This window comes from Humulus lupulus, chromosome 2, assembly GCF_963169125.1.
Source record: "Humulus lupulus chromosome 2, drHumLupu1.1, whole genome shotgun sequence".
In the NCBI taxonomy this organism is placed as follows: Eukaryota; Viridiplantae; Streptophyta; class Magnoliopsida; order Rosales; family Cannabaceae; genus Humulus; species Humulus lupulus.
The window spans coordinates 21,293,302-21,354,249 of NC_084794.1; the positions used below are offsets into that span (position 1 = coordinate 21,293,302).

The 60,948-nt window shown below is 35.5% G+C and overlaps 2 protein-coding genes, 1 long non-coding RNA gene and 1 pseudogene across 4 annotated transcripts; 1 reads left to right on the plus strand and 3 right to left on the minus strand.

Moving 5' to 3' along the window:
* Positions 1-11,536: 11,536 nt before the first annotated feature.
* On the plus strand, positions 11,537-26,568 carry LOC133815900 (uncharacterized). Its single transcript, XR_009884893.1, has 4 exons — positions 11,537-11,652; positions 26,025-26,091; positions 26,187-26,288; positions 26,385-26,568. It is a non-coding gene; the product is annotated as an uncharacterized LOC133815900 (long non-coding RNA).
* A 1,901-nt stretch (positions 26,569-28,469) lies between these two features.
* Positions 28,470-31,615, minus strand: LOC133815901 (uncharacterized). Of its 2 annotated transcripts, XR_009884894.1 has the most exons (3): positions 29,057-31,615; positions 28,884-28,982; positions 28,470-28,796 (listed from the first exon to the last, which is right to left on the minus strand). XR_009884894.1 is itself a non-coding variant. In XM_062248669.1 (2 exons), exon 1 carries the CDS (start codon positions 30,627-30,629, stop codon positions 29,745-29,747), a length of 885 nt encoding a protein of 294 aa, XP_062104653.1. In that variant the 5' UTR covers positions 30,630-31,615; the 3' UTR covers positions 28,470-28,982; positions 29,057-29,744. The 2 variants fall into 2 exon arrangements, 1 of the variants encoding a protein (XP_062104653.1); XM_062248669.1 differs by having other exon boundaries at positions 28,470-28,982.
* Positions 31,616-35,891: 4,276 nt separating this feature from the next.
* Positions 35,892-37,145, minus strand: LOC133817451 (uncharacterized). The gene is made up of 2 exons (XM_062249976.1): positions 36,212-37,145; positions 35,892-36,098 (listed from the first exon to the last, which is right to left on the minus strand). The coding sequence occupies exon 1, from the start codon at positions 36,942-36,944 to the stop codon at positions 36,255-36,257; it is 690 nt and encodes a 229-aa protein (XP_062105960.1). The 5' UTR covers positions 36,945-37,145; the 3' UTR covers positions 35,892-36,098; positions 36,212-36,254.
* A 10,180-nt stretch (positions 37,146-47,325) lies between these two features.
* On the minus strand, positions 47,326-60,499 carry LOC133814019 (probable aminotransferase TAT2; annotated as a pseudogene).
* Between the last annotated feature and the right edge of the window lie 449 nt (positions 60,500-60,948).

Below are 60,948 nucleotides of genomic sequence, written 5' to 3' on the forward strand. Positions count from 1 at the left end.
ATTAATGAATCATACTGGGGCCGGTTGCCCAAAATACATGATTAATAAATTATACTGGGGCTCTGTTAGGAACGAGTACGCTTTGGAAGATCTTGGTGTGAGTACGTGGGAGCGGCTTGGATAGGAAGATCGTTCTAAATACAAAAAGATAGCAAGGACACTTGATAGGCTTCAAGAGGTATGATTTCTATTATTATCTTGTTTATGATTAATGTATGTATATTAATGGATTCGCATATTTAAAGGTAGTTTAAATATGTTACAATTTTTTTGTTGTACACTGGGCCAACCCCACCACCATTCCGCTGCGTATTAGGAAACTCGTTCCTAACAATTGGTACCAGAGCGGTCATTAATCTCTGCATACATTAATTACTGTGTGGGCATAATATGCATTCTTATGTTATTGTAATATATGTGAATGGATGGATGTATGTATAATAATAGTTTATTCTTAAGGGTCGTTAATTATATGGTGTTTTGGGTTTAGGAAATGTTCTTAAAATTCTAGATGAAAAATGTAAGCCATTTTGGGGCATAGGAATTTTTGTAATTTTAATTTTCTGTGTTAAAATTATTTGAAAAACTCTGTAAGGCCCGAGCCCCGGGTTTCGAGCCCCGAAGCCCGAGCCTCACCCAGCCAGACTGCTGCGTGCCCAGCCCCGGCATGCTGCCTGGCCAGGCGCCCTGCGCACCTCGCCTAGCCGAGTGCCCGCGCCCCTGCGCCTGCATCTGCCTCGAGCCCAACGCACACCTGCGCCTCTGCCCAGCACGCACACCTGCGCCTCTGCCCAGCGCGCGCCCCTGCGCCTCACCTAGCTACACGCCTGCGCGCCCCAGAGCTAGCTGCTGCTGCTCCCAGCTGTGCGCCCCTATATGCCACACCCAACAGCAACCCGTGCACCCTAGCTGCATGCCCCATGCCGAGCCACCATATGCAGTCGCCTCTAGGGTTTCTAAACCCTAGGGCTTGCATCCAAAAATTGTCCATTTAAATTATGGGCTTAATTAAGTCAACCCATAATTAAAAATTGTTTTATTTTGAATTAATTGTATGAGCCCAAATTCAAATCTGGGCCTAATAACTTATCGGGCATTAAACCCAAGTTAATTATTCTTAAAATTTGTTTAAGATAATGAAAAGTTATTTTAATTCAAAATTAAATGGATAAGTGGCTTAATGGATCAAGACTACTTGTGAAGGCCCTAAGTAATAGATAGAGATCTATTTAGGTCTTATTTAGTTTCTTACATTTTTGTGTATATTTTTGCAAGGGTTGTAATTTTTCTAGAAATACCCAAGACACCCGGCCCGCATTTATTTATTTATTTAGCTAGTATTTTTTTATTTAAATGTTTGAATGTGATTAAATTGTTTAATACTTTATCATGCATTTTTTGACATGCCATACATATAACCCACACAGTATTTAAAATTGAGCATGCATCACATATGAGTAGAAATGTGCCTTAGGATTGTCCTATGTGATTATATGCTGGTCCATATAATAATAAATCTAGTTTTTAACTAGTTCAAGAGCGGAAATAGATTTTAAAAGTTGTTTAATTTCTAGTATTTAATAAAATTGTTTTATTAAATTATAAATGATATTCTTAGTAATTATGGCAAAACAAAATTGAACTAATTAAGGCATAGTTCTATAATTTTAATTTTGCTTAATTTGATTAGTAATTATTAGAATATCATTTGGTAAAAATAGATCACTTTATTTTTACAACCAATTAAAAAGCATAGGATGTTTGAGAAAACACATGTTCTAAAATAGTGAGTGGGAGAGGGAGTTCTGACAATAAGTCCCATGGTCTCCATTATTAGTTAGCACCGAGGTAACATGGAGAGGGCCTTGCGGCACCATTGCTTGTGTCCCCCTAAGGAAGGCTTCCGACTGTGTTATTCTCAAGGTAAACTTCTTTTTCAAGAATATGATTTAATGATGTATTTCAAGTTTGACTGACCCTAAGGCACACTCTTGAGTTAAGTCATTGATCTAAAATAATGGGTTACACTCACAAGGTACATTAGGCTTTCGAGCGGACTAGTGTATTCTTGACCAAACAAGCGGTTGTTTATAAGTCCAAAGAGAAATATTGATTTAAGTTTTAACTTATAAATTTGAGAGCTTATCTCAAAATTAATTTGGAATTAGTCTGACCTACCCTAAGGTTGGTCCATTAATGTTCAAATTAATTAATCGTGGAATTAGTAATTATTTTTCATGCGTTTTTTGTTGCATTCATGCATCACGTTTACTATTCCGAAAATAACTGATATTTATTATATGCATAGATTCATTTTGTTTATTTATTTATTTTCAGCAATTATGTCTAGCTCAAATCTTGTATCTTCTTTACTTGCTAATGAAAAGTTGACTGGTGAAACCTACATGAAATGGAAATCAAACTTGAACATTGCATTAATATGTGAGAAGCCTAAAAATTCATCCAAAAGCAAAGAGAACAAGAACACTAAAACCTCCAAAAGGAAGACCCCAAAAGGGACTTGCTTTCATTGTGGAGAAAATGGTCACTGGATGAGAAACTGTTCAAAGTATCTCGCTGACCTCAAAGAGAAAAATACAGGTAAATTTGATTTACTTGTGTTAGAAGCATGTTTAGTGGAAGATAATTCCTCATCCTGGATAGTAGATTCAGGAGCCACTAACCATGTCTGCTTTTCTCTTCCGATTCTTAGTTCAATGAGGAAGCTTTCTGATGGAGAGGTGACTATGAGGGTAGGCAGTGGTCAGATTGTCTCTACAGCAGCAGTTGGAACAACCCGTTTGGAATTTGAGAATAATAAATTTCTTGTTTTAGAAAATGTTTATTATATTCCTGGATTTTCTAGAAACTTAATTTATGTTTCTATGTTGCATGAACAAAATTTTAAAATATCTTTTAATAATAATTTGATTGTTATTTCAAGATATGGTTTTAAGATATGTTCTGCAAAATCTATCGAAGGGCTTTATAAACTGCAAGCTAAAGAGAAATCTGTTAATAATTCAGAATTATTTAAAATAGCCAATTCTAGATCTATTAAACGACAAAAGACTGATTCCAAAAGTGATACATATCTGTGGCACTTGAGATTGGGCCATATTGATCTAGACAGAATAAATAGGCTTGTAAAGGATGGTCCTTTAAGAGAACTATCTATTGGATCTCTCCTTGTTTGTGAATCTTGTCTAGAAGGCAAAATGACCAAGAGACCTTTCTCTGCCAAAGGTTCAAGAGCCACAGAACCACTTCAGCTAGTACATATGGATGTTTGCGGTCCACTTAATGTACAAGCAAGAGGAGGTTATGAATACTTCGTCACTTTTATTGACAATTATTCAAGATATGGTTACCTATATTTAATGCAAAGAAAATCTGAAACTTTTGGAAAGTTCAAAGAATTTCAAGCAGAAGCTGAAAAGCAATTAGGTAAGTCACTAAAAGCTCTTCGAACTGATCGAGGAGGAGAGTACTTGGATTTTAAATTCAAGGACCATCTGTGTGAGCATGGCATTCAATCCCAACTCACAGCACCTTGAACGCCACAGCAAAATGGTGTTTCGGAAAGACGAAACAGAACGTTATTAGATATGGTTAGATCAATGATGAGTTTCTCATCATTACCACTGTCATTCTGGGGCTATGCGATTCAATGTGTTCTATACATATTAAATGTTGTTCCATCTAAGTCTGTCCAAAAGACACTGTAACGACCCAAATTTACTAATGAGGCTTAAGGGCCTAGATTAGTGTGCCGGGAGGGCATAATTGAAATATATGTGATTTAATGTTTTAAAGCATGTTATATGACTATTTGAATATTTGAGATGCGTGGCTATGTGTATTAGTATGCATGTAGGCCCTGATTAGGTTAGAAGGGCATAATCGTAATTTTGGCCGTTGCAGGCATAACTGTTTATATATATGTGATAATTGTTGAGACCACATTATTATGTGGATATATCTGAGATCTGTGATTCGAGACGATCCTAGTGAGCAGATTAGCGAAAAAGTCACGGCGGGGATTTATACCCGGCTCGGGGCGAGCCTGGGGGTATAAATGGGAATTTAGAAAATATATTGAGGTTAATTTTGATAATGAGGAATATAATTTGTGATTAATTAAGTATCAGGAGGTAAGCGGAAAATATTAGAGACACTCGAGGAATTAGCGGGAATTGGGTAAAATGACCAAAATGCCCCTAAGTGGATTAAAGGATTTAGATTAAATGGGAGGGCATTATGGTCAATTGGCTTCTCAGAGATAAGTATGTTGAGGCTTTATACTTAGTGGAAATGGTAGAATAATATAGAAGTCTGAGGAAAGAAAGAAAAGAAGGAAAAGAAAGAAAAAGAAAGGGAGGAAATAGAGCTATTTTTCTAAGGGTCGGTTGGTGATCTCCATCACCATTTCTTTGTGCTTTCCTAGAGAAAAATTCAAAGGAGAGCTAGGTCAACTGAGCCATAAGGTTTCTGAGCTAAGCTTGAAGATTTGACAAGGGTTTAACAAGGATAGGCCATTTGGTTAAGGTAAGACTCTGAAGTTTCTTCAGTTCTGGTTTTGATTTGCAACTAAGGTATCTAAGGTGAATTGATGGGGAATTACAGGGAAATTGGATCCAAAGAATGAGGAAGAGCAAGATAAGGAGGACTAGAGGCAACTTAAGGTCGAATTTCAATCAAAGGTATAAATTCTGAACTCTAAACTTTGAAGTTTTTGCTGTGTTCTGTTGAGTTTTGAAGTCTAGAAGTGACTATGGTGAATTTTGGGATTAGAGGTGCATGTGATTAGATTTTATGTGGTTATGATGCTTGGGATGAGTTAGACATGTTGGTGAGCTTGATTTTGAGTTTGGTAAAGGTTTGGAGAAGTTTTGGTTCAGTTTGGCTAGGGGAAATCGCAGGAAGGGAAAATATGGTATTGGCTGTCTGTGACTAGCGCTACAACGCTAGGCTTTGGGCGCTGTAGCGCTAGGCCATGCTTTATGGGGGATTTTGGTACTGCTTGTAGCGCCCTCCTTAGAGCGCTGTAGCACTGCCCTGTTTCCAGAAAGGAATTTTAGGGTTATTTACAAGGGTTTTTGACCAAGGGTTCGGGGTTCGATTCCACCACCCTGTTTGGTGGAATTAGGACTTCCCAGGGGCTCGGGATTGGTCCCGAGGCTATGTTTTGGACTTGAGGTTTGGTGATGACTTTGACCTACGATTTTGATTAGGTGAGCGCTAGGAGTCAAGTGATCAAAGCTAGCAAATCTAAAGGTAAGAAAACTGCACCCTGTTATATGTTTGTGATGTGATGGGACTAAGAGCTCCCGAAAACTATTAAATGGCAATGATGGTATTATTCCATGGGACATGTGATAGCAGCCTAAGGGTGCCATACACAATATTTGCGCACAGGGCGCGGCTTGGCCACTGGTAGCCGATGACAGCTTAATATTCACTGAGCTCGATTTAAGCGGGCCAGAGTCAGTGGGATAACGGAGGATGCGGCCTGAGGGTGCTAACCCTAGTTATCATTTGTGAATTGATGTATGATATGAGCTGATATGTTTAGTATGCTGAATACTTGATGATCCTGAATGTTTATATGGTTGAGAATATGTAATGTAATATGAGATATTGGATTGTCTGTTGATTGCTTATGCTCTGTTGTTGTGTTTTGTTGCTGGGCCTTGGCTCACGGGTGCTACGTGGTGCAGGTAAAGGCAAAGGCAAGTTGGACCAATCCTGAGATGGAGAGCTACGGGGTCGAATGTACATAGCCAGCTGTTCGGTCGACATGGCCGAGGAGTGGGTCAGGACAGAGATTGCCTAATTGTCTGTTTTGCCTTAATATGGCTAATGCTGTATTTAGTTCTTAAAACTTTTGTAAATGGTTTTAATCTTAATATTTTTGGGATCCCATGTAAACAGGAAATGTTTCTTTATGGGAAATGTGACTTTTGAGACCAAATCATTTTAACCCTAGTTCCTTTAAAGTTTCAGTAACACGTTCTTAATTAAATGACTTGATTAGCAAGTCTAGCACTTTTATAAACACACAGTGTAACGGTCTTGGCTATCCATAACGTTACAGACACCCATAGAATTATGGAATGGTTGTAAACCTAGTTTACACCATTTTCGAATTTGGGGGTGTCCTGCACACGTGCTTAAAGGAAAGACCGGGAAGTTGGAATCACGCTCTGAAGTGTGCATGTTTGTGGGTTATTCCAAAGAGACCAGAGGTGGAATTTTCTATAGTTTAAAAGAAAATAAAACATTTGTATCGACAAATGCAACTTTTCTTGAACATGACTATGTGAATAGCCACAAACCTCGCAGTAAGGTTGTTCTGGAGGACATGGTCATAAATGAAGTTGCAAAGTCACCAGCAATAACCAATGAAAAACGGCAAGAGGAAACTGCTAGTTCTAGTCAGAATAGTAGTGAACCTCGTCGTAGTGGGAGGGTTAGCAAGCAACCCACACGCTATGAACACGAAGTTCAAATGCTTGTGTCTGACACAAACAAAGACAATCCATTGACATTTAGAGATGCGATGAATGATTCTGACAAGGAAAAATGGCAAGATGCCATGAACCAAGAAATGGAATCGATGTATTCCAATTCTGTCTGGGTTCTTGAAGATCCACCTGAGAATATCAAACCCATTGGTTGCAAGTGGATATTCAAGAAGAAAAGAGGAGAGGATGGGAAAGTAGAGACTTTCAAAGCAAGGCTTGTAGCCAAAGGTTACACACAGAAAGAAGGGGTTGTCTATGAAGAAAATTTTTCTCCTGTAGCCATGCTAAAATCCATTCGTATACTCTTGTCCATAGCTGCGTGCATGGATTATGAGATTTGGCAAATGGATGTCAAAACAGCTTTTCTGAATGGCTACCTTGACGAAACCATTTACATGTCTCAACCAGAAGGGTTCGAGTTAAAAGGTCAAGAGCAAAAGGTTTGCAAGCTTCTTAGATCCATTTATGGACTCAAACAAGCTTCTAGATCTTGGAATCTTAGATTTGATGACACAATTAAAACGTTTGGTTTTGAACAAAACGTTGACGAACCTTGTGTCTATAAAAAAATCAAAGATGGTGTAGTAGTATTCCTTGTTCTTTATGTTGATGATATATTACTGATTGGAAATGACGTAACATCAATATCAAAAGTAAAGAACTGGTTAGCTAAACAATTCCAAATGAAAGATTTGGGAGAAGCCAAGTATGTTTTGGGCATTAAGATTCTTAGAGATAGACAGAACAAAACTTTGGCATTGTCTCAAGAAACTTATATTGATAAGGTGCTAGAACGCTTTAATATGCAAAACTCCAAAAAAGGGTGAGATGCCAACCCGTTCTGGAGTATTCCTTTCCAAAGAGCAGTGTCCCAAAACACCTCAGGAAGAGGACGACATGAGACAATATCCCTATGCCTCAGTAGTAGGCAGTCTAATGTACGCCATGTTATGTACAAGATCTGACATTTGTTACGTAGTAGGGATAGTCAGTCGTTATCAATCCAATCCTGGATTGAGTCATTGGACTGCAGTAAAGAATATTCTCAAGTATCTTAGAAATACTAGAGATTATATGCTTGTATATTCAGGTGGAGACCTGAACCCCACTGGTTACACTGATTCTGATTTTCAATCAGACAGAGATAGTCGGAAATCGACTTCTGGATTAGTGTTTACTCTTGGAGGAGGAACGGTAGTCTGGCGAAGTATTAAACAAACAAGCATTGCAGACTCCACCATGGAAGCCGAGTATATAGCGGCTTGTGAAGCAACTAAGCAAGCTGTGTGGCTCAAAAAGTTCTATTCCGATCTGGAAGTTGTGCCAGATGTGGATAAGCCACTAGTCCTATACTGTGACAACAGTGGGGTAGTAGCTAACTCAAAGGAACCACGGAGTCACAAGAGGGGAAAGCACATCGAGAGGAAGTATCACTTGCTAAGAAAGATAGTTCATCGAGGAGATGTTGTAGTTATGAAGATAGCTTCAAAGCATAATCTTGCAGATCCTTCCACAAAGATTTTATCTATAAAATCTTTTAAGGAGCATGTAAGAAATATGGGAAAGAGAGAGATGCATCATTTGCTTTAGGGCAAGTGGGAGATTGTTGGAAATGTGCCCTGAAAGCATATGTAGTAGACATTGTTTTTATGAAATAAATAAATGAATTGAATTTGTTATACATATATTTTATGGACTATATTATTCTGTGATAATATTAAGTAAATATCAGGAAAATTCCTAAGTTCATATATGTGATCTCAAACACGTATTAGTACGGGAGGATTGTGTTTGAGATAAATGAACTTGAATAGTTCGCAGTAAAATAAAGTTATGGAATCTTTAGATTAATTACTGCAAGTACGATTCACTAGTATTATGAATACATGTGATCTAGATCCGGATCACTAGTGTGGTAGGACACTTTAGTGGAGGTGCTTTATATATTAGAGAATATATAGAACTGGACTAGATATGTTTATTAATACTTAGTTAAATACCGTTTCGAAGTATTAATAAAATATATCAACTAATGATCATATACAAATAGATCTTAATCCTGAAGTTACTATGAACTCCTGTTTATGTTATATGAGTTCTTTGATTCACCTGTTAGGGTCTGTCAGAATGATCAGGCTAGAAACTTTTGTTTTGGGAACTCATTAATGTAGATGGCTGGGGACATAGTATACAGATATGGAATCTATGCCTTCTCGCAAGAGATTGAATGATGGTTCTCTTAAGGGTTGACTTTTGGGACTGAAAGGTTATTGAGCTCAAATTCATAATTTAGTTATGAATTAACCTTCACTAGTAGAGTCAAGGGTACTTAAGGAAACAAGAGATAATTAAAAGGGTAGAACGGTAATTTTATTCCCGATTAATTATGAACCATTATTAGAGGGTCAAGTTGTATGAAATGATTATTTCAATGGACGTTTTATGATTATAAAGTACTTAGTAAATGAAATGTCTATAATTACAAAAGTACAGTCTCATATTTATAGTGGAATAATCATGAGATTAATAAATTAAGAATATTTAATTAATAATCTCAAATTTATTGGAGCTTGGAATTATAGGTCCATAGGTCCTCATAGCGGCTCTATCAACACTGTTCAAGGTAAGAGTTCATATGAAGGGAAAATAGTTTAAAGACATATTTAAGAAGAAATTTGTTCTTCAGGCCAAATATGCAATTATATGATAATATTGATTAATTAATTAATTACAAATTAGTTGTAGTTAACAAAATTAATTAATATTTAATTATTGTATAATTTTTGAAATTATATTAAATAATTAAATTAATTTCGAAATTTAATTAAATAATTAATTAATTATAATTTTCGAAATTATAATAAATTAAATATTTATTTTCGAAAATTTTGGATTTAATTAATTGGTAGAATTAATTAAATATCTTTATTTGAGTGGGAGATAATAATCTGATAAGTTCAAATTGGATTTGAATTTAAAAGATTAATATTTATTCAAATAATTAATTATATTTGATAATTAATTAAAAAGATAATTAATTTTAATTAGAATTCAAAATTTGAATTAGTTATCAGGTTGTTAGATCTTATCTGACAAAATGATTTGAATAAATAATTAAATAAAAATTGAAAAAAACAACATCCCTAAAATTAGGAAGGCTACACGTGCACACACAGTCCATGGACTGTGTGTGCCACTACTACAAAACTGGGCTTTCCCGACACCCAACCATGACAGTCAACTTTGTTGACTGTCGTAATTGCTTAGCGGGACTCTACGCCGACAGCTAATAACTGTCACCGTTGCTTTTGACTGTCGCTATTGACCCCAACTCCGACAGTTAATTCGAGACCAATGCCGACAGTTAAAATGTGTCGCTATTGACCCCAACGCTGACAGTTAATTCGAGACCAATGCCGACAGTTAAAATGTGTCGTTATTGACCCCAACACCGATAGTTAATTCAAGAACAACGCCGACAGGTAAATGGTGTCGCTATTGACCCCAGTGACGACAGTTAATAAAAGTCTAATGCCGACAGTCATAAAATGTCACCAAAATTCAAATAAAATATTATAATTAATTAATAGTATAATTTTAAAAATAAACTAAATTATGTAAATATATATTTATAAAAATTATGTATTTATTAATAACTTTTAAAACTATTTTTTTTCTAAATTTTTCATATTATTAACTTTTGTATTTATAATAAATTTTATATTAAAATTAAAATTTATTATTCTGTAACATATTTATAAAATTAATGATATTATTAACAATATTATTCTTTAACATATTTATAAAATTTGTATTAGTTAAAATAGAGTTGTTTTATTAATTAGAAAAATATTGTAAAAAAATTAATGAATAATATAATTTTAAAAATAAAGTAAATTATGTAAATATATAATTATAAAAATTACATATGTATTTATTAGAAATTTTTAAAACTATATATTTTTTTTGTTTCTAAATTTTTCATATTAACTTTTGTATTTATAATAATTTTTATATCAAATTTTAAATTTATTATTCTTTAACATATTTATAAAATTAACTATATTATTCTTTAACACATTTATAAAATTTGTATTAGTTAAAAGATAGTTGTTTTATTAATTGGAAAAATATTGTAAAAAATTTAATGAATAGTATAATTTTAAAAATAAAGTAAATTATGTAAATATATATTTATAAAAATTATGTATTTATTAGAAACTTTTAAAACTAGATTTTTTTTTTCTAAATTTTTCATATTATTAACTTTTGTATTTATAATACTTTTTATATCAAAATTTAAATTTATTATTCTTTAACATATTTATAAAATTAACTATATTATTCTTTAGCACATTTATAAAATTTGTATTAGGTAAAAAAGAATTGTTTTATTAATTGGACAAATATTGTAAAAAAAATTAATGAATAGTATAATTTTAAAAATAAAGTAAATTATGTAAATATATATTTATAAAATTTATGTATTTATTAAAAACTTTTAAAACTAGATTTTTTTTGTTTATAAATTTTTTATATTATTAGCTTATGTATTTATAATAATTTTTATATCAAAATTTAAATTTATTATTCTTTAACATATTTATAAATTAAATTAACTATATTATTCTTTAACACATTTATAAAATTTGTATTAGTTAAAAAAGAGTTGTTTTATTAATTGAAAATATATTGTAAAAAAATTAATGTATAAATTTATTAGTTATAATTTTTTGTATTAATATATATATGTTTAAATAATTTTTTTATAAAAACGTATAGGAGCAATGCCGACAGTTAAAATGTGTCGTTGTTGGTAAACTGGTTTTTTTTAAGGGGCAATGCCGTTACCTATAAGTTGTCGCTATTGGAGGTAATAGCGACAGCTTATAGGTGTCGGCATTGCCCCTTAAAAAAAATTTAGTTTCCCCCCACACCTATCTTTTTCCCTCTTTTCCCTCTCTTTCCCCTCTTCCTTTTTCTTTCTTCCAGCCAAACACTCATCTTTCTTCCAACCAACGTTCAGCCTCTTCTTCAGCCACCAGCCAGCCGCGTGTGACCCGCACCACCAGCCACCTCTGACGCCGCCGACGCTGAACAACCAGCCACGCGTCTCCTCTGCAAGGTACCCATTTATTCACTTCTGACTATTAGTAATAGAATGTTGTTTCTTGTCTGAGATTTTTTATCACAGGTTTGTATTTTGTCTATGGCTCTTTAAACAAGAGAAAAGTTAGAAGAATCTAGGCTATTACATTGTAATCGTGGCTTTTGGTTTATGCTTTTGTGTTGCACACAAAGTGTTTGATAAATACACTTAGTGTGTGGGAAGGGCAACCTCTAATGTATCATCACCACCACCACCACTAGCACCATATGTTGAACAAGAGGTTGTTCCACCAGTACTAGTACCACCACCACCACCACCACCACCACTAGCACCACATGTTCAACAAGTGCTTGTTCCACCAATGCTAGCACCACCACCACCACCACCACCACCACCACCACCACTACATGTTCAACCAGTGTTTACTCCACCAGAACCAAAATTTCGCCAACTATGCATGAGGTATTCTTATTACCATAATCAACTTAGCAAATGTTAATGCTTAATAATTTCACTATTATACTATATTTATTATTTCTTTCTAACGTAGCTATTAAATGCAAGCTTGCTATCAAAACAAGAGACAACATAGTTGCATCGGGATACATCCTTAAAACTGATAGTACAGATATCCATGGAAAAATGATGCCTAAATAAGTTGCTCGTGTAGTCATTGAGGTAGCCCACGATGAGATGGCTAGGCTAAAATTTCCTAATTTGAATGCAGGGATCACTTTGGTAGGTCAAGCAGTTGGGGTACCAGTAGCATGGCATAAACATCTTATTATCGATGAAAGTGAGCAGGGACAGGTAATGTCTATAAGTTTTTATTGCCTAACTTATTTTATTTTGAAATATATTTTATTTTAACTTTTCCTTGGGTCATAAGCAGAAGAGAAAGAAAGAAGATATTGAGGCGATGATACCTTCCATTCAACATCCACAACCCCCAAAGCTTCCGCGTGTAGAGCCATTGACATAGGAGCTAGTGTCAATCTCTCACAATGATTCGACTTCTATGTCAAGAAATTTGACCTCTTTGTTGAAGTTTGTATCACCATGAGATAATGACTACCACAAGAAGATTAATATCCCATCGCATGTTTTTGGATACAACACGATTGCTACGCTTTTCAAGGATGATGTGACACAATTTTGCAACATGGACAAGATTGGGCAAACTCCAATGATATTGTATTTGAGGTATATATTCATGTCTTTTATAATATAAAGTTTAAATTATATGCATGCTGTTGACGCCGTTTTTCGTCAACGGTGAAAGAAGAGCACGTAAACAATAACTAGTAATGGCCAATCAAAATATAATAATACCAAACACGATTTTTACGTGGTTCAGCAGTTAAATCTGCCTAGTCCACGAGTCTTTTTTATTAAGCTCAAGATGATCTCTGAAAATTCTTCAAGGATGAATTCTTCAGAGTTTTCTCTCAAGATTCAGAAATTCGGTCCTTTACAATGGTGCATGATCTCTCTATTTATAGAGAAGATTGCAAAATACTATCCCACATACTTCGGGTAGTTACTCTTTTTGTGCAAATAAATTAAATGGCTTTAAATGCCTGTAATCTGATATAAAAGGAAACGTCCCCTGAAGACCAGGGGGCATATAACTAATCAAATAATAACCCATGATTTTAGGGGATTTACCGTAATAAATGTAGACCACGTCTCTTATGGACAACACTTGTAGATGTTCAAGATTATTATCATATATCTCCAAGGCCTTATTCTTCCAGGTCTTACATCAACTTTCGAGCTAATGACATCTCCCGAGGTCACATGGCTTTCGAGATCGTACTCGCGTCAGGCTCGGAACCCCTGATCCGAGGTCATCCCTGAGGGTAGAACCATCTCGGGAGCTCCCCTTCAAGATCGTGTGGATTTCGAGGCCAATATATTCAAAGTCGTCTCAACTTTGCAGGCTCGATGTCTAGTCTTGAAACATACTTCAAACTTTACGAGTTCATTCGCTGTGAATCCAGCTTTCGAGGTCACATTTAACATGGCTCGAAATCTAGGTATAACATTTTGCCCCCTCAAAAGTATTTGTTCGAATCCTAAGAGAAGGAAACTTTTGAACTACTTTCTTCGGGAACCGTACCGTTATATACTTGAAAATGGACACGCGTCATTTGGGTATTGCTCATTTACGGTACTTGAGTACCTTGGAAACCTGCCCACGATCATTCGTCTGCCACCTTTTCGGTTCCATCATGTCATTGACCCCTGACCGTCGGATTTCATTAGGATTCTGGCCAATGGCCCAGATTAACCCTTTTTATCACTTTTTTCCCTTTATATATTCAAGGTCTTCTTCTTCCTCTTATTTTACACGCATCAGAAACAAAAAAGGGAAGGGACGAAACCAGAGACCAACCCAGAGAACCTCTTTCTCGCGCATGTTCTCCCAGTCGAGAAAACAAAAGACCTCCGGTTTGTTCGAGTCCGTGAGCTCATATTTGCAGCCTCTCCTTTAGTCAGCAATTTCTCTGCAATCGCCATTATTGTGTAAGTGTCCAATCTTTGTTTTCCCTTATCCCAGTTTTTGTTCATATTGTTCTTGCTATGTCTTTGAATGTACTAGTTTATTTTCTTAGTACAAAACATTAGGGAATTTTTGTCTGATAGGCTTTTATGTTTCAAGTTTCCATACTAGGTTTGCATCACTGGTTCATATCCAGTTTTGATGTTTGAACAAGATTTCTGGTTTTTGGGTAATTTTAAAAAACGTTTCTTGTACACCAAGATATCGGGTATAAAACCTTGGCTTTGACAAATGCACGATACCCAAGGTTACCTTTTCTGGTTATCCGCCACTCTTTTTCCCCTAATTTTTGGGATTCTCAAAAAAATTGTTTACTCTCCTCCCTTTCTCGTGGAACACACGTTCTGACCCTTTAAGAAAGGTCTTAGTATCGAGCTTGTTTTGTTCCTAAACTCCGAGCTCATCCTATCGAGCTCGTAATTCTTGCATGCATGGCCCTCACCATTTTTCTTTCTCGCTAGATGTCACAGAATCTGGAAAGACGGTGGGGGTCGTTGCTGGCAATCCCTTAATCGCCAAAAACCCCGAGCCCGGAGTCGTTGTTTGCTCCGAATCAACGTCGAATCCATGAGTACGAGCTTGCACACAAGCAAGAGGATATTCGAGCTCATTACCACCGCCAAATAGACGAGGTCATAGAGGGGAAGAGGAGAACTCTTCGGGAGGCCCTTTATCCAGAGTCCAACTCAGGGCCTAGGCTGATCCCCCTCGACCCCGCATTAAAGGTCACCATCGCGTATAGTCCAGGAGAACTTCAATTTTCATTGATGGGGGAGCCTTCTTCCTCGCAGCCGAGGAAAGAAATCTTCGAGGCCGAGCACTATTGGAGCTCGATTACCTCGACAAGTCAGATAATTGACATTCTGGCCCTCCATGGCCTCAGGTTGTCAGGTTCTTTGAAATGTCGAGCTCCGGCCGCCCACGAACGAAGCTGTTATGCCCCCGGGGATCGTGACAACAGGCTGAGATACGCGGCATGGAGCCAAGAACACATGAAGGCAGGGGCGCTGTTGCCTTTGAAGTCTTTTTTCAAGGACTTCACGGATTTTGTTGGGTTGGCTCCGTTCCAGCTCAACACCAATTCTTACAGGGTTCTGTCTGCCCTGAGGTCGCTATACCACGAGCTGGAGTGGGAGGGGCCTTCACCTCAGGAGATTTTATATCTCTTTTGTCTGAAAAGCAACCCCTCCCAAGCTCGGGGAGGAGATGGCTTTTACTACCTTTCAAGCTATCCCAAAGAGAAAAAGGTTTTTGAAGATCTCCCTAATCACCCATCTGATTTCAAAAAAGCTTTCTTCTGGACAGATGGCCTGTCCCTATCTCGACACTACTCGTTCAGGCAGATTCGTAAGTATCCTAGTTTTCTTTATCTCTGTGCTCGGGATTTTAGCTGTAAGACCCGTAGTTAGTTGAAATGTGTCTTGCTTTCCAGTGAATTTTCATCATCCTACTCCTAACGAGGCAATGGAGGGGCATAGAGAAACCCTGCTCCAACTCCCTCATGGCAGGAGGTCCCTCTTGTACCTTTTACATGAGGATAAGCTCCGAAAATGCGGACTTTTGGGAGAGGGCCAGTCCACCTTTGACTGGTCCAATACAAAGTATGAACATTGGGAGCAGGTGCCTTTGCCCACAGGCGTCCTCCCTTCGAGGAGAGAGGTGAGGCCCCCACTTCCAGTTCGCAGAAGGAGTCCGCCATCGGGGAACGAGGCTAATGACGAAGCCTCGAGTTCGGACTCGGATGAAGGTAAAGCCTTTCTTACCTCGAGAATGTGGTCCCCCACCTTACTAAAGCATAAGCCCGATAGGTTAGTTTCATGCCTGTATGATAGATACCACTTCTACATATGGAGTTGGGTAGACGCTTGTGTTCATAGGTTTGATAGTTGGCTCGGGAAGTATGACACCATGTATACTTCAGACGAGGTGTGGAACGGGATAGCTGTCCAATATGGGACCAACGATTATAGGGACCTTTCGAGGTTGACGTCCACCTATATAGGGAAGGTACTCCCCCCGCCTCTTCTGAAGATGGGGGAATTTCATGGTCCCCGAGCTCTAGTTCGGGGGAGAGTTCCAGTTAGGTCTTTTCTTTACTTGGTTTTTTCTTTTTTATTTTCCAAGCTCATTATCATTATGTCTAACTTCGATTGGAACTGTGCAGGTGCCATGGATCCCGATCTCGACACTGTGCTTTTTAGTGATGAGGGAACTGGAGCTCAGAAGAGTAAACGCCCGAGAGCCTCGCGGAGGTCCGACCGACCATCCAAGGTCCCTAGACGCCTCGAGAAGACCCCAACGACTCAGGTTACTTCGAGCATAACCAAGGAACCGATTGTCCAGGTTGATGCGTCTGGTTCAACTGCGCCCGTCTCGCTTCCCCCGACCGACACTCAAATAACAGTCGGCCAGCCCCCGAAGAAACCTTCCGTCACCAAGGTTCGACTGCCGACGGCCCGACCTCATATTGAGGAGTTCGTGCTTGACGGCGCCGCTGGGACCCAAGGGGCTGTGCTTAGCTCGGACGTCCTCTCTTGAGTGGGTCAGAGCTTTTCTGGCTTCGGTGCCGACCATTGGGACCTCGTGCACAAGGCCTCGGACTGTAATACTCTTTATGATAAGAGTATTGAACTCACTGCCGCGGTAGCCTTCACAACTCTCTTTTAACTGTTTGTGCCTCAGCTCGCGATCTAATTCGTTCTTTGTATTTCAGGCCCTTGTCGTTTCAGCACAGCTTAATTATAAGCTGACCAACGAGGTGCACACAAGTATGTCTCTGGCCCAAGAGTCGAGGGATCTCCAGCTTAAGATGGCTGATGAACTCAAGGACCGAACTTGAGAAAGTGAAGACCCGTCTCGCGGAGCTGGAGAAGACGAAGGCCGAGCTGGAGAAGGCTAACGCTAAGCTCGAAGAGGAGAAGGCTGCTACTTTCGACATTATGGAAGGCGAGAAGGCCCACCTCCAGAACGAGTTCAAAGAGCAGAAGGAGAAGGCGGTTGACCAGGCCATGTACAAAATTTGGGTTGACAATGCCGACCTCGATACCAGCTTCCTGGGTCCCCTCGAGGCCAAATATGTAGAGTGGTGGAGTGCCCGTCTTGAGGCGAGTGAAGCTGCTCGAGAGGCTGCTCAGAAGGATAGTCATGCTATTCGTCCTGGGGGGTCCAGTGTTGTTGACGTCGGAAAAGCCAAGGGAACTGCTCCTTCTTGATTCTTACCTCGGGGCTGTGTCCCTCTATTGTTTGTAACTTTTTATTTATGCCCGTAGGGCTGATACAATTTTTTTTTTATAAACTTATATATGCTTTACATTTCTTGGCTCGAAATATTTGCATATTTTATATGAATGAGTTTTTTATGTTTATTTATTCATACAAACATAGTGTGGATTTAGGCTCGAGACTTAATGCATTCATGCATCGTTTGCTCGAATTATCCGCTTCCAATCTCGTTATTTATCAAGGTCGGATATTACTTTAACCACGAACCCGAAAGTACTTATATGGTATGTGATGTGAATGGTTTAGTTATATCTTTTTGCTTAGTTACTTTTTACTCGTCCTCGGTTTTTACTCCGAAGTTATGAGTTCAAAACTATTTTGCTTTAATATATTCCAGCCTCGATCTCGACTTATCTCGGAGTAGGTTTAGGTTCCTACTTATCGTCGATCATATTTTTGGCTGGTTTGCTCCAAACCTATTAAGTTTGCACATCTGGTTAAATCCAAACGTTATTATCTTTTGATAGTTCGGTTGAGTCCAAACTATCTAAGCTCGCGTATCTGGTTAAATCCAAATACTTATGTTTTTTGGTAATTCGGTTATGTCCAAACTATCTAAGCTCGCGTAACTGGTTACATCCAAATACTTATAAGTTTTTGATAATTCGGTTATGTCCAAACTATCTAAGCTCGTGTATCTGGTTACATCCAAATACTTTATTTTTATTTTTAAATCAATGGTATATATACCGATGATGCCCCCTTATATCCTATGAGTGTGACCATAGGTTATTAAATTAAGAGAGATTGCAAAAATAAAAAGGGATAATATATTGAACGAAATAAATCTTTATTTGATGGAATTCAAAAGCAACAAACTAATACAAATAGAAAGTCATGGTTATAGGCAACACTTTTCCTACACTACTGATAGTAAGGTTTAAGGTGTTCGCCATTCCATGCTCGCGGTACCAGGCTCCCGTCTAATCTCGCAAGTTTGTACACACCGGGACGGATGACTGATTCTATCTGGTACGGTCATTCCCAATTTGGCCCGAGCACTCCAGCTGCTGGATCTCGTGTTGCCAAAAATATGCGTCTCAACACCATATCTCCCATTCCGAACTTTCGATCTCGAACCCTCTTGTTGAAATACCTGGTAGTTCGTTGCTGGTAAGCAGCGTTTCTCAGCTGAGCCTCTTCCCTCTTTTCTTCAATCAAGTCTAAGGTTTCCTCGAGCTAAGTGTGGTTTGAACTTTGATCGTACATCTGAGTTCGGTTCATTGGGATTTCGACCTCAATGGGCAACATTACCTCGCAACCGTATGCTAGAGAGAACGGGGTATGTCCTATTGATGTTTGAGCTGTGGTCCTATATCCCCATAGGACTTGGGGCAATTCTTCAGGCCATCGTCCCTTCGCCTCCTCCAACTTTTTCTTTAGAGAACTTTTGAGAGTTTTGTTCACAGCTTCGACCTGGCCATTTGCTTGAGGGTGAGCTACTGATGAAAAACTCTTTATTATGCCGTTCTTTTCACAAAAGTTGGTGAACAAGTTCCGTTGTCGGATACGATCTTCCTCGGCACCCCATATCGGCACACGATGCTTTTTACTACGAAATCAAGGATCTTTTTTGAAGTTATAGTTTCCAATGGTTCAGCCTCCATCCATTTCGTGAAGTAATCCACGGCGACTACAACATATTTTACTCCGCCTTTGCCAGTCGGGAGAGAGCCTATGAGGTCGATGCCCCATACCGCGAAGGGCCATGGGGAAGTCAACATGGTCAGCTCGGATGGTGGAGCTCGGGGTATCGTGGTGAATCTCTGGCATTTTTCACATTTCTTCACGTACTCGAAAGAATCTGTTTTAATGGTTGGCCAGAAATATCCTTGGCGTATGATCTTCTTGGACAAGTTATGCCCCCCAGTGTGATCTCCGCAGAACCCTTCATGAATTTCTTCAAGGATCTTCTTAGCTTCGGGAGGGGTTACGCACCTAAGTAACGGCATGGAATATCCCATTCTGTACAGTTTCCCGTCCAAAATGGTGTAGCGGGGAAGTTGATACATCAACTTTCGAGCTTGGTTCCGGTCTCTTGGAAGGACTCCGTTCTCGAGATATTCAACTATTGGGGTCATCCAGGTAGGCTCTATGTCGATCATACATACATCTTCCTCCTCTGGCTCATTAATGCTAGGTGCTGAAAGGTGTTCTATGGGCACGACGTTCAGTTCTTCATTTTCAGCGGATGTGGCAAGCCGAGCTAAGGCATCTGCATTTGAGTTTCGCTCGCAGGGAACCTGTTCGATTGTATAAAATTTGAAACACTCTAATGCGAATTTTGCCTTCTCCAAATAAGTTGCCATTCTCGTGCCGCGAGCCTGGTATTCTCCCAGGATTTGATTAACGACGAGCTGGGAGTCACTGTAGCAATGTATAGCTCTAGCTTTGAGCTCCTTTGCTATACGAAATCCCGTGAGTAAACCCTCGTATTCGGCCTCATTGTTCAATGCTTTGAAGCTAAATCTTAAGGCAAAATGAAATCTGCTCCCTGCGGGGGTAACCAAAATGACCCCTGCCCCCGCTCCATTTTCATTTGATGAGCCGTCGACGTAAAGTTTCCACAGCTCGTGGGCCGGGGTTATTACCTCGTCGTCGGCTATGCCAGTACATTCCACTATAAAGTCTGCCAACGCCTGTGCCTTAATGGTCGTTCTCGGGTGGTAGGTGATCTCGAACTGTCCGAGCTCAACAACCCATTTAAGAAGTCGACCTGAAGCTTCTGGTTTAGACAAGACTTGCCTAAGTGGCTGATCAGTCAGCACATGGATGGGATGCGCCTGAAAGTAGGGGCGGAGTTTTCGAGACGAATGAATTAAACTGAGCGCGAGTTTCTCCATCAATGGATATCTTGACTGTGCCCCCAGTAATCTTTTACTGATGTAATAAACAGGTCTTTGCACCTTCTCTTCTTCTCGAACGAGCACTGCGCTTATTGCATGTTCGGTGGTCGAAAGGTATAGGTACAGTAATTCTCCCGTTTCAGGTTTTGACAAGATGGGTGGTTCCGCAAGGTGCTTTTTGAGCTCCTGAAAGGCCAGCTCGCATTCCTCCGTCCATTCAAACTTCTTACCTCCTCTTAATAAGTTGAAAAATGGGAGACCACGGTCTGTAGATTTCGAGATGAATCTGCTTAAGGCTGCCATCCTACTAGTCAAACTTTGGACATCTTTATGCCTTCGAGGTGAGGGCATGTCAATCAGGGCCTTGATCTTGTCGGGGTTGGCCTCGATTCCACGATAGTTCACGATAAAGCCCAGAAATTTTCTTGAAGACACCCCAAAAGTGCACTTCTGAGGATTTTGCTTCATGTTGTATTTCCGGAGCACGCCGAAGCACTCTTCGAGGTCATCAACATGGTTCTTGTTGAGTTGAGACTTGACAAGCATGTCATCAACATAAACCTCCATGTTGTTCCCTATTTGTTCTGAAAACATCATGTTCACGAGCCACTGGTATGTGGCCCCAACATTCTTGAGCCCGAAAGGCATGACATTATAGCAATATAGCCCCTTATCCGTGATGAAGCTCGTATGTTCTTGGTCGGGGGCATGCATGGGAATCTGGTTATATCCAGAATAAGCATCCATGAAGGACATCAGGCCATGCCCCGCCGTGGCATCCACGAGCTGGTCAATCCTTGGCAACGGAAAACAGTCTTTCGGGCATGCTTTGTTGAGATCTGAGTAGTCAATACAGGTTCGCCACGTCCCATTGGGCTTTGGGACCAACACCGGATTGGCTACCCAGTCAGGGTAAAAGGCATCCCTAATGAATCGGTTTGCCTTTAACCTGTCAACCTCCTCCTTTAGAGCTTTCTTTCTATCTTCGTCCAGCTATCTTCGCTTTTGTTGCTTCGGGGGGAAGCTCTTGTCTATATTCAGTGCGTGGCTTGCTATATTCGGACTTATTCCTACCATGTCCGAGTGTGACCACGCGAAGACATCCTGGTTTTTCTTCAAAAAGCAAATTAATTGCTATTTTGTCTCATTTTGGAGGTGTTTTCCGACCTTCACCTTTTTCGAGGGATAGGTTTCCTCGAGCGGAATTTCTTCGAGCTCCTCTAAAGGTTCGAGGTCAACTTTCTCCTCAATCCTTCGATCAATCTCTTCGTCAATCTCTAAGACCATTCCGTCTTTGTTTTGAATGATGGCGAGTGCTTGTGCGCTCGTCTGTTTCTTTCCTCTTAAGGAGATGCTATAGCATTCCCTCCCTGCTAATTGGTCTCCCTTCAATGTTCTGACTCCGCTAGGGGTCGGGAACTTAAGGGCCAGATGCCTTACTGATGAAACTGCCCCCAGCCCAACCAGGGCGGGTCTCCCGAGCAGCACATTGTAGGCTGATGGCAAGTCTACTACCACGAACTACATCATCTTGGTTGCCGAGACTAGGTAGTCTCCCAAGGTCACAGGGAGCTCGATGGATCCCATGCAGGCGGTCCCTTCTCCTGAAAAGTCGTACAAAGTAGTTGCACACGCTTTCAGGTCGCGAAGGGAGAGTCCCATCTTCTCGAGGGTATCTTTGTAGAGAATGTTGACTGAGCTCCCATTGTCTATGAGAACTCGGTGGACCCTTTTATTGGCCAGCTGGAGGGTGATGACCAGTGGGTCATGGTGAGGAAACTGGACATGGGAGGCGTCTTCCTCTGTGAAGGTTATTGGTTGTGTTTCAATCTTCTGGCTTTTTGGAGCCCTAGGTTCGGGTTCATAAGGAGACCCATCCCCAGTCTTCAGCTCGTTAACGTATCTCTTTTGGGCATTCCTGCCCACTCCTGCGAGATGGGGCCCTCCCGAGATGGTTATTACATCCTCTCCATCTATCGACAGGGGCCTGTCTTCTTCCCGAGCTCGGGAATTATTGTTTTGTGTCGTCGGAGGCGCGGCTACTCTCTGGCTTGCGGCCTGACTAGTACTCTGGTTTTTGACAAATTGCCGGAAGTAACCTCTCGAGATCAATCCTTCGATCTCGTCCTTCAGTTGTCGACATTCATCGGTTGTATGCCCGGTGTCTCTGTGAAATCGACAATACTTACTGGAGTATTGTTTTGTGCCGTCGGAGGCGCGGCTACTCTCTGGCTTGCGGCCTGACTAGTACTCTGGTTTTTGACAAATTTCCGGAAGTAACCTCTCGAGATCAATCCTTCGATCTCGTCCTTCAGTTGTCGACATTCATCGGTTGTATGCCCGGTGTCTCTGTGAAATCGGCAATACTTACTGGAGTTCCTCTTGGATTTTTGATTTCTCATCGGGTCCAGACGGCTAAAGGGGTCCTGGTTTTCATTAGCCAGGTATATGTTCTCCCGAGACTCATTGAGCTCGGTGTATACTCTATACACGGAGAAATATCTCTCCCCCTTCTTTTTCTTTCCTCCCTCGGCTTCGGGGTTACTCCCTTCGTTCTTTTTCCTCTTGGAGGGGTTTTCTGCGACAGGCTTTGGAACTGCTGGGTCCGCCGAGGTTGAGGCAAAGTTGACGTTTATCGTTGTAGTTTCGGGCTGGGAAGTCGCATTAAGTGTCGACCTCGCTTCCTCTACATTGACAAACCTCTGCGCTCGTCTGTTAAACTCGGTTATGGACCTTACTGGTTTTCTTTGCATGTCGTCCCAAAGGGCGCTTCACGGCATTACGCCGGCTCGGACAGCCATTAGGTGCTTACTGTCATCCACGTCCCGAGCTCGGGCAACTTCTAGATTAAACCTTGTTAAGTAACTTTTTAGTGTTTCGCCCAGCTGTTGTCGAACGTTAGTTAAGGTTGATGCCTCTGGTCTGACCCCCATCATTGCTCTGAACTGCTTCTTAAAGTCTTTAGACAACTGCTCCCAAGAAGTTATTGAGTGTCTCTTATATTTTTTGAACCAACTTTTGGCAGGTCCTGTAAATGATGCTGGAAACAACATGCATCTGAGCTCGTAACCCACGTTACTGGCTCTCATAATGGTGTTGAACGTGCTCAGATGACTACACGGGTCGATCTTTCCTTCAAACATCAGGACGTGAGGGATCTGAAATCCTTGAGGAAATGGAGTATTGGAAATATGGGGAGCAAACGGTTCGAGCTCCTCGTCAGAGTCTTCATATCGATCATTCCTTTGCTCGTTTTTCAAAAAGCCTAAAAGCCTTTTCAAGCTGGTCGATTCTTTCTTGGACTGGGTCCGCAAGAGGCACTGTCTGGAATCGGTTGTCATCGATCATAATCCCAGACTCGCGTCTCCGCAAGGGATCTCTACGCCTATTCAAGCAATCCCTCAGGTCCGGATTTATTGGGTCATCATTACCTCGACTTTGGTTTAGGTGCTCTCATAGGTCGGGACGATTTCTGCGGTTTCCAGTTTTCTTACGACCTCGATCATGCTTGCTAACCGACCTGGTATCTCCAAATTCATCACTGGTAAAACGCATCGCCTGGTTATTTCGTGATGGAATATTTCTATGTCGCCTCGCCTCCCCCGTGCGAGACCGAGATGTTTGACTTTTTTCAGATGGGGCGCCTCTCCGCTCCTGGAAAGCCTCCCCGTTTCCTTGTCTTCCTCCCGTACACTCTTCGCCCTGATCTCGAACGAGTTGAGCATTCCTGTGGGGAGGCGAAGGATATCTTATAGGAGATGGGGGAAACCGTATAGGCGATGGTGGCTGCCATCCATGTCGCGGCCTAGATGGTCCAGAATTTGCCCGAGATGGGTCGGTCGCATTTGGTGCGCTCCCAGGTATCTGAGTCTGAGCCTCTGCAGGGGTTCAGTTGTTCCCAGTTCCTGCAGGTACTTCCACAGGCGGGTTAGCCGGGGCCCGAGCCCTAGTACTCCTCTAGGGCCTAGGTGGAGCAGATGGCTCTGCTGGTGCCGGAGGTTGAGCCGGCCTCCTTGTGGCAGCATCTTTTCGTGGACGCCCACGGGGTCTACGGGGAGAAACGTGTACGTCCCTCGGAGGAGGGACTTGGTTTTCGCGCGGAGGCGGGGGCTGAGCCACCTGCGCCTCTGTGGTTATCCTTGTCAACTCCTCATCCCGTTTGTTGGCCTCTGCCAACTGCTGCTTCAGTTGCCGATTTTCAAGTTCCACAATGGGAACATACCGCTCAGGATTGTAATACATATCCTCATCCCTTGGTGGAGCAGGTGGTCCCCGGGAATCGGAAGATCCACTTCTTTCTTCGACATCAGGGTTTTCCATTGGCTGTTTCCCAGGACGTCTTGGGTAATTTTCTTCAGGTGTGTTCTGATTATTAGTGGCCATGACTTTTTCAGGAATGAATGCTTAAGGCTCTCAATGAAAGCACCAAATTGTTGATGTCGTTTTTCGTCAACAGTGAAAGAAGAGCACGTAAACACTAACTAGTAATGGCCAATCAAAATATAATAATACCAAACACGATTTTTACGTGGTTCAGCAGTTAAATCTGCCTAGTCCACGAGTCTTTTTTATTAAGCTCAAGATGATCTCTGAAAATTCTTCAAGGATGAATTCTTCAGAGCTTTCTCTCAAGATTCAGAAATTCGGTCCTTTACAATGGTGCATGATCTCTCTATTTATAGAGAAGATTGCAGAATACTATCCCACATACTTCGGGTAGTTACTCGTTTTGTGCAAATAAATTAAATGGCTTTAAATGCCTGTAATCCGATATAAAAGGAAACGTCCCCTGAAGACCAGGGGGCGTATAACTAATCAAATAATATCCCATGATTTTAGGGGATTTACCGTAATAAATGTAGACCACGTCTCTTATGGACAACACTTGTAGATGTTCAAGATTATTATCATATATCTCCAAGGCCTTATTCTTCCAGGTCTTACATCAACTTTCGAGCTAATGACATCTCCCGAGGTCACATGGCTTTCGAGATCGTACTCGCGTCAGGCTTGAAACCCTTGATCCGAGGTCATCCCTGAGGGTAGAACCATCTCGGGAGCTCCCCTTTGAGATCGTGTGGATTTCGAGGCCAGTATATTCGAAGTCGTCTCAACTTTTCAGGCTCGATATCTAGTCTTGAAACATACTTCAGACTTTACGAGTTCATTCGCTGTGAATCCAGCTTTCGAGGTCACATTTAACATGGCTCGAAATCTGGGTATAACACATGACTTTTATAATTAAATATGATTAATTTATAGGTTGTTGGATGATATACTACATACCAATGGGTTGGATCATTTGTACACATTTCAGCATCCAGGTGAAGTTAGTGTAGGTCATGAGAATAAGCGTGCCCAAGCACTTAAAGATCGATTCATTCAAATGGGCGAGAAGTAGTTCCTTATTTGTCATTGGAATAACAAGTAAGTTTATATTGAGTTTTGAAATGTTAAGTTCATATAGTCATCTTCTAAATAATTTATTGTTTGTTTTCTAGTGAACATTGGATGTTATTGCTATTTCGACCTCACTCACATTCAGTGGCGTTCTTGGATCCCATTAACCATCAATTACGCATTGAGATTAAAAATATAATTAGGCTGTAAGTTTATATAAGTTTCATTCCTTAAAGTATATTATCTTTTTAATAGTGCTTGTTTGCTAATTAAAATACTTTTATTATGTATAGTGCTTTCACGCTATATGATACGGAAAAAGGAAAAAGAGTTGTAAGTCTAAAGTATTATAGTCCAAAAGTAAGTAACATTCAACTTTATAAAACATAAGATTTACATTATAAGTATACTAACAAGTATATGTAATATACTTTTACACTTGTCCATGTTAACAGTGCTGACAACAACCAAAAACCACAGAGTGCAGTATCTACTGCATGAAGTATGCTAGGGATCTCATTTCACAACAAAGAACCAGAGCATATCTATCAAATAATGTAATAACTAAATGTGTTTACCTTTTAACTTTAATAATGTTATATTTTAACTTCATAAATATTTGACATGTAACTTATAATTTAAATTATTTGTAGTTCAATTCAGATTTACCATATACTGACGCTGAACTTAATGAAGTTCAAGAAGAGTGGGCAAAATATATTCTACCGCATCTCGTTAAATGATGGCATGCATGCTTAGTACCTATGTGAGGGGATTTATTCATTTTTTGAACTTTCTATTTCTTTTATTAGAAATTGTTAGAACTAATCAAATACAGAATCAATCTAACAAATTATAGGTTGAGTTAATTTAGCTTTTTGAGGTGCATACTGTGCAAAGGATTCATTTTATGACAAACTTTTTTGGAACTATGTATTTATTTTATTTAGAAAGTGTTAGAGCTAATCAAATATAAAGTTAATGCTACAAATGTTAATTTAATTTAATTTTTGATGTGTATTCTTTTACTGCAATTTTTGCATTGATTTTAAAACCAGGGAGCATTGACAACATATTTGCAATGTCCTCTGGTGTGGAAACTTTGCGACAGTTAAAAACTGTCACCATAGACAGTCAATCACGACACCTAATAGCTGTCGGCGTAGCTAGCAATGGCGACACCTATTAACTGCCAGCGTAGCTACCCTATGTCGGCATAGGCAAATACGACAGTTAATCGACTGTCGTCGTTGCTCAATAATGACAGTTAAAAACTGTCCTGAAATCCATTTTTTGTAGTAGTGGCGTGTAGGGCAATTTTCAGGGATGGGATTTTCATTTTTATTTAATTAATTAATTAATGGATAATTCAAAATTTGGTTTTTGGATTTTTTCATTAATAGAATAATTATTTAATTCAAAAGTAAATTGAAAAATGGTTACGGATTTTTTTTTTTTTAAATTTGAATATTTTCTTTTAAGTATGACTAATCAGAAAAATATTCAGATAGAGAGAAGTGAGACAACTCAGACTATTCGCTCTGTGAAAAATGGAACGGTAGTTTTCTCTCCCTGAAAATAAAGAACCAATTCTCAGGCTTATTCTCTTGATCTCATGAGTTAAGTACATCAAGTAGAATCACAAATAAACTATCCTTCATTCTCTAAGTGCCCACATTTCTTGAGGTGTAGAGAACGCTTTGTAAGATCTTGGTGTGAGTACGTGGGAGCGGCTTGGATAGGAAGATCGTTCTAAATACGAAAAGATAGCAAGGATACTTGATAGGCTTCAAGAGGTATGATTTCTATTATTATCTTGCTTATGATTAATGTATGTATATTAATGGATCCGCATATTTAAAGGTAGTTTAAATATGTTACAAAAATTTTGTTGTACACTGGGCCAACCCCACCACCATTCCGCTGTGTATTAGGAAATTCGTTCCTAACAAGCTCGTTGCCCAAAATACATGATTAATGAATCATACTGGGCTCAATGCTCTAGGATATGGAACTAATGAGTCACCCCGGGGCCTTTTGCCCTATCCTTTGTATAACCATCCTTGGAGCTGGATCAGTGTACCTAGCGCTTTAGTTTTCCACGACCAATAGGTTGGTCAAGTGTATGTCACGCTCCTGATTAGGCATAACCATATCGACCAGCTTTCAGCGCGCTATTGCCGTCCTTAACTTATAAGTCAATGCTTTCGGCCATCACTTAACTTTCTAATGTCGTTCTTGACTTATAAGTCTAGTCTGGGGCCTAACCCTAGGATATGAGACTAATAAGTCACCCCGGAGCCCATTGCCCTATCCTCTATATAATCAGCCTTGGAGCTCGCCCAGCATACCTAGCGCCGATTTTTTCTACGACCGTTGGGTCGAGCAAGCGTATGATGCGCTCTTGGCACTACAAGAAAATAAGAGTTTTATGACTTTATTTGGGAGACATTGGAAGTCTACAATGTCTCCCAATTGGGGAGACGTTGTTGCTGGGGTCATTGTAGGTATATATCCCACGTCTCCCATTGGGAGACGTGGGAAGTGACTCACCTCTCCCAATGGGAGACGTGGGAAGTCCCTGGGAAGTCCCTAGGAGACATCCAACGTCTCCCATTGGGAGAGGTGAGTCACTTCCCACGTCTCCCAATGGGAGAGGTGGGAAGTCTCCCACCTCTCTCAATGGGAGACATTGAAAGTCTTCCATATTTAAAAAAAAAAAAAAAAATTATAATTAATATTATTTAAATTTGATTTAATAATTAATTAAATTGAAATTATTTTAATTTAAATTGAAATGATTTTAATCTAAATTTAATTTGATTTAATAATCAATTAAATTGAAAGAAAAAAATATACTTGTTAGACATATACAAGAAATACAATATTTGTTAGACATATACAAAATGAACAAATATTGCATTGTGTATGAAGAAAGAGGTAAAAAAATAAAAAATAAAAACCTATCAACGAGGTCGGTAACTTTGGATTATCGGCAACATATATGTCGCTCATTCTTGTCGCAACTCATCAATTTGTGCCTCTGTATATGATGTGCTTGTTAGCTGCAATAAATATAAAGTAAAATATATTAATTAATTATTTGATTACATTTATTGTTAAAAAAATTTGTAAATTTTAATTAATAATACCGTTCTCAAGTAATGCCCGGGACTCGCATGTTCAATCAAATCCTTCAACATCCTCGTTAAGTAGTATCCACATGCCACATTGTCCGGTTGGTGTGGACACTAATTATTTAAAAATACATATTATTCTACTTAATTATTATAAATGTTCAAAAATGTCTGCTGAAGTTACTTACCTGAGGTTGCTTAATGCGTAGAGTATCAGGGATCTCGACATCAGGAAGATTCATAGAGAAAAAAAGATTGAAAGCGCTGACAATCACTGATACAATCTCCTCACGGTTATTTAGCTCTGAATTCACCGAATCACAACAATAAACATGATATGCATATGGTGCCAAAATAAGCAACATCCAATGTTCACTGTATAAGAAAAACAAAAAAATTAAACAAACATCTGCAAATTTCCATTCTTTCCTCTTTAGTAAGAGTGTAAGCTGCAGAAGGTAAATATGTTCGTCTCTTATCTGGTTTTGGAGTTAATTCATCCCTTATACCCATTGCAATCAAGTCTTGTCTAGCCTTAATTCCATCCTTAGTTTTCCCAGGAATATTCAACAAAGTACCAATCAAACTATCACATACATTTTTCTCTATGTGCATAACATCTAAATTATGACGTATAAGTAAGAAAAGCCAATATTCAAGTTCGAAGAAAACAAATTTCTTTTTATAACACCCTTTTGGCTCCTCCACAACCTTGGCCTTGCGACTACGTTTCATCTTTGTAGGTGTACGAACTTTGGGCTTCCCTAACTTGAACACAATTTTAGACATCTTCTCAAGTACTTGGATCCCATTCAATGGCTCAGGAGCCTCCTCAAACTCTTGTTTACCATTGAATGCCTTCTTCCAAGTCCGAAGTTAATGCGTATTAGGCAAGAACTTCCTATGTCCCATATAACATATTTTCCGAGAGTGTTTCAAGTATTCAGAACATGTTTTTTCTTGACAAACGGGGCAAGCTTTATATCCTTTCACACTAAACCCAGATAAATTTCCATAAGCAGGAAAGTCATTAATTGTCCACAATAAGACCGCTCTAAGATTAAATTCTTCCTGCCTATACGCATCATAAACCTTAACCCCTTCATCCAACAAAGTTTTCAAGTCATCTATAAGAGGAGCTAGATTGACGTCAATATCATTACCAGGTTGTTTAGGTCCTGATATCAACAAGGTCAAAATCGTAAACTTTCTCTTCATACACAACCATGGGGGTAGATTGTAAATAACAAGCATAACAGGCCAACAACTATACTTACTGCTAAGGGATGCGTGTGGATTAAACCCGTCAGTCGAAAGACCTAGACGAATATTACGATATTCATTTCCAAAAGAAGGCCACTTCAAATCAACTCTCTTCCAAGCAAGGGTGTCAGCTGGATGTCTTAATTTACCATCCTTTATTCTTTCATTAGCATGCCACGACAAACTTTTAGCATGTTTGGTATTTCTAAACAATCGGATGAAACGAGGAATTGGCGGAAGGTACCACAAAACTTTGGCAGATACTCCTTCCTTGACATCGTCACCATTTCTTTTCTTTTGCCATCGTGACTCACCACAAGTAGGACACGATTTTGCGTCTGCAAAACTATTTCGATATAATATGCAATCATTAGGACATGCATGAATTTTTTCGTACTGCATGCCTAATGAGCATAACGTCTTCTTTGCCTCATAAAATGAAATTGGAATTTCATTATCTTCAAGCAATAACTCCTTCAAGAAACCAAATAAATCCATAATGCTTTTATCACTCCAGCCATGTTTAGCTTTTAGATTGTACAACCTAAGGAGCGCAAATAATTTTGTAAATCTTGTACAACCAGGGTAAATTGGTTTCTCTGCATCATTAATGAGTGTCTCAAACTTATTTGGGTCTACTCCTGATCCATAATGTCGTCAATCATTTCATCTAATGGATCCCAGTTCTCCTCCACTATATTCCTCCTCACTCCTTTTGGTCTACTTGGCAGAGTTGGAGCAATCGGAGCTATCTCCCTATGGTAATACCAAATTGTGTAACTCTTGTCGATCCCATTGAAATATAAGTGTTCTTTAATCTTTTTAAGATCCATCTTTTTAACATTTCCACACTTAAGACGTGGACAATAAGTAAAATTTGGGTCTTTCACATTTTCCGAACAAAACCTTAAGAACAAATCGACCCCGTTCCTATATTCCGTAGATAACCTATTCGCTGACATCCACTGTTTATCCATATATTCTCCTATGTCTATGGAAAAGAAAAGAAACAACACTAAATAAGCACGTGATAAAGTTGTATGTCTATATAAAACTAATTTTTTATTATCCTAGATAAAATCGGGCAGCATTTCCCCTATAATAGTGACCTAACCATCTGCATGTGTATAACAAAACAAACAATTCAAACAACATAAAATAAGTTTCTTCCTTAAAAGTAGAAGTAAGAGAATATATATGTACCTCTTGCAATCAATAATCCAAAAGCTAGCAAAATTACTTCACTTAGTAATCAAATTCGCTATTAAATCCACAAACCAATAAAATTAAATTAATAAATAATAAATAAAACATCACTAAATATCTAGCAATATATAACGTATTATTGTAATTTTAGAAACTTAATTACCTCAAATGTGTGATTGATATAGGAATTTTGATGCAAAATACTCTCTAAAATCTCACCACAAAAATCACAACCTATGAAATTAAATTAATTAATATGTTAAACATTACTAAACAAATATCACTAAATATCTAATAATAGTAAATGATATTGGTAAACAAATAAAAAAAATTCCAATGTGCCACTAATTATAACCTCAACAAAAAATCAATATAAAATTTCATAACCTAAAAACTTAATAATCAACAAAAACATAAAAATTTTCATATATTTATATTTTATAAATTATTTAATAAATTTATTTTAACATAACTATATATACAACAAAATCGTTACAATTTAAAAAAAAAAATCAAATATACAAAAATATATCTAAATTTCAAAATAAAAAATGATAAAAATTTAAAAAAATCATGAACATATATACTCTAATGAAATCTATACAATGTGATAGGTTAAATTAAAAAAAAAAAAAACTAAAAAATCATAAATCCCTAAAAAACTTCCATGAAAAAACCAAAAAATCCTACAATGTATATAAAAAAATGCATTAAAATGTAAAACTAACACAAAATCATGTATATTACTCATCCTAATGCAAAACCTATGACTTATTTGCAAAATAATTAACTAAAAATCAAGAAAATTAAAAAAAAAAAAACTTACCTTAAAACCCTAAAAACACAGCCCCAATTCGCCCAATTCCTCTCTGGTTTGCTCTCGGGTTCGTGAATGTGTGTGAGGAAGAAGGCTGTGGAGAGTTTTATAAGTGGAGACATCCAACGTCTCCCGTTGGGAGACGTTGGATGTACCCATGAACACTTCCCCAGCCTATTTCCAACGTCTTCCACCATTTTTAATGTCTTCCAATTGTAGCCATTAATATAAACTTTCAATGTCTTACACCATTAGACATTTAAAACCCCTGATAAGTTTTAATGTCTTACACCATTGGTGTAAGACATTGTAGGGAGTCATTGTATATCAAATTTGTTGTAGTGTGGTTAGCCTAACCAAAACGACCAGCGCTCAGCACTATTGCCGCCATTGACTTATAAGTCAATGATTTTCGACCAGCGCTCAGTGTTATTGCCGTCCTTGACTCACAAGTCAAGCCTTTCTCAATCAGATAATGCAAACAAGCATATATCATGTATCAAATATCTAGATACAGAGCATTCATCATGCTTAATCAATGATCACACACATAATCATAATCATGCACATTCTCAAAGGCCCAAGCTCTAATCAAATCTATATTCATCATTCAGGCCAAGCCCTAATCACGTACATAACATATTGGGTGCAGTTTTCTTACCTTTGGTCCAAGCACAGGTTACGAATGAATGACCCTCAACCAGAAGTAGAGGAAGTTTCTCTTATTATATAAAGAGATTAAATAATGATATTTGAAAGATCATTGTTCAAAGATTGTTGGTTGATTGTATGGACCTGATCGAGTACATTCAGAACATATAAGTTGCTTGAGAGAACACCTGGTCGAATGGCAACTTGATCACTCGATTAGAATGATTCGAATCTTACGGGATATTTATGTAACTGTTATATGAATGTATTTTTATAATCTTTTGTTATGTATTTAGTTGTAACAAACTCACACTATACGTGGAGAGCCCATTCTATGTTTGTATGGCCCATGACCCACTAAGAAACTCTATAAATAGAGATATCTCATAATCATTAGTCTCTTATGTGCACTTTACATACAAAATCCCTATCTAATTGTATTATCTCTCGGGCTTAAAAACTCAGTTGAATCTTGTTCTTCTGATCTTGAGTCTGAGATCCTTTTGATTAATAAATGTGCAGGTGTACGTAGGTCATTACCAACTATTGGGGTCGAACCACTATAAATTATTTCGTGTCATTTACTTGAATTTAGCTTTTACATTCTTAATTGTCGTTTAATTTGACTCAGTCTCATTGACCAAAACGTTGGTCAACATTTGATTATTAAAGATATAAGTAAGTTTAATTTATTATAAATTTATTTATTTTTTAGTTAATCTATATGTCAATATTTTGAAAGCTCTAATTTGTATAGAATATATCATTACACTATCAGATTGTGCACCTTCAAATATATGGTCGGTTAAAAACTCCCCATAAAATATATCATTACAGAAACCTACTCCTTCTGTTAGGTTTCATTCCATTTTGTCGTTTAAACATTGATGTGACATTGTTAATTCCGATAAATTAGTATTTTTTTCCCCCCAAACTTTGACCATTACCAAATCGTACCCATTTTTATTAGAAAAATTAATTAAAATAATATATATTTTTTGTATTAATTATTTAAAAATTAATTCAAACCTAATAAATATTAAAAAAAATAAAAAATTAAATCAAAATATAATTATAACAGTAACATTAAAAAGAAAAACGTTAAATGTTTGAAAAAAAATCTTAATATTAGTTTGAATTTATAATAATTTAAATTATAAAAATCCAAAGTTAAATGAAAATAAAACCTAAATATCAAACTAAATATACATTCTTTGTCAAAAAAAAAACTAAATATACATTCAAATTCAAATCACATTATACTTCTCTTCTTTCTTTTAAAATGAAACGATTGGAGCCGTACAACTCAAAACTCAACATGAATGAATTGTTTCTTTTTAATTTATAACAAAATAAATAGGTTTCTAATATGGATCTATTGAATTAATTAATATTTTATTTATATTTAATTTATTTATTTCATTTATATTTGATTTTTTAATATCTAAAGTGAATTTTAATTTGATATTTTATTTTTTTTATTTCATTCATATTTGTTAGATAGTACTTGGTTTTTTTTTTCAATTTAGAGTTAATTTTAATGATTTTATTAGAGTTTAAATGACTTTTATTTAATTTTTTAAGATTTCAATTAATATTTGAATTATTTTTATAAGAACTAATATTTTTTAATTTTTAAATATTTTTCTAATAAAATGGGGCACAATTTTGTAGTAATAAAAGTTCAGTGGACAATGCTAATTTTCTACAAACGGAATTGACGGGACAATGCCACCTGAAAGTTTAAATGGAAAAATGGAACGGAAGCTAACAGAAGGACTATGCTTTTGTAATAAATGGAAAAGTTCAAGGAGAATTTTTAACAATCCGTATATTTTTTGGAGTTATGATCTGGTAATGTCATAAGTTCGGGGGCAAAATGTTAATTATTCTTTTCTGGACTCATCAAGCTGATTAGACTGCTTCTTTAGATTTTTTTTTTTTTTTTTGAAGCTTTACTGTCTAAATTTTTTATGACAACTTTGTCTTATTATATATAAGTCACTTAATTTTTTAGCAACTCATATTTTGATTTCAGATGTTGGCTAGACAATAGGCTTTTTAGATGGATGTAATCTCTTTATTTATTTGTTTTTTCAATTTTAATTTTATTCACTTATAAGAAAATCATATATATATAGGCATGTGTGTCGGTACAAGGAGTGCAAGTTCGTTATATATCCACAATATTAATTAATAATTCACAAATGTGTTTTAAAAAAAATCGAATTATAATAATATTCACCCAATTCTTTTAATATATAAATATATACATATATTTAATATATTTTTTTTAATTTTAGCTGTGATATATTAGCTATATAGATCGATCCCACATTGTTTTCCTTAAAAATCAATAGGTCAAGTTGATATGAAACGGCGAGTTTTCAACTTGGGAGGTTGTATTTTTAATAGCCACCCAATTCTCTATTTGTGTTTCCCTGCCAATACCCTTATTATAATTACTTTTTGGAAGAAACACAACACATTGTTAACTTTTGGCGTAAATTAACATTCTCATGCAATATTAAACACTATAGAAAATTAGATTTTTATCACCAAAAAAACCACGTACAATTTACACGATTTGATTTTGTATGAGTGTTGTATACATGTATAGTATGTTAAATCAGTTTCGGATTCAGTAGCCTTCACAAAAATAAGGAGACTAGTGGCAATATATGTATATAAATATATACAAATACATACATGCATATATATTTCTTCTCTGTATAATAATTCCTACATATAATCAATTTAAAAAAATAATAATAATAAACATGGCATTAGATTTATGACTAAAATGATTGAGCAACAATTCAGACATACTGATACTATACTAGCTAGTCCGATCCCCTGTGAATGTTTTTTCATATATAAAAATAAAAAAGAAACAGATATATATATATAAATATATAGTTTACATATATGTATATATATAACCTAAGAATAGATCTTTGTTTCTTTTTTATCTGACAATTTGCTATTCAGCTTATTATTGTGACTATATATATGTTGAATACATTGTAGAGACTGATACTATATAAATATATATATATATATAAGCAGTATTCTTAAAACAAAGCTGGATAAAACATAAGTACAATTAAAGAAAATGCTAATAATAATTAAACGGGATCTTTAGTCACTAATTAAGCTATAAATAAAGTATCCATACTGAAAATTTACAGTAATTAATTATTTGAAACAAAAAGCTTGAGGTGAACTTGTCTTCACATATGATCCGCCCTCTTATAAACAGGATCTTTAATTAATTAAGGATATAACATTATCTGTATCCAAATAATCACCATTAATATTGGATTATTAATTAATTTTGGAAAAGGTAAATACTAAAACAAACCACACAGAAAGCAAATTTAAAGCAAGCAACATAACTACGTACCTTTTTTTTTTTTACAGAGATTATTATGTCCATCACGATCGAGTTATTTCTTGCTTTTATTCTTATCATTTGGCTTCTCTTCCATGGAAAGATCCATTTTCTGCATCTCCTGTATATCATTGTCACAGTGAATTAGGTCACCGCCGGGAGTCTCCTTTTGCACAGAACCTTGTTTTAAATAATCATTCTTCTGCCCCGCGGTCGTGCGAATAGCAGATTGTCCACTGTTTGGTTCAGCAGATTTCTTCTTCAAATCTAGTTGCTCAATTTTATCATCTCTGGCACTCATACGAATATTACTTAGGATTTCGCAATTAGTACTGTTAGTACTCTCCATAAAATTGGAAGACTCGTGATTGCGCAACTGTTTGGCAGTTGATGATGCGCGATGGTCATTGCGATTTTCTTCATCTTTTACAAAATAACTACCGGGGCTGGAATGATGATGAATATTTGCAACTGATGGTCCACTACTACTTTCAGATTGGTTTCTTGCTCTTGGTGTTGTTGTTGTACCCCTTGCTACTGGCTGATTAGGGGAGCCCGTGGCCGCCACTGATGATTTTTGGTGAGAGCTGCTGCTGCTCCTCCTCCTGCTGCCATTTGAGTCATTTTTATCAGAACCCTTCTGTTGTGGATCCTTTCGTCGACCCACTTCCGATGGCGATTTTTTCGGATCATTATCTTCCTTAGGGACGTTAAGATTCATTGAACTTGAACCCCTCCCGCTCATTATTTAGATGATGAAAAAGAAAACCCTAATAAATCAAATATGTCTTCTGTCTCTCTCTCTCTCTCTCTCTCTCTTGTGTTTCTATATGTTTTATTTACATTATATAAAGAGATATACGAGATGTTTTAGAAATATGCTCTTTATTTATTTTAAGGGTAAAAGTTTACTTAAATTTGTTCTCTCTGTTATCTTCAATCTATTAGCTTTTACTTCAACCTTCTCAAACTTTGGCTAAAATATAGAATTATCATTTTAAATGTGATAATAGACCTTTTGTTGGTTTCGTTAAACGTAGTGTGTGATAATAGACCTTTTGTTGGTTTCGTTGAAGGAATGATAATTCTATAAATTTGTTCTCTCTGTTATCTTCAATCTATTAGCTGTTACTTCAACCTTCAACCATGTATGCTAATGGTTGTGTATGAACCTCATTATTAATGTATTTATAAATATACATATTTATGGCAGGTGACTTCTATATATATAGTAGTAAATAATTGAATCAATCTATATATCTAAAAGCTTCTGTTAAGTAGTTTTGTGAAATAACAATTACTTATATATATATTTGTATTAATCTTTCTGGATATTTTTTTATTGCTCATACCAAATCTTGTAATAGAGCGATCCAAATCTGATTTAATAAATTACCACAATTGATATTTGTACATAAAATATTGACAAATTTAGATGAATACCTGAAAAAAAAAAATTACACGTTTTTTCCCTATCTCTCTCTATCTATATATACATAAAGGAAACATATATATATATATATTTATATATATAATGGATTTTTCTTAATAACATTATTTGAGAAGTTATCATCACTTACTTTCTATAAAAAGGCAAAGCAGAAGTTGTGACACCTGCGTTCCATAAGATCATATATATTGCCAAAGAAATAACTATCTCTCTTAACTAATAACACTACACATATTTTGAATTTTGTTTTTTAATATCCAGATAGAGTATTTATGTACGCATGTAAATATTAATATTTACATTAATATATTAAAGCAGCCATAAATATTAATTCCCATAGGCATCTAGACTTAATTATACATAAATTATTAAAATTATCCTTATAATTTCTCACATATTATTAAATAAATGGTTTATACTTTTTTAGATTCTGTGTTTTGTCTCATATTATTTGTTTGGACCATGTATTTTAACAAATTACTTTTTGGACCATGTATTTTGTAAAATTGTTCAAATAGAATTGAATATAACAACATATTTGTTAGACATAATGATTTTTTTTCTAAATTATTAGTTTGATGAATTATTTGTGATTTTAATTCAAAAAACTTTGATCAAAATCGAGTTCAAGAGTTTATTTAAATCATTTACAAAACACATAATCTAAAAAGTAATTTATCAAAACACATAATCAAAAAGGTAATGAGACAAAACAAATGGTCCAAAATATTATAATCCCTTAAATAAAATTTATTTTCTAAGTTTTTTTTTAATTCTTCAGTTATGTGAGACCAAATTATCTAGTTCATAATTACGACATCTTTTAATTATATGTTCAAGAAAATAATATACATTTTTTTCCTAAATATTAATTCACCTAAAATATTCAAATAACAATTTTCTCGCGTACGATCGTTCAGTCTTGGACCTGATACGTCTCTGTGATATAATAGATAAAGACCATTCTTTCACGTAGGTGATTACTAATTTTCAGTATCTAGGTTCGTGTGTCATCATTTTTATCATTCATTTTTCCTAATAAATTTAGTTTTGATTTAACTGAAATACGTACAGTAACAAAACAAAAAATGATCTTCTTATTATACAGTCACAATAAAAAGTACCCAGTTACAAAGCAAAGTTTGTTTGTATTATGTATAAGAAATTCTTGTAATTTTATATTATAATGCATGCATGGTAAGTAAAAAGTATTCATTAAACATATCATTATATTATAATAAATTCATTAATGTAGCTAGTAAGTAGGAAGATTCGATAAGTGAAGAGCACAGGCACGCTCACATGGGCTTGACACTAGATTACTTTTATGTGGATGAATTGAAATCGTTAGTCATGTTCAGATAGAAGTACGTACATCTTCATTTAATTCATTTAGAATAGTTTACTTCTTCTAAAACCCCGGCTCTTGTACTATTTGTCACCATGTTAATTTAAATGGAAGGGAAGATGTGTGTCAAAATCATATAATAAATGCATTACTTATTATATTTATTTGGTTTGTCGACCAATACCACTAGGCTGTTTGTAAGGTGCGATTTTTTCCACAACGGCTCCCGGAGAGAAATTGAATTGTATGCAAACAAAATGGTTAAATCACCGCAATGTTAGATTTAATCTGAATGAATAGTAAGCATTAATAATCAAATATTGCTTTATTAATATTGAGCAATTAATCACACATTATCTGTCATTTATTGTCATAGAGAAATAATAGGAAAGGGAACAAAGAGCAGCAAGGGAAAAATATCGTGGGGATTATTTATGACGACATTTGTCGTTGCAAACACTCTACCCTGTGTCCCCTAATTTCAAAATAGCGTCGTCCAATTTAAGTAAAAATACAAAATCTACCACTTTTTATGGCAACAAGATCGCTGCAAATATTTAAAAATATCATTGAAAAACATCTCCAAATATGCCCGCAGATAATTCCCTTCAAAATAGTTCAGGGAAAATATCTTTGCAATTTGTAGTAACAATGTCGTCGCAAACACTAAAGCTATCGCCTCAAATTCCAATTAAATTCCCATGAATGAACAATGCATGCAAGAATTTTTCCCTCCACTCAAGACACTAATTAATGTGACAAGATTGCCGCAAATAGGTCATGTCGCCTCAATTATTGAAAAGAAAAAGGTAAAACAAAAAATATATAAAAATATTATTTATTTTTTAAATCAAATTTTTATTCTTTAGATTTTAATTTTACATTTTTTTTAGATTTTTGGAAGAAATCCAATCATAAGATTTTACATACACATTAATGACTCTTTTTATTTCATCATAAAGGACTTTTATATTACAATAACACTTTTCAAACACTGTTAATCTCACATCGAGGTAGAAGTTTCTAGCAACCTTGGCTAAACATAGGATGTTTCAAGCCTAATCAACGGTCAAATTGCCACCCGGGGGTTTCCAAGATCAAGAATTGCACTAATCAACAATGTTCTTAATGAAGTCAAAGGAAAAAAGGGTTTGATCGATGTTGATCACATTGATCTCACTCTAAGGTAGTAGTTTCCAATGGGGTATTTCGAACCTAATCAATGGTCAAATTGTCATCTATGGGTTTCCAAGATAAAAATTGCGCTAATCAACAATGTTCTTAATGAATGTTAGTGGTGAAAAGGCTCTAATCGATATCGATCGCCGCTAACCTCACCCAACTGAGGCTAATTATAAGGTATTTCAAACCTAATGAACGATCGAATCGCCATATGAGGGTTTCCAAGAAAAATAATCGAACTAATCAACAATTATTAAGATTGGTTAAAATACAAAGTCTAAAGTGGTTTATGTTGGGAATTCATGGTTTTACACTTTCTAAATCAATTATGAATATAATAGTGTTTAACCCAAATTTGGACATGGTGACGTGACATTTGAAGAGGACACGTGTCAGAAAATTACATCAAATTATGAGAGTTGGTCGAGATAAGATAGCTACTCGAGTAGACATCATTAGTGCGAAGACATGCAGTCTGCTTTGTCTTAGCTGGTAACATCTCATGAAGCTGCTCGAAGATGGACCTGCTCGAAGGATAACTTTTTTAAGCCCAAAGATCCGAATTTCACAAGATATTACAAAATATTCCAAGATATTTATGTAATTGATATTTGAATGTATTTTTTGAGTGTTATTTGAATTTATAATCAGTTGTAACAATCCCACACTACACTTGTAGGACCTAGATTATTGTGTAAGGTCCATAGCCCATTAAGAGACTATAAATATAGATTTCTCAAAAATATTAAAAAAAGACAAGTTGAATACGCACTTTACATAAAAAATCCATGTCGAATTGTATTCTCTCTCAAGCATAAGAAACTCAGCTGAACCTGGTTTTTCTTGATCTTGGGTCTAAGACCTTCTTGATTAATATAAGTGGAAGTAGACGTAGGTCATTACCAACTTTTTGGGTCGAACCACTATAAATTCTTTGTGTCGTTAATTATATGATTTGAGTTCATTAAATTCTTTTCTGTCATTTATATTGACTTAGTGTCATTGACCAGAATGTTGTTCAACATTTTTGTACTTTCTTTGAGAGCTGAAATCCAAATCCATCGGAAGTAATGGCTATCACCACTAGAAACCAAAGCCAAGAACCACAAAGCTGGAACCCTACCACTGGCCACTATGACCACCCTTTGAAGCAGTCAGATTCCCCCTTTGCAACCTTGTCAGCAGGTTCCTCCACCTGGAGAGATGCCTCCACAAGCAACATACAGGCATGATGAACCCCACGTGAACTTAGGGGAAGACCTTAACCTCGATATTGAGCAACTGAAGGAAGTCGTGGGACAAATGCAGGGGTAGTTTTTCGCCATGCATAAAAATTAGGCAGCAACTCAAGAAGTTGTAGTTGAAGCCCTGAATAAGCAAAGACAAGACTTTCAGTCTTGGATGGATCAACGACAATGAGCCCTTGAAGCTCATCAAGAAGAATTCGACCGTCGTAATGTCAAAGCAAGAAGCCTGCTAGAAGCTGTCTTACTGCAGACTCAAGCTATAAGACCTCGACCAGTAAATCCTCAGGCTGAGAATACTGGCCAAGCAAATCTAGAGGTTCGAAGGTTAGTTGGTTGAGCCCCATTGTAACGGCCTGGATAGCCAAGACTGTTACACTATGTGTTTTAAATAGTGATAAACTCTCTAAACGAGCCTCTTGGCCATAAACTTGTAACTAAACGTGATTAATAGTTTAAGGTTAAAAAATTTGGTCAAAAGGAATAACCATTCCATTAAAATATTTGCGTTCATACATGGGATCCCAAAATAATGTTTAAAAGGATAATTACAGTTCACACTACAAAAAAAGAGGGGTTTTAGCGACGACAAAAGCCAAAAAGTTGTCGTTGAATCGTTTAGTCGTCGCTAACTATCGTCGCTGAATGCTGGTCGCTCAATGTTTTTTATTAGCGACGAACGCTAATTTTTCGTCGCTATTTCCTTTTAGCGACAGCATGTGGTTGCTAAAAGTTCTCTTTTTTCGTCGCTGTTAGTTTGAATTTTGCCCCGAGTTGTTGGATTTTGTTTAGAATTAGCTACGACATAGGAACTTTTAGCGACTAGTCGCTAAAAGTCCTCATGTTTTTTTTTTTAAAATCGTTTAATCTATTTTTTTTTATCGTTAAAACACTATTATACACTACACCAAACACCCATTACCATAACACATCATTATAATAGTATTTAAAAAGAGTTATTGTATATGTGAAAATTTTCAGGAGGCAAAGTAAAATAAAATACCGCCAAAATGACTAAGTTTTTTCTACCTTTCCCGTGTACCCATTTCCCCTTACCCATTTCTTCAATCTTTCTCTTCCTGGTCTCTCTCGGTCTATCTCTCTCGGTCTTTCCCGTAGGCTAGTAGCTCTCTCGGTCTCTCACTCCCCTTCACGAAAGACAAATCCTGAGAAGGGCTTCACCACATTCGAGTCAAGGGTTTCCCTGATTCAAGACAAAATTACTACAGTTGGATCTGATTTAGAAGCACTGAAGGTATTGAACAAGACTCTTACTGATAGTTTTCTTGTTCTTGGTAATTACGAGAAGATTAAGAATTCTTTCCCGTATTTAAGACTTATTTTTTCTATATTTCTTCTGTTGAATCTCAACGTTTGAAATTTCTTGTTTCAATCCGCGAAGAACAACGAAGGAGCTTTACGGTACAGTCTCTGATTCTAATTGTTCAATTAATTTTTCTCAAATTTGATTTTAATATTTATTAAAAAATCTACAATTTCTGAAATTCCGTTTTTTTATGATTACCAACTTAATTATTTAAATTAAATAATTAATTGTTAAACTGTTACAGAAATGTTTAAACAGATACCAAGACTGTTTGAACAGAAACCAGATATGTTTAAACAGTTTGTGACCAGAAGATAAAAACGAACATAAAGTAAAGAACACACGAATTTTTACGTGGTATCAGCAATCTTTGCAGATTGCTACTAGTCCACGAGGCCACGCCCAGAGAATGAAATTTATTAGAAGAATATCTAAATGATTACAAAACCAAATTGACTTATACAAATAAAGACTCCCTCTTGAATTTGTCGCAACTGTTGTAATCTAAACTTCTAATCAAATTTCTGAAGTTCTAAGATCTTGAACTCCCTTCAAATCATAACACTTGCACTTTTCCTCCCGAAAAGTGACTCACGAACAAGACTTCTCCCAAAGCTTGATGACCAATGTCCAAGTGTGTTCAACCTGCACAATTAACACAAAGGAAAACAATACAGAAGTACACTGTAATAAACCACTAAGAACTTGCTGGACTCAAGTTCTTCACATAATAAAAAGTCTCTCTAAAACTTGAAAAATATTTGGAAAATAATACCCAAGAGAGATAATCAGAAACCAGCGACCTAAGGATGATTATATACATTTTAGAATCTCTTTAGGTCGTGGAAAACAAATCAGAAATCAAACAGCCAATAAATGGAAAATCTTCCAAAACAGGAAAGTCAGAATCTGTTCAAACAGACTGGCAATCCGTTCAAACAGATTCATTGAACCTGGACAGTTTTTCAACCCAGTTTCCTTAAATAAATAAGGAAACAATATATCATTTATTATTGCAAGCTGTACACGATTTCTGGGCAACCAAATCAGATAAATAAAAATAAATACTAATAATTTCCAATTCAAGAAAAAGATATTCTTTTATAGGAAAATATATATATTTATTTTATTAACATATAAATAAAAATTTGAATATAGAAAGACATATTTCAACAAAACAATAAACTATCCATTTTCGAAATTCACCACAAAATATTACAAAGGAGGAAACTACTAATTTCGAAAATACCCTTTTAATTGATTTTGTCATTATTATCAAAAATGTCAATAAAGGATTTTACAATTTCTTTTGTGGATTGATCATGCAAAGGTGAGTTTATAAGCCGGATGTTTGAGCTGAATGCAAAGATAAGGTTGCCTTTTTGTTAAGTTTTGTTTTGTGCATATGCTTAACAGTCGTATAACTAGAATTTCTATGAAAAAAATTGTATTGTGAGTTCAAATTTTCTGATACTTTGGTTTTCCATTAATGCAGGAAGTGCCAAGAGACATTTGCCATAAATTTTCATAAAGAGGGCTCCCTTGGAACTGTTGCTGGTACTAGCTTGGTTTTACTGTTCTACTTTCTACAACTGCTAAGTTTTTTGCTGTTTTCTTTGTAACTTCAGCATTTTTCTTGGATGGTACATTATATAACACTTCAGAAAATTTGTTCATATATTACAGAAAAATAAAATGTATAGTTTGTATAGCTTAAGAATGAAATACCCTTTTCCAAAGTAGATATTATATTTTGGTTTAAAAGAAGCATAATTCCTCATATACGTACACTTTCACTCTAAGTTTTTACTGTAATTTCATTTTTGGTTTTTTCATCATTGATTTAATTATTGATCAATCATATTTTCTCTTTGTTAATCAATTTATATAAGTTAAACTCATATATATATATATATTCGTTTTTTGGTGTGTTTTCGACATATAAGTTAAACTCATATATATATATATATAGAGAGAGAGAGAGTGGATATAGGACGTATCTGGACTTGCTTGCTGTTTTAAAGTATATATTACTAAGCTTTAAATAATGCATTAAAGGTGTTTGACAGAATGCTTCAATGAGATATATGAGTAATTGCTTGTAAATATCGTGGGGATTATTTATGACAACATTTGTCGTTGCAAACACTCTACCTTGTGGCCCTTAATTTCAAAACAGCGTCGTCCAATTTAAGTAAAAATACAAAATCTACCGCTTTCTATGGCAACAAGATCGCTGCAAATATATAAAAATATCGTTGAAAAACATCTCCAAATATGCCGGCAGATAATTCCCTTTAAAATAGTTAAGGGAAAATATCTTTGCAATTTGCAGTAACAATGTCGTCGCAAACATTAAAGCTATCACCTCAAATTCCAATTAAATTCCCATGAATGAACAATGCATGCGAGAATTTTTCCCTCCACTCAGGACACTAATTGCAGTAACAATATCGCCGCAAATAGATCATGTCACCCTAATTGTTGAAAAGAAAAAGTTAAAACAAAAAATAGATAAAAATATTATTTAATTTTTAAATCAAATTTTTATTCTTTAGGTTTTAATTTTTTTTTTTTTTTTTTAGATTTTTGGAAGAAATCCAATCATAAGATTTTACATACACTTAATGACTCTCCTTATTTCATCATAAAGGACTTTGATATTACAATACACACTTTTTAAACACCACTAATCTCACACCGAGGTAGTAGTTTCTAGCAACCTTGGCTAAACATAGGATATTTCAAGCCTAATCAACAGTCAAATTGCCACCCAGGGGTTTCCAAGATCAAGAATCGCACTAATCAACAATGTTTTTAATGAATTAGTCAAAGAAAAAAAGGGTTTGAACGATGTTGATCACATTGATCTCACTCTAAGGTAGTAGTTTCCAACAACCTTGGCTAATTATGAGGTATTTTCGAGCATAATCAATGGTCGAATTGTCACCTGTGGGTTTCCAAGATCAACAATTGCGTTAATCAACAATGTTCTTAATGAATGTCAGTGGTGAAAAGGCTCTGATTGATATCGATCGCCAATGATCTCACCCAATCAAGGCTAATTATAAGGTATTTCAAACCTAATGAATGATCAAATCGCCATATGAGGGTTTCCAAGATCAATAATCGCACTAATCAATAATTATTAGGATTGGTTAAAATACAAAGTCTAAAGTGATTTATGTTGGGAATTTATGGTTGTACACTTTCTAAATCAATTATGAATATAATAGTGTTTAACCAAAATTTGGACATGGTGACGTGACTTTTGTAGAAGGCACGTGTCAGTGAATGACATCAAATTCTGAGAGTTGGTCGAGATAAGATAGTTGCTCGAGTAGACATCATTAGTGCGAAGACATGCAGCCTGCTTTGTATGAGTTGGTAAAATCTCATGAAGCTGCTTGAGGATGGACCTGCTCGAAGGATAACTATTTTAAACTCGAAGATCCAAATTTTACAAGATATTACAAAATATTCCAAGATATTTATGTAACTGATATTTGAATGTATTTTTCCAGTGTTATTTGAATTTATAATCAGTTGTAACAATCTCACACTACACTTGTAGGGCGTAGATTATTTTGTAGGGCCCATAGCCCATTAAGAGACTTTATAAATAGGGATATCTCACAGTCATTAAAAAAGACAAGTTGAATACGCACTTTACATAGAAAATCTCTGTCGAATTGTATTCTCTCTCAGATGTAAGAAACTCAGTTGAACCTGGTTCTTCTTGATCTTGGGTCTAAGACCTTCTTGATTAATATAAGTGCAAGTGAACGTAGGTCATTACCAACTTTTTGGGTCGAACCTATAAATTCTCTGCGTCGTTTATTTGATTTCAGTTTATTAAATTATTTTATGTTGTTTGTATTGACTCAGTGTCGTTGACCAAAACGTTGTTCAACATTTTTGTACTTTCATTGAGAGTTGAAATCCAAATCCATCTTAAGCAATGACTATCACTACTAGAAGTGATAACTCTACAAAATAGAGTTATTTTACTACTTTTCATGTGTTAATTGTTGCTTAATTTTTGAGTTTTTAATTGATTTATTAAATTTTAAATTAATTTTTAATTTATTGCGTTTATTTTGATTTTTTATATTTTTGTATGTTTTTATATAGTTATTTTGCTGTAAAATGTTGTAGTTAATTATTTAAATTATTGTTGTTTAATTTGAGGTAAAAAAATGTGTTTTATTGAAACTAAATATTAAATTAAATTAAGTTTTAATTAATATTTTCAAAAAATTTATATGATTTATTTTATAATTGAAAATATTTGATTTTGATTTAATTTATGTTTATTTTGTAGGGAGTATGTTGTATTTTTCTTTGGGCTTTGAAAAATAAGGAAAAGAAAAAAAAATGGCAATTTTGAAAACAAATGCTCACTAGCCACAAGAACCAGGCGCGTGCCTCCCTTGCACCTCCGGCCCACTCCAGCACCAGGCCTACCCGAGCCTACCCGAAGAAAGTTGTTATTTCCCTTTGCCCAGCCACATTCAGCAACCACCTGGGCCCCTGCCACCTTCCAGGCCCACCACCGAAACACCTCCAGCAGCCTCAGCACTCCAGCCTTAGCCCAATCTGAGGCCCAGCCCACCACGCCTGGTTCCTCTTCACCCAGCTCCCTTCAGCAAACCCAGCCCCAGCCGTACACCCCACTCGGCCCAAGACTTCCATGAGCCCCCCTACAGCCTCCCAACACCCATAGCCCCTTCCACCTTCTTTTTCACCCTTATTGAGCCCAACACAATGTACCAATGTCCCCTTGTCCCCTTTGTCTAAAAGTACCATATTTTTTACCCAAACTTTTCTACACATTTTACCACAAAATCATCATTATACCCTACAATTTACTCATATTTGTCATTTTATTATTAATTTAATTAATTTAAATTGATTATTTTAATACTCTCATTTTGGCTATAAATAGGGAATTTTCAAGACCATTTTGGGGTGCTTATTTTAAGGAGAGGTCATACCACAAAGTTTCTAAACTTTCAAACCTCTCTATTCTCCTTATCTTCTTCTTCTTTTTGGTTAATTTTCTATGTATTTTTAGATGAACAATTTGGGGGTTTTCCTCCAAATTTTCTTAAGTTATGTTTGTAATTTTTTTGTTTGTATATTCCATTCTAGTTATGAGTTTCTAATCTTTTTAAGATTATTAAGGTGATGATGAAACAATATATGACTAGATAGTATTTATTTTTGTATGTTGATTTCCCATTTTGTGCAATAAAGTTTATGGATTTTTATTTTTCAAATATCTTCTTTCATCTTAAATATCATGTATTTTTTATTGTTAGCACATATTTACACTTTGTTCTTCATTAGTGCAAAAACATAATATTCTTTGTGTGAGATGTGTCATTAAATTGTACACATCCAATGCTTAGAACAAAAACATTATGTTTTGCCTTATAAATAATGTTATTTAATTTTTTTTTGTTTCATTAGGTTGATTCACATTAAATACTTTGAAATTATACTTTGTGAAAAGTGAAGAAAAATCCTATCTTTTTAGAAGTAATTTGTGCTTAATATTATAAATCTATTTGGAAAATGATAGTTTGATTTATTTTAACTATCACTAAAACTTGAGAATCAATGTACTTATAAATATTATTGAACTTATATTTTGTAGATTCTAATACCTTAATAATCTTCTTTTCCCATCTTGATTTCTACTAGTAATTTATTTTTATTTATTTTCTTAAATTTCTTTATTACTGTCTTTTATTTTATTTAATTATACAAAAATCTCATCAATTTTTGGAGCTAGGTTAGAATTTATTAATTTTGGTTTAAAATAGTTTTCTTTTCGATTTTAGATAACTCATTTGGGTTCAACATCCTTACTTACACAATCACTGTTCTATATGAACGATTCGTGCGCTTACGATTTATAAATATTTAAAACATACCCATTTTGGGTCCATCAAGTTTTTGGCGTCGTTGCCAGAGAGTTGCAAGAAAATAAACAAACTTTTTCTCAAGGCTAGTGAATTCTTTTACTAATTATTTTAATTTTTTCACTTAAAAAAAACTATGTATACAAAAATATAAATATATATTTATATAAAAAACTAAAAAAATTGTTAAAAAGAAAATTTGGGACGGTTCTACCACCCATAAAAAAAAAAACTTACTTATATATTTATATTTATCGCATTTTTTTAGTTGACGACACTTGTGTCTCCTATCTTTCTTTTTAATTTTTATAGTTGATGACACTTGTGTCTCATAATTTTGTTGTAACTTTTATTTATTTTATATCTTTGTTAGTTGACAGCATTTGTGCCTCCTAGCTCTTGTGTTATTATTATTTTTATTATTATTGTTATTTTGTGATAGTTGATGGCATTTGTACCTCCCAACTTTTTATTTTATTATATTGTTATTAGTTGATGGTACTTGTGCCTCCTAATTTTTGTTATTACAAATATAACTTAAGAAACTTTGGAGGAAAACTCCCAAATTGTTCCTCTAAAAATACATAAAAAATTAACCAAAACACATGCATCAACTATTTTTAGTTTCTAATGTAACTCGCATTGTCCTTTGGTGAATTTGATAAAAAAAAAAAAAAGAGGTTCAATCACTTGATAAAAAATAAACTATCACACAAATTTATAAGATATAAAAAATGATATGTATGGTTTTATTATTTTTAAATAAATATGATTTAATTATATAAATTATCATAAAATATCTTATAAATATTATATTTTAATTTATTTATTTATTTTTGTTTAAGTTTATGTTTGTTCTAATTTTTGAATTTGGCAGTGATAACAAGAGATTATATATTATATGTTTAATATAATATTAATATTATACATGGATTTTAAATTTAAGTTTGTTGCTAGTTTTTTTTTTAAAGAAGTTTATTTCTAGTTGATAGTAGATTATGTTATGTTATTTATTTAATTTGATTTAAGTTTAAATCATGTTTACAATCTACCTTAAAATATAAGAATATTCTGTTATATATAAGAATATTCCATTAAAGTTAACGAAAAAAATAAAAAACACTTAAAACTAAGAATTTATGTTTTCTATACACTTATTATATAGAAGAGATATTAGTGGCTTAATAAAGTAAAGAAAATCATGTAATATTGCTATTACCATCACAAACATTGAGCCTTCTGGCTTGTGTGGACAATCAATGACAGGGTTTTCTTTTAATTTGTTATAACAAGTTTCTGCTGTTTCTTTGACTGTCTCAACCATTTTTGAATGGTATTCCTTGTTTTTTTTCTGAAGAATATCAGGAATCGCACCCTGATACATAAACCACATTGTTCACTTTTAAGATAGAAAGCAAGCCAAAAACACGGATGATCATACTTAATACATCTTACTTGTCTTGGGATACTTTAAAATTGTTTCAAACAATTAGGGAAAAAGAAAAATATTCACTTAACACATATCTCCTCATTGAATCAGATGAAAAAGCTCCATGCATGTAAGACAATTGTGTTTGCTTTTATGTCTGATATTGATGTCTCATTGCCACTAATAAAGAACCTGCTTGCTCTTCTTTCTGATACTAAAATAGATGGAAAATCTTAACATCAAAAAGATAATCTTAACATTAAAATCATATTTCATCAGAAAATAATTTGGTATTTCTAATCAGCATCTAGAATTACAATACCTGAATGGAGGTCAGGATCAGCTGTGACACTGAGACAATCAGTGATTTTCTTGATTAGCTGAGAAAGAAAGAAAAAAAGAAAATTGATATCAGAAACTGTCATACTACTCTGCTTGATAAGAGGGATGCATTAAAAGTCTATGGTTGATTAAAAAGATTACATGATCTGAATATAAAGACAACTAAACAACCTTATGCACACACAAGAGTTAATAAAGAGTTTTAGAGAGAAAGAGGACCCCAGATTTTTTAAGGATGCCATCAGGATCATTTGTCACAATCCAACCAAGACGCCAACCAGGCACACAAAATCTCTTTGATATAGAACCGATCGTTAGAATAGGCACAATGGATGCATACACTGCCATGGGAACAAATGGAGTACTTCCAAAACAAATATGCGCATACACCTCATCAGCAACCACAACAAAATCCAAGCTTCCTTGCCATCTCTGCAATCTAAAATACACAAATTTTAGGAACTTATTTTTGGAAGTAAGTTATCAGCAACTTACAATTTAAACGGTCGATATTTGGACCAACCTTCTCCAAATGTTGGGTTGTGCAGTGTTACGAAAATATATGTTGTATGAATGGAAATTGTAAGAAATATTACAACTCTAGACAAAATAATACAAATAAACAAGATTAATTAAATGATATTACAATTCTATGACTGAAAAATACAAATAAATAAGAGAAGAATTAGAAGAAGAGAATAGAGAAATACAACTCTAAACAAAAAGATACAAATAAAATAAAAAATGTTTGTAACAAAAGAAATGAAAGATTACAACTTTTTAAACAAGAAATACAAGTAAATAGAAAAGAAGAATATGAAGATGACAAGCAATCGAATAAAAGAAAGAACAAGAATCAAAGAACAAAGAACTCTCACTCACACTACCAAAGTGAAGATTTTTGGGGATCACCAACTTGAACAAGGTTTGAAACCTTTGTCCAAAAGCTTATTTCCCCCTAACTCAAGCACTAATGGATCTCTCACAGATTTGGAAATTGCTTTCTCGAATAATCAAGCATCTAGGTGTTTTCTAACCAAGTGTTCTAATGGATAGAAAAGTTGTGTCAAACAAGTAAGCAATAGGCTCCTATTTATAGAGTTTAGAGACACCCTTCGAATTTCAAATTCCAACAACCCCCATTGTTGTTACCAAATATTAATTGGATGTTTATGGAATTAAAAATGAGATTTGGGAGTTATTTGTGTTTTTGGAGCCATTCAAAAAGGTTGGAAAAAACTAAAAATTGGTCAGTCAGCCTCTGTGGCCGCGGCCGCGGGCATTGCTGGCCGCGGCCGTGGCTCTCTGTCCCCTAGGTCGCGGCCACCAATGCTCCTGGTTGCGGCCACTGCCCAATTTCAGCACACAAAATTGTGTTGTTTTTCCAAACGATTCCAAATCATTCCCAATTGATTTTATAACCCCAAAACACATTATTGAGGTTTAAATCATATCTCTAACAGTCATTTCACATATGGCTTTAAGAAATTCATCTCAATATTATGTAAGCAATATTTGGAACTTACAAATTTGTAACTGAATTTGTAACACCAAATATTTAACACATTTGGATATTTTCATATATCTAAATATTGTAACTCTCTATTACATGTTACAATATGTGACACTCTTTATCACATTTATTTAATCTAAACATTATATTATAAAATAATATAACATTACATTACATTATATTATAAAATAATATAACATGTAGACAATTCCACAGGGATTTCCAGGACTTATCAGGACCGTGGCAACAGTGTTCTCATTCGAAAGAGCTTCAACGTGTTCAAGATCAACCTCCTAACCTTTCTCAAGAATAAGGTCATTGTGAAGAACTTGAAACTTATTCCACGCAACAAGGGCTTCATAGTACGGAAATCCTGGCCTTGGAAATAAAACATTGGCATCAGGACTGACTCTGGCAAGGGCAATTACTATAACTTTTATAGCTTGCTTGCAGCCAACTATGAGATGAACATCATCTAGGGACAACCTGTTTGAGAGATCATCAAACATATATTATGCAATAGCCCTGTTACAGTTCAAGACTTTAAAACTTATTATTTTGATTCAACATAGTTCAGATTATGATAAAATTGTATGTTTCTTGTACTAATTCATTAATGTGGCATTTGATGAAAAACATGCTATAAATAGCATCTAATGTAGTTACATGTACTTGTCTAAGCCACTAATGAAAAAATTAAAATACGACATTTTGATCATGTGATTAAAAAAATTACTCAATTTCTCCTGACTAGTCATTACTAGAAAAAACAGAATTTGGCCTAAGTAGAAAACTAACTATAGAAATAAACAACATCAGAAGGCTTCACTACAACAATTTGCATTTTTAATGACTCTCTATAATGACTTACACCAATGTTGTAAGACATTAAAAGTAATCAGGGATATTTCAAGTCTAAGGGTGCAAGTCATCAAAAGTTCTTGTTTATGACTAAGTGTGTAAGTCATTAAAAGTAGTGGGAGACGTTATTTAGAATAAATTAAAAAATCGAAATAAAATAATTAAATATATATAAGTCTGACAATGGGAGGCTTCTAACGTCTCCCCAGGGAAGACGTGGACACTTCCAACGTCTCCCATGGGAAGATGTGCAGACTTCCAACGTCTTCCCAGGGGAGACGTTAGAGGCCTCCCTTGTATATAACCTATTCCCTTCTTCTTCCCCAAGCCACACGAACCAAAGGCGAAAACAGGCAATTTTGGGCTATTTTGGCTTCTGTTTTTGGTTGATTTTCATCTCCAAAAATTACTTTTAGGTATATTTTTAAGATTTAATTACTGTATAATAGTCAGAATAATGCTTTTTATTTATTTTCTTTAATTATAGTGGGTTAATGATGGGATTTTAGGGTATTTGTATATTGCGGTTTTGGGTAATTTTAGGATATTAGAAATATTTATTTAAAGTTTGAAAAATAATTTTAATGAAGATTTGACATTAAGAATTGGGATATTGATATTATACCACATTATTTACTGTTTTTTAATTTTGTTTACTATTTAATCCGAAAATTGTAGATTTTTTAATTATTTTTTTAGGTTGATTAAGTATTAATATATATATTCTCGAAAATAAGGAAAATAATTTAATTTTAATTTACATACTAAATTGCATGTATAGATATAAGTAATTCAAGTATTTATGTTTATAATTTTTTTAATTTATATTATTATTTAATTAAAAAATTATATATATTTGTATAAATATATTTTAAATATTTTATTAACATTGAAGTAGGTTGATTATATATATTATATTTTTTTATTTATTTAGTAATATTTTATTTATTAATTAATTTAATTTTGTAGGTTGTGGTTTTAGCTAGAGAGATTTTTGCCTCAAAATTTCTATTTCAATAACACATTTGAGGTTTTTAAGTTTCTAAAATTGCAAGAATAAGTTATTGTTAATCTAATTATTTAGTGATATTTGTTTAGTAATATTTTATTTATTAATTAATTTAATTTTGTAGGTTGTGAATTGAATAGCAAAGTGCATTGCAAAGTGAAGTAAATTTGCTATCTAAGACTATTGATAGCAAGAGGTACGGACATTATCTTTTCTCTCGTTTTAGTATTATTAAATTTTTGTTAGAGGAGTTTGAATATCTTAAATATTCATCCATAGTGAAGTAGGTTCTGAGATTAAAATTGTGTGTTGCGGTGATAACAGAAGGTTGAGAACTGTGTGTTTTAGTGAAGTAGGTTCTGGAAAATTTGTTTGTGTACTGTGGAGCTATAAGGAAGAAACTTATTGTGTGTTGTTTGACTTGTTGTTAACAGATTGTTATATCACTATTATAGGGGAAATGTTGTCCAATTTTGTCTAGAATTATGTATTCTATTATTATATTTGAATTGTGTTGTGATTATTTGATTGGATTTGATAAGATTGACTAATGGCTAGGTTACTAATATAGAAGAAATGCTGTCCAATTTTTCATATGCTCGGCCGTATGCTTATGTAGTTTTATTGTTTAATTTTTCATAGACATAGGAGAAGATATGGATAAAAAATGGATGTCAGCGAATAGGTTATCCGTGGAATATAAAAACATTGTCGATTTATTCTTAAGATTTTTTTCGGAAAATGTGAAAGACCTAAAATTTACTCGTTGCCCATGTATTAAGTGTGGAAATGTAAGGATATGACTTTCTATGGAGAAATTAAATAAATTTGGGAGTTAGATTATATCACAACTCGAATACTTGTTTTCTTTTGTGATTGGGTGAAGAGTGACAGTGGCATAATATATGAAGATTTTGGTTTCACATTAGTAAACCTAAATCAACTAAGGCACAAATCTGACAGATTTATAATGGCTGCACAAGCAAAACAAGTGTTTTATGTGAATGATCCTTCAGACAACCAATGGTCAATTGTGCTTACAACGCCAACAAAAGAATGGAATACCAAAGATGGTGACTTGCATGATATAATGGCTGCACAAGCAAAACAAGTGTTTTATGTGAATGATCCTTCAGACAACCAATGGTCAATTGTGCTTACAACGCCAACAAAATAATGGAATACCAAAGATGGTGATTTGCATGATATACCTATTGAAGAAGAATCAATCATATTCACTTCACCAATATGTAATGATGAAATTGATGATGATGGTGTTTGTTTACGTGATAATGGTGAAGGTTTATGGATTGATAACCTGATGTGAGATATAATATAATTATGTTTGTCATACTTGCAAAAATGATTTTGGTTTGTTTATGATATGTTTTTGGTTGTCTTTTTTTTCTATATATATAACTTATCATATTGATTTTTATGTTTCACAGATGTCAGATCCTTTTGGTGATAGTGATGAGGAGAAAAATCCTCAACAAAATCCTGATATTGAGCCAGAGATTACAGATGAAAAAAATGTGCGAGGACGCACATGGATGAATAAATTGATTAAGAATAGAAGTGAAGGAAATATTATACCTATAACGTTCAATGAGTATGGTCAAGTAATAGGTACCGCAAGAAGTAATCGATCTTCAGCGTTGGGTTCTATAGTGAGGACTATTGTGCCCATCACCTGTAACTCATGGAATGAAGTTCTAGCGGAGACCAAAACTCATATATGGGATTTAATGAAGGTATGATTTAATTAAATCTATTTTACTTGAAGATTTTAAAATATGTGATTTAATATGATTATTATTTCAAACTTACAAAAAACTTTTCAGTTGGAATATAGCTCCAAAAAGTAGACAATGAAAGACGCAGCAAAGATGTTCAGACAATGGAAGACTGACACTACAAGGAAGCACATCTTTAATGCTTTAGAGAAAAGACCAGATGAGTTTCCCCCTAGGAAACCATATGGATTTGAGGAGATCATTACAGATGAGCAATGGTTAGAATTTGTCAACTCAAGATTAACACCAAAGTGGAAAGATGAGAGATTACAAATGCAAGAATATCGAAGAATGAAAAAATACAACCACAACCTATCTAGAGGAGGTTACGTGCATGTGGAAGAGATGCTTCAACAACAGACTGGGCAACAATTATTTGATGTTGATAGAGCTTATTTATGGACGATGGGTCGACCGAAAAATAAAGAAGGAGAACTTATTGGAGAGGCAGCTGAGGTTCAAAAAAACATTGTAAGCTTTTATATATATATATTGAACTTATATAATCTATTTATTTTAATATAACTAAATTAAATAAATTACTTTTATTTTACAGGCTCATTATCGAAAACTCATTGAGGAGGGTCAAAGGGAACCCCAAGGCCCTAATGATGTGTTGACGAGGGCATTGGGCACCCCCGAGCCACGAGGGCGTGTTCGGGCTAAAGGTCCTGGTGTGTCCCCCGCATTGTTTTGGGATACTCCGAAACCTACCAAAATGAAAGAGAAATCGAAATATATTGTTTCGGCTAGTGCTATGAGAAATGAGTTTGAGGAAAGACTTTGTCAACAAGAAGAACGACATCGTCAACAAGAAGCGCGTCTAGAAGAATGTTTTCATAAACAAGAGGAAATGTTGAGATCTTTCATGGCCCAACAGAGTGGTTCAGGATCCAGTATTGGAGTCCCACCAGTAGTTCCAACCCCACCGGGACCATCTTACTATGTGCCCGACCCACAAGCACCATCTTACTATGTGCCCGACCCTCCAGGGCCATCTTGCTATGTGCCCGACCCACCAGCACCATCTTACTATCAGCCTGAACCACCAGTACCGTTTGTGACTGAGGTAATTTCAATTTGATAGTTGAAAATGACTATGTAAGTACATGCATACACACATATATACATAATGCTACTTATTATAATGTGCAGGTACCTAGTTGTCAGTTAGCCATTGGTTCACTATCCAATATTGTTGCATCAGGCAAGCTCATTGACAAAGAGTCAGGTAACAACTACCAAGTGGTGATTACTGACGCTATTAAGCCAGCGACACCTTTTCCTTATGCAAAACCTGATCAGAATATGTACATAGTCATTCAGGCTATTTGTTGATTGCGTTTTTGGCCAATGACGTGAGAACGTCAAAAACGACAAAAACCTTCAAGAGAAATAAACGACACAGACGATTTTGAAAAGAAAGTAAATAACACACGTAATTTTTATAGTGGTTCAGCCCCAATATGTTGGTAATAGCCTAATCCACTTAGAGTTGTGATTATAGATTTGCACTCAAGATCAGATGAACCTGAGTCAACTGAGTTTCTTCAGTGCAGATTACAAAAATACAAGACTTCTCTCAAATGCTAATACTTTCTCTCTCTAGAAAATTCAGATCAAAAGCTCCCCTCAAAGTCCTCTTTATGATGCCGTAAGCCTTGTATTTATAGGCTTAGGATCGTACATATGATATCCCCCATAATCGAGATATTTTATTATTCTCATTATATTTAAATTACAACAATATTGAAAATGTAACAGTACACTATATTCGTGGGATAAATGAGAGATTCCCGCGCAAGCCAAGACCGATTCTTGTTGAAGCCATTTCTGGGAATCTTGACGTAGTCCTTCTCTATCTGGTCGACCCATATCTCATTCAAGCTGGTCGAACACACCTTCACTGGGCAGTCACGCACTTGACTAGGCAGACATGTGCTTGACTGGGCAGATATGCGCTTGGCTGGGCAGACATGCACTTGACTGGGCAGACATGCACTTAGTTGGGCAGACATGCACTTAGCTGGTCGGCCATGGTCATGACCGATCGGCCAAGTTCATGCCTAGTCGGACAAAGTCATGCCTGGGCAGGCAAGGTCATGCCTGGGAAAACAAGGTCAATCCTGGGCAGACAAGGTCATTCTTGGGCAGACAAGGTCATGCCTGGGCAGACAAGGTCATTCCTGGGCAGACAAGGTCATGCCTGGGCAGACAATCATATGACTGGTCGGACAAGGTCATGCCTGGTCGATCATGACACTTCTTAAGCCAGTCAAAATTCTTCAATGGCCTACTGGGCTACTCCTAAGCCAGATCACTTTATCACAACTCTGAGGAGCCACTATATTTATTGACTATTAATGTGTCTTTTACTGACCATGTACTGCCACTTGTCACCTCTATTGCCACGTCATCGATCTCCAATTTTGGGGATAACACTATTGGGCATCCTATATCATGGCCTAAGGAATTGGTCATCGTTTCTGATGATATACACGAATAGGTGATGTATCATGTTTATATAATCATATTTGTTATTATATATTTCAATTTGTTTGTAAATTTTCTAATTATTAATATTATTTTACAGACTTTTTCTAGAAGTAATAACATATCAGAACGACCAATTGCTCCTTCAACACAACGACCCCGAGAAAGAATACAACGTTTGAGTGATCCTCTGACACAAGACACCAGTCCTTTGGAACAAATTTACAATATTATATCTCATTGAAATGACGACGGCTGTGTCAATCCAGGCATAGATGAGGATGTATTCGGTCAAGATATTTCAAGTCTTTACATATGCAAAGAGGACATACTTCAATTTATTCGAATGGAAAAGATTGGACAAGGAGTTGTCGTTTTCTACATGAGGTATCTCACAAGTTTTTTAATTAACCTTTCTTATTTGATTTATTTTAACAACAAATTTCCTAAATTATATTTTTGACTACTACTCTTTTTTTAATAGGTTGTTATACAATTTTTTGGTAGAACAAGGGCGCCAAAATAAGTTTTTATTTGTCAATCCTAATGTTGTAGCCACTAAAGGAAGTTCATTTGAAGATCGTGTTCAAGGTCTGTTCAAGCGCTGTTGTCAATTAAGATCAAGTGAGCAACTTATGATTGTCCCCTGCAACCATGGGTAAGTTCAAAAATTTGTTACTGCCAGATACTTAGTCCTTATAACATTTGCGTTGAAGACTTATACCAAGTATTGTTTTTCTTGTGCAGTGATCATTGGATGTTGATTATATTGGCCCCATATGCATATTACGTTTGTTGTTGTGATCCGGTGAACTCAGAACTGGAAAACCGTGAAGAAATTGTGGCAGTAATAGTCAATGCTTTCAACCTTTTTCTGACCAGTCTACTAAAACCTCCCGAGATTCCAAATAAAATAGAAATTGTGCAACCGAAAGTAAGTAACTACGATTTAATTATTTTGAAAATTTATACTTGAATTTTACTAATATTTTTTATATTAATTGCTTGATATTTTTTTTAAAACATTAGTGTCCGCACCAACCAGACAATGTGGCATGTGGATATCATGTGATGAGAATGTTGAAGGATTACATTGAACATTCACAACCTGGACGTTACTTGAAGAAAGAGGTATGCATATAAATTTATACAAAGTTAACAATTTATTTATTATTAAAGTATATATAATCAAATAATGATTAACTAATATATTTTACTTTGTATTTTTTGTAGCTAAACACTACGCCATATACATCAGCACAGATTAATGAAATGCAACAACATTGGGTGAACCATATGCTACCGATAATTCAAAATCATTGTCCCACATATTAGGTTTTTTTTTTTACTTTTTCTTTTTCTTTCTTACTATATGTCTAGCTAGCTAGTGTAATATTTGTTAATTTTGTATGTTTAATAACAAATATTACAATTTTGTATATTTAGCTAGCAAAACCATATTATATATACATTTTGGTTTTATTAATGAAAATTCACAATTTAAATTTTCATATAATTTAGATTTTTTAATTAATATATTTAATTCTATTTCAAAAAAAATTAATATATTTAATTCTATTAATTAATATACTAAAAATAATTATTTAATTTTTTTTTAAATACAAAAACCAATGATGACTCGTTATATGAGTCATTGAATGTCTACAAAGTCTCCCATGGGGAGACTTTGTAGACATCCAACGTCTCCCCCTGGGATACGTCATAGGGTGTACGTCATAGGGCCACTTAAGATGGCTCCTGCAACAACGTCTCCCCTAGAAGGAGACATTAAATGTCTCCCCCATATAGCCATTAAATGTCTATTTTTTTGTAGTGCTTATTGTCGCTATGCCAAAGAGTATACAAAGAATATAGATGTCGGTGTGCTTCTAACACCCAATCAACTCAACTGCATCAGTAGTACATTGACATATGCGTCAGCATACTAGCCAGTGTGCTACTGATGTAAGAGGAATTGCATAATTTTTTTGCCAATTCCCTATATCCTATTAACATAGAAAAAAAAAACAAAAAAAATAGAGAAACAAACTGCAAAACAGCATTAAAGAAAAATTACATTGACTTAGTTCATCTGTCAAAAGTACAAAGAAAGATAGTCAAGTTATAATATTAATAGTACCTCCGAGCAGAAGGAAGACTAGCCATGGAGGAATAGGAGTTGAACTTGGTGGATTGGACAACGTCATCGATGGCATCTTCAGCGACTAGGGCAGGATGAAAGCTAGGAAAGCAAGAGGGATCACCATCACCAAGAGGAATCACCTGCACAAGGATGTTGCTGCTGCTGCTACTATCATCGTCATTATCTTTTCTGATACTCCAATTCAACAGGTTGATATATCCCCGGATAGTCATTGGAGGTGAAGAAGATTCCCTGCCATTGCCATGATCTTCTTCCTACTTCACCCGGAAGTTCCACTCCCTCAACTCACCATCAATCTCCATTGAAATGGGGAGAACTGTGGTTTGATCTTTGGTGTCGTATGATATATTTGTTTGTATGTATGAGATTGGAATTATTTGGTGGCTCAAGAATGTTTTGATGTTCCACAATAGAAAAATAAAATGGAACGAAATTACCGATCAATATTTCTGGCTGAGTCGCGGACAAAGTCGCTCTCTTTAAGAAGTTTCGTGGCTCTGCCCTAAGTGTGCACGACAGTCTATCAACCACGCCGTCCCCAGGATAAAACAGCCTCTGTACGATCCCTCCCTGCACCGAGAGGATCGTTCTTGTACACCCTTTATAAAAATTGCTCTGAGAAATTTCGTAGAACCAAGAAAGAACAAAAAGAACTCTGTGT

Excerpts from the sequence above, each read along its gene's own strand:
- LOC133815901 (XM_062248669.1), bottom strand. The coding sequence starts at position 30,629 with ATGGATTTATTTGGTTTCTTGAAGGAGTTATTGCTTGAAGATAATGAA.
- LOC133817451 (XM_062249976.1), bottom strand. The coding sequence starts at position 36,944 with ATGAGCGGGAGGGGTTCAAGTTCAATGAATCTTAACGTCCCTAAGGAA.